Source organism: Thermobia domestica, chromosome 13, assembly GCF_964235325.1.
Source record: "Thermobia domestica chromosome 13, izTheDome1.hap1.1, whole genome shotgun sequence".
Lineage (NCBI taxonomy): Eukaryota > Metazoa > Arthropoda > Insecta > Zygentoma > Lepismatidae > Thermobia > Thermobia domestica.
The window spans coordinates 136,034,491-136,106,579 of NC_137466.1; the positions used below are offsets into that span (position 1 = coordinate 136,034,491).

At 35.2% G+C, this 72,089-nt stretch overlaps 2 protein-coding genes across 3 annotated transcripts; both read right to left on the minus strand.

Moving 5' to 3' along the window:
* Positions 1 to 13,000: 13,000 nt before the first annotated feature.
* Positions 13,001 to 29,839, minus strand: LOC145669295 (cytochrome P450 6j1-like). 2 transcript variants are annotated; one of them, XM_081737609.1, is made up of 5 exons: positions 29,787 to 29,839; positions 19,229 to 20,194; positions 16,713 to 16,928; positions 15,326 to 15,577; positions 13,001 to 13,531 (listed from the first exon to the last, which is right to left on the minus strand). In XM_081737609.1, the coding sequence occupies exons 2-5, from the start codon at positions 20,154 to 20,156 to the stop codon at positions 13,341 to 13,343; spliced, it is 1,587 nt and encodes a 528-aa protein (XP_081593735.1). In that variant the 5' UTR covers positions 20,157 to 20,194; positions 29,787 to 29,839; the 3' UTR covers positions 13,001 to 13,340. The 2 variants fall into 2 exon arrangements, with proteins under 2 accessions (XP_081593735.1, XP_081593734.1); XM_081737608.1 differs by lacking the exon at positions 29,787 to 29,839 and adding an exon at positions 24,641 to 24,780.
* A 2,591-nt stretch (positions 29,840 to 32,430) lies between these two features.
* Positions 32,431 to 56,466, minus strand: LOC145668540 (cytochrome P450 6k1-like). The gene is made up of 5 exons (XM_081736525.1): positions 56,309 to 56,466; positions 48,076 to 49,032; positions 44,252 to 44,467; positions 35,477 to 35,728; positions 32,431 to 32,962 (listed from the first exon to the last, which is right to left on the minus strand). Exons 2-5 carry the CDS (start codon positions 49,004 to 49,006, stop codon positions 32,757 to 32,759), a joined length of 1,605 nt encoding a protein of 534 aa, XP_081592651.1. The 5' UTR covers positions 49,007 to 49,032; positions 56,309 to 56,466; the 3' UTR covers positions 32,431 to 32,756.
* Between the last annotated feature and the right edge of the window lie 15,623 nt (positions 56,467 to 72,089).

The following is a 72,089-nucleotide window of genomic DNA, read 5'->3' on the forward strand; positions in this document are numbered from 1 at the left end:
CAAATGGACCTGTTATTCCCCGAAATGTAATACGACGTATATTGAGGCTAAAGCTAGTTTTTAAACAGTTTTTTGTCTCCTGTAAAATTGGTGAAATGTTACTTACGCGGTATTGAATCTCAGACGGCGATATGCACATTTAGAATTGGAGGTAAAATGATCATACATTATCCATATTCTAAAGAAAATTGTTATTTTGTGAAGCGTAAGAATCAAAGTTTCTCAGTCAGACCTACGAGCATCATACTCGCATTTGGCCAAACAGGCCATACGAGTCAAGTAAGTCGAACGGTCCTGAGTTCTCAATCGATAACTCATAAAACTGAACGCGAGTGAGTGAAAATTCCACTGAAATTTATCGAAAATTCCAAGCATAAGTACAGATAATCAATTAACAGATCCCGATGCCCTTCGCCATACAAACTTTAGTGAATGATGACTAATGACTATAAGTAATGCCAGGAGATTCCTTCCCGGACAGTAACATCACCGCCGCCAGCCTGTTGTACTTCTGTAGTGCAATCCAGAGACATAGACTCATACTGTTTACCCCAGATTTGATCTCTTTTATCGGCGTAGTTCAGTAAACTGCGGGCCTCATCTTTCTAGACAACCATCTCCCACTCAGCAGAGTCTGTTGTTGCCTTGCTGGTCCTTATGCTAGCCGTAATTGCCAATTCCGCTGTGTTGTCATAGATAGTCGTATAGGTCTACGGCTATGATACCCCAGCCATCCTACGGCTACGCTGGAATACTATACGTTCCGCTAGTCTCTCACTTGCACCCACCGCACGTGGCGGTTCAAGTGTGATCGTCTGGTGGATGTCTGACTGTCTTTCAATCACTGTTGGTACACCGTTGACAGTATAGCCGTTGAACATACGTTAAGTGTGACTGTTACAGACACTGGCACCAGCTCTTTGTGCCCTCACAATTTGCCTTGGGTCAAGTTTACTCACTTTATTTTGTTTGCCCATGACGGACGTCCACTGTGTTCGACTATTTTCAGTAGTGGTGCACGTCTTGATTGTTACCTGCTCATGACGTGGAAGCCAAGTTTTGTCCGCTCTTCCAGGACCAGCCTATTTCATGCTGGGTGTTCCTAATACAGTGATAGTTCAGGTTATATATAAGTTGTTTTTGTGTTGGGGCTTAATGTTGCATGGGCATTCCGACCTCAAAATTTTCGAGTGCGGTAAGCTCGCCAGTCAACGTTATTGTTACACTGTATTCCTTCCCTGTGTGCTTCTTTTCGTAGATACAGTCGATCCAGATTTCCTCTTTATGGATGATAATGCGCGACCGTATCGGACAACGCAGTCGACGAACCTCGTGGAACGATAGGGTATTCGAGGAATGGAGCGACTTGCCCTTAATCCCGACTTGAATCATATCGATTATGTGTGATGGTATAGGGGGACGTCTTGCAACACGTTCCAAACACACCAAGGACCATGCAACAGATATCAAGAGCGCTGGTGGAGGAAAGGAACTCAATACAGTACTCATTACTAACCATTGAACTACATGCTATAATTTGTGTTCCGTGCCATTTAACAAAACTTCATTTTGTGCTCAGTTGGCAACACTGCATTACATATGATGTTATTGAGCATGTCTGTGGGTGCAATGTTTGCTTACTATACTGTTGTGTAAATACCATTTTGATTACTTGAATCATTTTGAAGTTCTTTCTGTGTCAGTGTATCTTTTGCATTGCTATCTTCACATGATTCTAGATCCTTCTTTCCTCTGTATCTCCTGTGTTTTTGGGCGTCGGCCCATAAAACTTTGGATTTCTCACTTTTCTTCACTCCTCTATCGATTGCACATTGTTTGATTGGGCAATGCTACTATCAATATAAGATGTTCCCTTGTGAGTACTTACACATACGAACTATAATCCAGAGCATCTGACAAGCTTTCTCCACACTTTCATGCAGTTCGTCTGTTCTGTACCGATGATGGGAGAAATATGACTTGATTATTCCCCACAATGAGTTGCCAGGTGTAGTAAGATTAGGGTTTCGTGAGGGTCATTGTGTGTTCCTAAAGTATGTAACTACAGCTAGTCATAATTTGTGGTTTCACAACTGAAGTGCTCCACGTGACCTTGAATTCGGGATACGAGACACTGTTAATCCAAAGTTCCTAGCTATCAATAGTTCCTAGTTATCTTTTGAAAATAATAAACATTTAACAATCAATCTATAGGCATATAAATGCAATTTATTAGTTTTTAAGTTTAAAAAAACACATTATATTATTTAAAAGCATTGTACCCAATTATATCTTTATTCTAAAGTCATACACCCTTTTTGTCAGTCAATAAAAACTGTAGTCCCACACTGGTCCTAGGCACTGAAAGGAACACTAAATTCTGATCCATCCAGCAGAATAAAGTTGTAAGGAAGATGGATTATCATGCTTATCTCTGTTATTCCCATCACACTTCTCTCCCAGTCATTCATCGTCGTTGCTTGTTTAATTTTCCTTATTCTCAACGTTTATTCCTTACTACTTTCTTCAGCTTTTAACCTTTTCTTATGTAACTTGTGACTGGAAACGAATAACAATTGAAACAGAATCTTCGTGTATATTAGTCAGCACAATGTTTTTATTTCCAGCCTTTTCTTATTTTAGTTTTCAACAAGCTGAGTCCAGAAAATGTAGAGGCTATGGTGTACATATCAGGAGATTTTTTAAAAATCCATCAGTACATCAATAGGTAACTTAAAAATTCAGATCTACTGAAAAATCAGAAGGTTTGGCAATGCAGCTTGAAAACAGGAACACTAGACAATGCCTATCTATAACCATGAAAGCAGTGTTACCAATAGAATACCACAACTACGTAAAATTACCCTGACATTATTCTCTATCTGGGAACTTCTCAGTTGTCCTGAATATTCATGTTACACTATGTATTGCTCTCCTTAAATATACTTCCAACTATTGACATTGATCTCTAAGGACTAACGGTATTTCTTTCTTTCATAACCTCAATTGAAGTTCTTTATCTTCAGTTGCAGATCTAGGTCCCAGCCATCTTTGTGATATATTCAACGTAACACTATTTAGAATAGCAACGATAGTTATTACAATTCTCTTTCACGTCCGTGTTTAATTGAATTGTTGAAAAGTATCACAACAATGTAACACGAAGTAACTGGAATATGAAGTTCAGTTGTTCTGTTTAAGAACTGAGTAATTCCGTTCGCCATGCGAGGCAGGAAAACTCAACTATGTTATGAAGATACCTAAAATATAACATTTAACTATGAGAGAAAAGTACCTATATATGACACATTTATATGCAAGACTCATTCATTAGACAAAATGGCACAGAACTCTGGATCGTCTGAAGAATCCGATGATGTCGAGTCATCTGATTCTTTGCCAACAGTATATGAACCTTCTGAGAGTGAAATATCAACTTCGAGGCGTAATTATTCTAACAAACCATGTTCACGCACTAGTATATCTCAAGATAAATACAACACAACTTCTAACAGCAAAACTACAGAGAAAGACCTTGCAAAAGATGGTGTAAATGGTACAAGAGATGTTATGCAGCGATATGCATTTCAAATAGAAAATGTAGCTAACCTTCTGAAAGAAGAGCTAAAACGAATTCAAGAAGAAGGTAACGATCTTGATGAATCCATTTTGGCTTTGCACAATACTATATCCAAATTAAGCCAAGTAAGCACTGCTAGTTCGAATCGTGTGTCTTCCGATAAACGACCAAATAATCGTTTCAGGAATAAAACAGGGAAACAAACACCAAATCACAAAGTTTCAAAAGTACCCAGACGTGAATGTAGGAAACGTTCTTTTTTATATTCATGTTCAGCTTATAGTAAATCATCTACTAGTGATTCTTCAGATTACGACAGCGCACAAGAAGACGCAGATAATGATATTGTGCAACATTCAAATCAAACTGTAAATAATATGCAGAAAAATACAGAGCACGTTGAACTACGACCGAAACACCACTTTAAACGATCAGTGCAAATAACAAAGAAGTTTCCGAAAAGAGCTAGAACATTAGGTTTAAAGCATTCTTCGTCCTTGAGACATTCACGGTGCAATAAGTATCCAGGCAGAGCTCCTATTAATGAAACTAGTCGATTTGGTATACCTGAAGGCCAATTTCAACGCATTCCATCCTCAATAGCTCATGATCATCGTTGTCAAAGTAATGAGTGTATACATTTGGAAACAGAAACAAGATCGAATTCCAATAATGTCAATGCTTATATGTACCATGATTTGTCGCCTGGCTTAAATCAGGGAAATATTGTGACAGACTGTCTAATATTACAAACAGAAAATAATGAAAGTTATGATTTAAAATATAATCCTTTTGAAATGTTCGGTCCATTTACAACGACGCCCCAAATCGTTGCTAATGTATCTGAAATTACTTATAATTCTCCATTTGGGAGTAAAACTAATAGTAACAAGCGAAGACCGAGTCCTACTGCACAGCACATGTCTTCAAATAATCATGAGAGAGCAAATTCTGTTGCACAACACATGTCTTCTAATAATCATGGAAGAGCAAGTTCTGTTGCACAACACATGTCTTCTAATAATCATGGGAGAAAAAGTTTAGCAACACAGCGTGTGCCTCTTAATAATCGTGGCAGAACAAGCTCTACAGTACAACGTTTGTCTTCTAATAATCATGGGAGAAGAAGTTCTGCTACACAGGCCATGCCTCTTAATAGTCATGGGAGAAGAAGTTCTACTGCACAGCGCGTGCCTCCTAATAATCATGGGATAGCAAGTTTTGCTGCACAGCGCGTAACTTTTAATAATCAGGAGAGATCAAGATCGGTTAGTATTAACACTTCTCAAAGACCTTCAAATAAGTTACTTTCCTATAGTCAGCAGAGGCCAAGTAATAGTACTAGTTCCAGATTGCCTTCTGGAGCACGTAGCACGCAACGAAACGTTCCCATTAATATGCCATCAAGTAGTCGAGAGAGAACATCTCATAGCAATAGTGGTAGCCATTCCAGATTGTCTTCTAGATCTCGTACACCTGAACTAAAGAATTTCTGCAATCAGGAGAAGTTAAAATATGTTAGTAATTGTTGTTCCAAAAAGTCATCTGATGTTCGTATTGATGAACAAATGCCTTCTTATCCTTCTGTAGCGGATAATTCTAAGCCAACATTGCCACTCTTACCTAATTCAGAATCAGAAACAATTTATAGTTCACTATCGTCTCATGATAAACAATCAACAAACTGCAAAAAGTCTCCTTTAAAACCATGCCAGGTGTATCATACGATTATGAAAAAGTTCAGTTTTATTAAACCATCCTCAACAGCAGATTTGCCACTTAAAGATCATCATGTAGATTGTATTTGTCAAGAAGAAACACATTCTGAAAGAGAACACCGTATTGAAAGAGAGACTATGGAAATTATAGATGCAATATTTCCTAAATTTAAAGTAACACCTAAACCCAAATTACACACTTCATATCTTAAAGAACTTAAAGGGAAATCAACAACATTAGATTCCACACTCAAAGAATTAGAAGAATTGAGACAGCAGCGGAAACAAGGGGTGTGTCATGCAAAATGTCCCGACACATGTCCCGCTAAGCCAAAGGGTCCTCCTTATTGTGTACACATAGATGATGTAATAGAAAATTGGGCGAAAGAGTGTGTATGCCCGGAAGTTACAAAACCTGAAGCAAAAGACGATGTTATTGTCATCAAACAAATCGAAGAAATTGTATCGTCTGAAACAGATTTTCCTTCAAGTGATTTAGTGACAACAAGAGAAGAGAAAACAGAATCAATGCGAGAGGCTCATAATGGGGAACAAACTTTCGACTTGGGTGAAACTGAAGCAACGTCGCCATCATTCAAAGAAACCCAGGTCATTTTAGGTTTTACAGGGGGATACAGAGTTAATTTGGGGTTAAGAAATAGCAAAGGATTTGAATATGAAGACGGTCGTTAAAAACTTACCGGAACCATAAAAAAGAAATACAGTTTATAAATAATGAACAAGAACTGATGTATGTTTATTATCCTCTGTGATTTTGGTTGTAAAAATCACCCCAATGATGGCATCAGAAACAACTTCTAGTTCTTGATGTAAGTAGAAGGTACCAACGAAATAAAATTTGGACTCAGATCTGTAATATGCACGCTTTAGCTACCAGTTAATGGTTTGCAAGAAAATTGTCGTATTCGTAGATTAAGTGTAATATTAAATAATAGGTGAGCGAACAAATTTCGTTCTTTTCATGTTGATTTGCTACCTGTAGAATACTTTTAAATTTCCCTTAATATACTACTTTACTGAGTGCAGTTTTACAATTCGCTGCTTTAGATGCAGTCAAAGACAACATTGAGTTAAGTGGGCACTATTTCCAATATTCTATTACATAGGCCATTACATTTAAGAAAGTTAATAAATTGAGTGAAATGAAAAATCTTGAATCATTGAAGAACTTTGACTAGTAACTGAAATGAATAATGACCGAGATACATTGTGTTCTATTTCAGGTGTATCGATTCACCATGAGTCTTGACACATACCTCTAATTTCTCCTGACTTAACCCTTCCTTCTCAAAACGTAGTACTTCCTTTTAAACTTACCAATTATTCTAATCTGTAATGCCTCCCTCCCAACAGATGCAGCCTTGTTTGAAACTTGCTGTGCATAATTTATACTGTTTTTGTAAAAGTTATGCATTTCTTATACAAAACTTCAGATATACAATATTTACTGTAAAGTGAGTATATTTGGCTCGAGCAGGGTTAATTTGCACCGAATAGGAAGAATGTTTTGTTCGAATATGTTGGAAACATTGTTGTATTTTGTGACGTAGTAATGACGCAGTATTACAGATGATATTATAGAGGATATCTGAAAGAAATAAAGCCCTAATTGAGCTGTTACCTGCTCTGTGAGAAGACTGAAGTTTAGTGGACATATTTACGAAAATGTTCCGTCAAAATAAATCTGTATGCTGTGAAGAAGTAAGCAATGTACTGTAGATTTAAATTTCGACGTCTGTGAGGACGATATTGGAGAGTTTTATTCTGCTTTTACTCAGGCAATAGAAAAACGAAACACCGCATTGCTCTTTGCACCATGTCGAAATGTAAAGAAAAGATGATAGACTACCAGTGCTAGTTACTAAAAGCACACAGACCGATAGCAATAAAATAATAACGGGGAGCGAAGAAAGCTATGAGCAGAATCAGGTAAAAGTGTGACATATGATGATTTACAAGATCTGGATATACTTGTACGACCTTCTTCTAGTATCGGTACATCAAAAATATATAATTGTACTTCCAAACATAAAACAATAATTGTAATAATAATAATAATAATAATAATTAATAAGGAAGTTTAGGACACTAGTAATTCAGGTAAAAAATCAACACAGGTAGCATATATAAGTTCTTCACACGCTTTAAGTTGGTAGACGTCTAAAGACGAAGATTATCCGGATAACCAACAGTATGAAGAGCATTTGGAAACTTTTGAAGAAAGTTGCAGTTGACTATATTGTGTTTTCATAGAAGAAATTTTTCCCTGCCAGATTTTACACGTAAAGGACGAAGGGGCTGTTATTAAGGTCATGGCAAAATCGAGACGCTACTGGAAGTGGCCATTCCACAAAAATATTTTGGAATAATTTAGATATCGGCAATATCAGCTATCCAAAACCAACCTCATGTCGTGGTACGTATTCCATGCCAGAACTTAAAAGAAATCTAGCCTTCGTAATGAACCGGTTTCTCCTCGATGTAAAAAACTGTGTATAGAATTCATTTCTGTATTTTAATAAATTGTGATGGTATTGAAGAGAATTTTTCGTTAGATTTGTGTTAAGGTACCGTAATACAATATTTCTTCATATAATTATTTTTGAATAGTTTAGGAACTAGCATATATATAATTTTGTAAAAGTACACATTAGTATTGTAAGTAAACTTGTTTCAGAAAATGTTCAGTAAATTTGTAAAACATTCTGAACAACAGGAATAAAGAATTATAAATTATATATATATATATATATATATATATATATATATATATATATATATATATATATATATATATATATATATATATATATATATATATATATATTGGATTATTTTTGTGTTTGTAACCCTTAATGGAGCAAAGATTCACAACGTACTTCGTAGTTTCATGTAAAGTAATACACAACACTACAAAAATTACAAACTTGTACTGGTGCGAAGATACATGCTTATATAGATTACTTAGCACAAATTTCTGAAATCAATCCAACCTTACACTTAAGATATAATAACAATATACCATGATATGTGTACTTCTCAAGACGAAGTAAAATGACAAAAACAAAAAAAATCTTTTTAACTGTATAATAATGAAAAACTGAGTAAAAAATTACATTTTTCGTAGAAAATTTGGTACAAAGTATACCCATATTATGGTATCTTACTTTTTTAAGTGCTTCAGCTAATTATTACTCAAACCTTAATACAATTTCATGAACGGACTTTTCGTTGAGACTTGCTTGTGACTGTCCGTGTTCTGTTTAATTTTTATTTTGAAATCTTTTAAGAACAATAGTTTTTCTCGTAGTGGATGCGTTAAAACATAAATTCCAACGCTCATTTCTCTCAATCATTTCAAGTTCTGATTAGGTAATGCATACTGTTACAATTATATTTTCAGGTATTAGGATGGTAGGATTGAAATATTTAATAACGTGTTCTTTTCGAGTTCACTTATTATTTTGTTTTATTCATTGCTGTGAAGGACAATAAGAATATTAAAGTCATTTACATATTGCAGTTTTTAACAAATTACATACAAGTATATGCAGGGGTAAAAATGGATCTGAAAAGGTGGGGGGATGGTAGGTAGTGGCATGACGCCACGCCGTTCCCCCTGCCTATCTTTTGCCCATTGTATTTTTTAGGAACTGGGCGGACGGCGTCCCCTCTCGTCCCCCGCTCTTTTACCCCTGAGTATATTGCATATATTATTTGCAGTGTTGCACAATTGTTGTACAATTATGTGTATCAATATGCATCAAGTTACGTTGCAACTGATGCACAGAGACAACTACTGCCGTATTGAAATTAGTAAAATACAACCAGAAAACCTTCAGCGAATTAGTGTATACTGTATAGATGTGTGTCCAATCAGAGGGCGTAAGTAAAGACAAACTATAATCAGTGAATGTGTGTCTTATTTAGTTGTTTATAAAATCAACAATAAGCATTTAACAATTTCCTTTCTATCAGTAGTTTTACGCAAAAAAAAGTACTTTTACGCACAGTATATACTTTTAGTTCTCTTGTGCACTGTCAAGAATAGCCCTTTTGTTCTGCGTTAATTCAAGAAATATTGAAGTGTTGTCCGAGACTAATTTCTTAATATGAACAATTTCTGTACTGAAATTTCTGTCAGTATGTGTAAACCACAAGTCATAAAGGAAGGACATAGCAAGCTAAAAAATAAACAAAACTGTAATATAAATGTTCCTAATTATCATACTCAAGACTACATATAAAAGTGACACATGGCACATGCCGAGTTGATTACCCCTGGTATAGATTATTGTTTTCCATTGGATTATCAGAGTATATATAAGATAATGTAAGAATTTTTAACTTTCTTACTAGGTATTTGAGTGTTTTGGTTGCATCTACCCTGGTTGTGTACTAATGGACAAAACTAGAATTCGTGGTGTGATTTAATTCTTTTCTCTGGAAGGGAAAACAAGAAAGGAAATTCATGAGAGGACTTCATCTTCATTGAGTGGCTCATATCCTTCCTATGAAACGGTTCGACTTTAAGTAGATGAATTTGAGCGTGGCAGAAGAACCATTGAAGGTACATCACGTCCCGGAGTCTCGAAATCCAGATGTGCGATATGAACTCCTTCCTCATCCTAGTTATTCACCAGATTAACTTCCTTGCAGTACAATCTATTCCCGAAACTCAAAACTTCTCTTGCAGAACAAAAATTTAAGACAAATGAATTGGATCATACAGGAAGTAAACGAGTATTTTGAAAGTATCGAATAAACTTAATTCCACGAAGAAATTGCAAAGCTTGAGAAATGTTGGAGCTAGTTCATTGAACTTCGAGGGACTATGTCGAAAAAGAAAGTACGTTAACACATTCAAATTGTTTTCTTTAATATCGAACCAAGTTACTTATCAAGCCACTCTCGTCTGGTACGGTAGTTTGTTTAACAAGGAGAAGGAAGACTTTGGTAAGTGAACTTCGGGGCCATTTTTTGTGAGTTGGTAGTGCATATTTAAAGAATTAATATTGCAAACTGGGAGAGCGCAATGGCCAAAAGTAACGGAGAAAAACCGTCTTAAAGTTTTCTACTCGCTGCACATATTGTACGATGCACACGTTTACCAAGTGTCGGCGTGGCAAAGTGAGGAAAATCTTTGACTATGAGTAAAGGGTTTCGAGTTCAATTCCTGTTCGTCATACATCTTTTTTTTTTTTGCTTCAGCCAATAAAGTACCGGTAGCCATTTGTAACTATAAGTATTTGGTCTAGGAATTAATTCGTGCGGTTGGTACGCACACATTGAAGCTGTAGTACAAACACAAAATACATAAATACCTTAAGAAAAATATTGTCCATCGCTAGCCACCACTTTCGCCCATCTGTCAGGCAATGTACGGATTCCGTGGCGAAAGAAGTCCTCATCCTTGGAAGCGATCCAGTCAGAGACCCATGTTTCGATATCTTCTGAAGAAGTAAACCGCTGTCCAATCAAATCGTTGTTCATGCAATCGAACAAGTAGTAGTCCGAAGGAGCAACGTCTGGTGAATACGGCGGGTGGGGTAAAACTTCCCATCCGACATTTTCTAAATAGGTTTTGACCGGTTTTGCGACATGTGGGCGAGCGTTATCATGTTGAACAATAAGTTTATCATGTCTGTTCTCCCATTCTGGTCGTGTTCTGGCCAGAGCTTGCTTCAAACGCATTAATTGTCGTCGATAACGTTCTCCATTCATAGTTTCACCCGGTTGCAGCAGCTCATAGTACACCACACCTTTCATATCCCACCATATGCACAGCATAACCTTTGCACAGTGAATATCTCGTTTTGGTTGAGATGGATCTGGTTCACCTGGTTTCACCCAGGCCTTTTTTCGTTTAGGGTTCTCGTAATGGATCCACTTCTCATCACCCGTAATAATTCGATGCAGAAACCCCTTTCTGCTCTGTCGTTGAAGCAGCAATTCGCAAATGGTTTTTCGTCTTTCAACGTCTCTGTCTTTCAATTCATGTGGAACCCAATGTGACATCTTTTGAATCATTCCCATGGCTTTCAAGCGTTTAGAGACTGTTGTTTGATCAACGCCTAATGCTGCTGCAAGTTGTTCCTGCGTTTGACACGAATCCTGCTCGAGCAATGCTGTCAATTCTTCGTCTTGAAATTTTTTTGGCTGTCCAGCTCGCTCTTGGTCTGCCAAGCCGAAATCATCACTTCTAAACCGAGCAAACCACTTCGGACACGTTCGCTCAGCTAGAGCATGGTCACCATACACTTCCACCAAAATACGATGACTTTCAGTCGCACTTTTCTGCATGTTAAAGTAATGCAGCAGGACACCCCGCAAAAACACTTTATCAGGCACAAATTGCGCCATGTTCACTTAACTACAAACTGGTGTTGTTGACGCTTTAATCCACTGCCCTATACTACGAACGATACGCGATGACAGGGGTTTGCAACACATGTGTGGATACACGAAACTGTGGGACGCTCCGTTCGTTGCGCCATCTCTTGTCCACCCGCACGAATTAATTCCTAGACCAAATAAAATATTAATTCACTATATGTTTATAATGAATAAAACAATAGAAATTTCCAAATCCCTTGTAAAATCTTTCAATGTTCTATGTTAACTACGGTAGGAACAAAATTTAACATATTCCGTAAATATTGTTACCGCAGTCGTTGTATAAAAAATGTTCTTGACGCTTCGTGTCTACATCTGTAGACAGTGTGCGAATTACAAGGGGAATGAGGAGGAAATCTCCTTTGGTTATAGCAACATCCAGTATTAGCAAAGGGGATTTCCCCCTCCACTCCTTTATAATTCGCAAACTGTCAACACATGTAGACACAAAGCGTCAAGAACATTTATTACACAACGACTGTCGTAACCAGTGACGTATTTAGGGAGGGGGCGCTTCCGGGCTTAACCCCCGAAATGTTATTTACTATAAAAAAGTAAATGAAATATCTTGGAGAATTTTCACATTTCCAAGATTAAAGTTGACAAAGCCCCCCCCCCCCCGAAATAAAATCGTAAATACGTCACTGGTCGTAGCCATAATATAACTCGTGATATCAGAATATTTACGGAATAGATTAAATTTTGTTTGCCAGTTATCAGGGAACATTGAAAGATTTTACAAGTGATTTGAAAATGTCTATTGTTTTATTCATTATAAATATACGTTGAATTAACATTTTACTTATAGTTACAAATGCCTACTTTATTGGTTGAAGCAAAAATAATTGTAGGACTCGAACCCGGGACACTTTACACATAATTTCAGATTTTACTCACTCTGCCACACCATCACTTGGTAAATTCGTGCATCGTACGATATATGCGGCGAGTAGAAAACTTTAAGACGGTTTTTCTCCGTTATTTTTGGTCATTGCTCTCTCCCAGTTTGTAATATTAACTCTTTAAATGTGCACTACCACCTCGAAAGAAATGGCCCCGAAGTTCACTTACTAAACTCTGCCTTCTTCTTGTAAGTGTTATGCTCCAAAGCAGGTCGGAATGCGTTTATCTATCATAGGCAAGACAACTCTAAACCAGTAGAGCAGGTTCATATATCTTTCTCTGTTTTTTTAAAAGATATATGGATAATTAAGGAAACGAAGTAATGGATAGAGTGGTAATTAGGATTAGGATAATTAATATCACAAATACTATAACTGAGGAATATATTATAGTTTTATTACACAGATATTCGCTTGTACACAGTAAATTAATATTCTTTCTATACAAACCACTTAGGCTTTCTATAGTATGTAGAAGCGAACTAATTAGCAGAGGTTTTAATTTATGATAATTTCACAATAAAACAAACCTTAATCGGAGAGATTTGTCAGTTGTCATAAAAGTGGAAATGATCCGTTTAGTCTCATATTTTGAAAAGCCAAAGTGTTTGTATTTCCATTAAGTGGAAATCATTTAGTTTACCAGGAAAGAATGAGGTCTTCTTCCAACGGGTATTTAGGATATATATATACAGATCATCCTTTAAACTACAAAAAAATTGATCAGCCAAAAGAATTATCATTTCTGTCACTTCGTAAGTTAAATTTGACATGTATTCGCTCATTTGTTGCAGTAACAACAATATATGGGTTAAAGGTCAGTTTCTCAGGAGTCTCCTTGCATGGTTGAATCTCATACCTGGAGAGTATTTTTGCAAGCGCAATCTTACATTGAAGCTGTCCCATTCGCATTCCTAGGATAGATAAAGAGAAACGATATCAGTGTTGTTATCAGATGTCTCTAGAAAATAGCTAAATGATGTGATATTATTAACAGAATTTACGAATAAAGCAAGCAGAACATTTTATGATGTAACTGTACTCAGCTAAAATGTAGCTGTAATATTCTTCCAAACATCTCTATTAGAAAGAATGAAAGTAACCATGTTCGTGATCGCATCACAGAAAAATAACTGAAACCATTTGAAATGAGTTTTTGGACATAGCTAGTACCTATAACGTACTGGGTTTTCATTATGCCACTATGATTAAAATGCGTATCCTAAATGGTAAGGATGGTTCAAAATTTATGCAAAAAAAAAAAAAAAAAAAAAAAAAATGAGTATCTCACGAGCTCTTTGAGACAGGAAGATAAAGCTTACATAAATATTAATGCTTAAATCTCAATATAGTTATGGCATCTATTCTATTTTGAAATAAATAGGAAATGCACAGTTTTTAAGTTGCTATTAAATCGTCACATGCATAGTTGTAAAACAAAAGAAAAAATGAAATGAAGTCTTTGTTTTACGTCCCACGTTTATGCCGGTTAGGCTAAAGGAGACGTTGATGATGAGAGATGAGGGAAATACTGGAATAAAGAAAGTGGGAGGAAACGGGGAACCCTGAGAAAACCCACGAGCACGGTGTTTGTCTACCACAAAGTCCACACGGCGCGAACTGGGATCGAACCACGGACCCCAAGCACCGGAGGTGAACGCTCTACCACTGAGCCACCGCGCCCCCTACAAAACAAAAGATTCTTTGTAGTTCATTACGGGAACTATTTTTATATTACAAGGGTATTCTTACACGTTGACTTATATCTCAAGCGGTGACTAATAGTTTTGAATCTAGAGGTTCCATACAAGCTAGTTCAGTCTATTGCTGACAGCATACGTAACGATATATATTAGGGCGACTGTTAACTATTGTGAATTAGCGTTACACATAGACTGAGACAAATTCTTTTCACAATAAAAACTATCATCCAAGACGATTCCACACATAACACACTATCTCGTATCCCAGAGAGCTGGTTCATTAAGGATCATACAACCGGTTCCAGCCTGGCGTGACAAGATTCGAATACGCAGGCATTCGTATATGTTCTACGAGTGCCTACTAGTTACTTTTGTAATGGATGTAACAAAATAGTCGATTAAGGTGCAGTGGAGATTACTTTCAGTTAGAACCAATAGATTGTAATTATTCTATAAGGTGTCCATATTGTGCTTTTTTAATGTTCAGGTATACTCTTCCCAAAAACTTTTCTTACGAACACATCTTTTACACAATGTGGCTCAGTTCTAAGTATTTTTTACCTAACCAATAAACTACCGTATTATCACAGCTGGAAACTATATTTACATAGTTAAACAAAGTTAAACGCCATGAGACCCAAAAGTGGGTCTCACGTAATACTCTTCGTAAGGCTGCGACACTCAGTTTTTGATCTCACTACAACAACTAGTTGAGACCGCCAGGATACTCCTATATGGAAATCACATTATATTTGTTAACGTGTACAAACGAGTTGTTTAGGCTCCTGAATGCTACCTTCTACGCGTACTCTGGACCCCCAAAAGTAGTAGTTGTTTAGTTGTTTATACGTCATTGGAATGGACGAGTGACCTAGTGACTACCTTAAACCATATTTGGCCCCACTATGTTTCACACAAATTATGACCGTGGAAGTCTAGCTGATAAACCAAATTTCATAAAGTTGGTGACTAATACTTGTTGATTAATTGCTTAGCTATACTAACCAATGCACATCTTTGGTCCTTCAGCGAAAGGAATAAAAGTGAATGCAGGTCTGCTCCTCTTGTTTTCTTCTGTGAAACGATCTGGATCATATATTTCTGGCTGTGGGTAATATTGAGGATCATGATGGAGACCATATAAGGAGATGAAAGTAGGCGTTCCTTTCTCTATTGTTACTTTAGTTCCTGTTAACGTACAAGATCTTGTGCACATTCGATTTAAAAGCGGAATTGGTGGATACTTCCTACAAGTCTCTGAAATGAAAGTTTCAGGGAAAATACACTATTTAGTATTATAAATTTACAATACAACTCTTTTAGAAAATTCGTCTGTTCATCTAGGGCTGACATAGGAGAGAAAGTTTCTACAAAATTCGTCAATCTAAAATCAATGTAAATAACTTTGTCACGATAAAGTTCCCAATGTAATACCACTGTTTCTAAAATAATTCAAAGTTAAATAAACCTTCGAGTTTTACATTTCTGAAGTATTTTATAAGATGTTTATGGAAACATAGGTGATTTAATATTCCAATCCACCTGCTTTTTCCCTTTCCAAAATATTGATTTAAGTTGATATCATTCTACAGATCGACTGAGACATGATACGGAATTCAACTTGAACATTCTTCAGTAGTGCAGTCACATACTTGTGTGAACTGCTATAGCACGATTGTAAATATAGGGTGAATTGTACATTCTAATTTGTTAAATACCTGACTGTTAACATTTAAAATACACATTTACACTCCTAGATATGCTATCGAGATACGCTTCTAGAGATATCCAAAATCTCAAATAGGACGTTAAATAGTAGATTCAACTTAAAGGATCATATACTCAAACTAGTTCGGGTTTCACCACATTAAAGACTCAGAATGAAAATTGGACTAATTAGGGGACGACGGGGAAAATGTTGCGTACCGAAATTTTCATGAAAGCATTCTCCATTAATGAGAACACAAACTGTATAAACTCAAATTTATTTATCCGTATCAGTTGTGTTCATAAGGATTTCAGGTATGAAACAGAGTTACATTCTTAATTTTAGCTTTTATGCTAGTAAAATGATAATTTGGACAAATTCAAGAATAATGTTTCTTAAAGTACGTATATTCATATTGTACTGAAATCATATGTGGCATATTCACGTATCTTATTTAACACATTTTAGAGCTCCTTTATATGGTCACGTAAGAGCTTTGTTTCAGTATTTTTTTTTTTTTTTTTTTTTTTTTTTTTTTTTTTTTAGAGGGAAACATACACAAGTGAAATGTCTTATTTTCTAACTTGATGCCCCAGGTAGACACTGCTGTTTCCTGTTATGGCATAAGTCTTGTTTTTGTCCGAAGAAAGAGAGAAAAGAGAAAGTTTTAAATTAGCTAATTACCTAAGACACATCTATCCAAGTATTCCATTTCCTGAATAGCTTCATATGAATATACTCCTTGATGTTTCTCCAGAATTTTGTCGACTTCTGCACGTGCTATTGCCTGTATCTCAGGATTTTTAACGAATTCATAACACGTATGACTAATAATTGTACCAGTTGTCTCGAATGTTGCTACTAAGAAACCTCCAATCTGTCCAGCAATATCCATATCACCTGTTCAGGAAAATAAATGATTAATAATATATTTTCTTTTTCAAATAACCTATCAAATATTAATGGTGCTACCAAACTTCATATAAGGGCTTTATTCCGAGAAAACTAAAAAAAATGCAATAACGACGATTTAGGAGGCTATATACGATAAAATTAATATAGACCATGCATTAGCGATAAGGTTAAGAAAGATATTCTTATGACTATTACATTAAATATTCTATCAAAGCTTCTTTTGGATCAAAAGATCCAATATAATTCAATCAAAATTTTCTTGTAGGCCTTACATCTGGAGAACTGTATATAGTGTAGCCAAACCCAAACTATCACTTAACTCAATATGATGTACTTCTTCCGAAAAAAAAAAAAAAAAATCTCGATTTAGAGGCCGTTCAAAAATTTTGGTCCCAAAAACTAATTATTGGTCAAGATCGCAATCTTTTGATGCATTTTTTGGGATCATTCTTAAAATTCTTGTTAGATTTCTAAATTGCTAAACAAATATGGGGAGCCTTACAGAATGAATAAGAGGCAGCCAAGAAATGTTTTAATTTGGATTCACCGTTCAAGAACAAATAATATCATTTTTCCCTGTAATCCTTTATTAAAACTGGAAGTGATAGAAATATGGCATAGTGGTTACCATAAAGGAAAGCAATAATAGATAACTAGGAACAGTATTATGATATGTATTAAGGTTGCTAAGAATACGTTCCCTCTTCGCCCTTTCCCTCTATTGAAACCGAAAATGATTAGAAATCTAAACGGTAACAAGATTTACCTGTATTTTTGTTATAACGAACGACACTACTAAACATGTTTAAAAAAAACTTCTAATATGCTTTCGAACAATAACCTGTACAGATCACGACAGGGGTGCCCATCCCCTCCCAAAGCTGATGGCGCACTCCCCCCCAAAACTAATAATCTCTCCTCAAAACTCAAGTCCTCTAAAAACAATTGCCCAGTGTAGCAGTAGTTTTTATAATACTAGTAATTGTTATTTTTGTTGTTGTTTTTATTTCCTGTAGTAGTATTATAGAATGCTTGTAGTAGTAGTAGGGGCAGTAGTAATTATAAAAATGGCATTACTTTTATTAATAGTCTTGGTAGTGTACAATACTAAATATGTTCTATAAGGATATTGAAGGGTATAAAAACTTCTACACACTGTGTATGGCACAGGTATTATTTTTTTACAATTAGTAGTATTATTTTTTCCTTTACAAAATATTGATATAATTCCCTTAAAAGTAAGACGCAAGTTACAAGTTATTGAGTTTGATACCAAAAGAAAATGTTGTCCTCGAAATTAGCCTACAAAAAGAAGTGATATCCAACAAAAAACATTCCTGTAAAAGAGCCAAGTACGAGTGGCCTTAAAAAGAATTGAAACCACAAAAATAGGCGCCAAGTTCTGGTGGACAACAGTTACAAACACTTAAGGAATCACTTTCAAATTTAGATTTGAAACTTGGCTGTTGTCTGTATGGTTACCATTAGCTCACAATTATGTCAAACAACTTTATAATTTTCAACAGACAACATAGGCAAGTTTCAAATCTAAATTTGAAAGTGATTCCTTGAGTGTTTGTAACTGTTGTTCACCAAAACTTGGCGCCATCCTTTCATATACCAACTTGCGCGGTACTTCATTCATAGAGTTTCTAAGCAGGGGGTAGGGGGATTCATTCTCGAGATTTAAAAAAAATCGCATCGTGTTCCAATGTTATTCTGACGACAGCAAAATTACTTATTTTAAATTAGAGTAAAATTCTTCCCCAATTTTTTTATTCCCCCCAATTTTTTTCTCGATGGCACAACTTGCTCCATTCATCCCTCCTGTGGGCGGCCCTTCTCTCTTAAAACAAACCAACCTTTCCTTTCATACGGCTACTTGCGCAGTACTTCATTCATCGAGTATCGAAGCAGGGGGTACGGGGGTTCACCCCGGAAAATTTTTGAAAATTAGCTTCTCAAAATCGTGTTTTAATGCTATTCCGACAGTAAAATTGCTAGTTCGAAAGTAGAGTAAAATCCCCCCCAATTTTTTTTTCAATGGCGCAGCTTGCGCCATACATCCCCCCTGTGGGCGGCCCTGGATCACGACACTTAAAAAAATATTTTATCATATATAACATACTAACTGAAATACTCGTTTTTCACACAGAAAGGAATAGATTTATAGAAAACATTTACACTTTAGCTCCCTCTTCCCCCTTAGGATGCGTGTTTGAATTGAAGTGATAAAACCCGTAAATTGACTCAAGTGCTCTAGCCAAATGCGTGTATGTACTTACTTATTGGAGGCTGTGCTTTCCTGACAGCGTTACTTTCTTTGTCGACGTTTCCCTGAATGTGTGGTGCTTTCTCCTTTCTAAGACTTAAAAGTGTGTCTAAGAAGTCATTTCTGACAACGTTATTCTTGTCTCTAGAACTTATTATAGCTGCTGATAAATCACAGTAAAATTTTGTTAAATCTCTTTCAACAATATGTAAATTCAAATTTCTCATCAGTTGCGGCATAGTTAGTGTTAACAAGATGGCACCAAATCGTCGATAAGTAGGTGTGAGAATATCTAACAACCGTTTACGTACTTCACAATGACCTCTGGTTAGACTGTTATATTTCACGCCAAGAGCACAACACATGTAGATATCTATTGAATATTTCTCAGCATATTCTTTAATTGGACATGGTTCGTCATTTTGAGAATATTCGTCAAGGAGATTTATTAGACTTTCGGAATATTCACACATTGGGTCAAACATTTTCTTAAGTTTTGAGATTGCAAATGGTGGACTTGTTTTCTGATGCATGTACCGCCATTTTTCGCCCCGCAAAAAGAATATCATGCTGGATCCAAATGGTTCAACATCTTTATCTGGGACAAAGACCATATCCGTAAAATTGTTGAAATCTTTCACAAGAATGTTCTTAATCAAATCTGGATCTCGAACCATTAAAGCAGGCTTTCGAAGTAGAAAGAAGCCTCCAATTTTATGTCCTGATAATTTGTTATATAGATCTTCCATAAATGTCCCTGCACTTCTTCGCAGTAAGAACAGATCTGCCATGTTACCGAAGCCGATGATACTTGGTTGTAAGAAAGGCATTCCTCTTTTCTTCCAATAATCAAAATTCCATGTAAACCAAAAGTATATCGCAGTGCCAATAGTCAAGATGATAGATAACCAATCCAAAAATGGATCATTGGCAAATGTCATCTTCTTTCAGATTTAAAAGGAACCTTAAATATTGTAATCTGAAAAGACCAGAAATATTATGGTTTCAGAATCATTTGGTGATACTTCACTATACATGGTTAATCGTAATTAAGTCAAAATGTCACATTATATCAAAATACTTTATAAGACATAAACGAAATCACAATATGTTTAACACTAACAAAAAATGTAATTGTATTTGCATCATACTTACCAATCATGACACTAAAAATGATTTCTACAATTTTATATATGCTCTTATTTATCCCCTTGACACTATAAGGAATCAGAGAAATATTAATTGTCGTTCGTATGTAAATGAATATCTCTGTAATTAACCTATAGTTATTCAGGCCTCAGATTTTGTGAGCTGATGTTCTAATCCTAATTTATAGGCGTACCTCTCAACTCCAATTCTTGAATTTTCACTGTATCATATATTGCCTTTAACTGGTTGTCCTACCCAGAAATATTGGTCTAGTGGTAGATAACCTACTACAGATAAGTTGACTAGGATATGCCTTTGGGAAGAACAATTAGATTAGTTTCCACAGATCGTAAGTGTATTGTTCGAGTAAACGAATCGTGATTAGCATTTTCCTGTTTCGCCAAATGCCTTAGGCAAACATAATATTGCACACCTAGGCAGTCGACATTCTTCGTTGAAACAGTAATTCCTGTTTGGCCGAATCCTGTCTCGCTAGAAAACAGTTCAAGGGATTTTGTATTCAGAAAGGTACTTTTTTCGTATGCTTGTCTCCATTCTAAGTAGTTTTGATTGGCGTGGTGTTACCAAATTCCATGGAGTTCCTTGCTGACGGACGAGCACAACACTCTACAAAAAGATTTTAAGTGTGGATCTTAATATTTTTCTTTTCTTTTCTTTTCTTTTTCTTTCTTTTTTTGCCCTTTCCACGATGTTTTTAAGGTACTTTTTACTTTTAAATTATTATCACCTCTTACCAGTATTAACGTTTAAAGATCTCATTGCATTTTCAACGTTGACTTTTATTTTCCTCTTCATTCCAAAGCAATTTCTTTAATTAAAAATACACAGTTGACAAACAAAGATGAGAAGTGAAGGCGGACTTGTATGTTATCAATTCATTAGGTGTATGTACCATACCTGGGATAGCCAAAGATGAGCAGACACAGCCTTATTATAAGGTACTATCCCAGCATTTCCTTAGTAAGACTGAAGGGGGGACTGTAATCATATCAGTTTCTTCTACATTGTACAAGCAGAAATAGGCAAGAATATTCTATACTGCAGAATTCACTGCGAATTTATAGATATACCACATTTACTTGACACCTAGTCTTCCGTTCCAAGTGCTGCTATCGGCTGAAGAAATTTTGCTCCCTTTCGTCATGCGCTCTCTCGCTTAGTAACAGCTGAACCCTTATTGACTCAACGCGTGGGTATGTCAAGGGTGTGAGCTTTAGTTCGCATTTTGCCACGGACAAAGACATTTTGGCAGCGCTATAGTAACTAAAATGTGCATACATGGTGTATTATTTACTAGGGTTACAGCAAAAGTAATGGCATCAATTTAGTTTACGAAAATAGGATCGAAGCAAGACTTCTGAAACATGCAAACGGAAGCTTGGTACATATGCAAACGTTACATGTGGGAAGTTGGGTGAAAATATATATTCCCATCAGGATTTAGGATGAGAAAAATAGTAGAACGAATCGTTCGTTTTATAAGTGTTTTACCTCGTATTACAATGTTACAAATTAAGTGGAGGCAAGTACTAGAGTTTATCCTAATTGATGAACACGATGAATTTGATCGGACGCTTTTGGCTACCATTTATAAACTTTCTCTTGTTGATGCTTTGTTGTATAAATATAATACTTAAACATCTAATTAGTTTTTTAAAGGAAGATTTTAACTCACTACAAATTTTGCAGGTTAATCTGGTTGGCTATGAGTGTAGTTTTTATTAGGAAGATTATTCAATTAGTCGGGGACAGTTTTTCATTGAAATTTTGCCAAGTAATAAAGTCGCCGCTATTTTTTCAGTTTCTGTAATAACGGAAGTAAACTAGATAGACGAATAAATTACGTTCGTGAATTCTTTCCTCTTTAAAATTTTATTTGTCTACATCTTTTCTATATCCTTCCTAATCTAACGTAGCATTTCCTATAGCCTAAATATTGTATTTCAATATATTTTAGATATCATTCCTGTTGACATATACTTCTATACAAATGGAATCTGAACGGCTGCGGATGACGGTTATTTATTTATTTATTTCTAACATAGTTTCGGATGATTGATTCTAAATTTGGCTATTTTACGCTAAACCATGTTGATGGAGCAAAATACGAGTAATAAACATATGAAAATCAAAAGAGTTGCAGTAATACTATAAAAGCCCCTAGTTTAGCAGAAAAAAAGTCAATCTATTAAAGTTTATCTCGTTACATTTAGCTTGCAGTCTATGTAGTACTGATTCTCAACCAGACAACTGCATAGAATATTACAAATATAACTAACTAACTAACTCTATGGCCTATGGAACCCGGAAGTTCAATGCCGCGTTCACAAAAGCTCTCCACTGACTTCTATCCTTAGCTAGCTGTATCCAGTTTCTACTTTGTATTCCAATCTCTGCGAGATCCATCTTAATATTGTCCTCCCATCTGCGCCTAGGTCTTCCTAATGGTCGTTTTCCGATTGGTCTTGCAGTCAATACTTTGAAAGCGTTTCTACTTTCTTCCATTCTAGCTACATGACCCGCCCACCTAAGCCTCCTAGACTTGACGACCCTAACAATGTTGGGTAGACCGTATAAATTATGTAGCTCCTCGTTATGAAGTTTTCGCCATTCCCGTTCCTCTTGGGTCAGAATATTCGTCTCAGGATCTTGTTCTCAAATACTTTCAGTCTATAGAATATTACAAATATACTTTACTTTACTTGTATTCAAGTGTATAAATACATAATTTTATATTTTGTGTTCCGTTTTGTTTACTAATTGAAAAATCATACTTACATATGCTATGCTCATAGTTATAGGACAATTACTTTCCTTCTTCTGTTCACATGACACGGTATTTCAACTACTGTAATAGACCTTGCACATTATTTTATTTGACTAATGTATTTATATTTATTCGCACATCGGATTTTAAGTGACATCATTTGTTAATTATTACACGAGATTGACAAGTTTTCTTTATGATAGTACGCTCTATGTAATATGGAAACGCCGTTTTTGGGATCTTGCGGACTCAAATCCTGTGTGTGACGATCCTGGCTATCGATTACCCACCATATTATTCCTTCATTCCCGTCAAAGGAATGCCGAAATGATACCAAATAATGAGGCTGTTTCCTCCTATCTTGACTAGAACACACCTTTGGAGAGAACGCTCACAAGTCTGACAAGACAAAACTCACACAACAATATTCGTGTCTATACGAGTAGTACAATCTGAAGGAACGTAAACTAATTTAAATTATATCATATTACTTTCAAATATACATACATTTATATACAAGGTGCTCCATAAGTTTCTATATGAGGGAAACATAAACATTTTGGTATTCACGCACCGGTACGTCAGTGGTTAGATCAGCAGTTTTCAGATGCTTGGATGGGTCGACGTGGTCCTGTGATGCGGTCTCTCAGATCCTTAGATCTCAGCCTATTTGATTTTTATCTTTGGGAGCATGGTGTATCAGAAGATACAAAACATAAATCATCTGAATTAACGTATCACCAGCGCGATTTCATGCATAACTCCAGCTGTGCCTATACATGTTCTTCAGCCATGGAACACACGCGTCGAAATGTATTTTCAAACCAATGATAGCTATGCAGAGCATATAAACAAAACTGGTTTTCATTTTAAAAATAATAATTATTTTCCCTATGTATGGAAACTTATGGGACACCCTGTACATACAATCATATACTCAAAATAAAAAAAAAAACACACACTTTTCATACGAAAATTTCGGATTAAAATATAATTAATCTTTACTAGAAGCTATAATAAAATAATAGCCCTCCCTGCTGGTGTAGTGGCTAGCGTGTGACTTTGTTGCACATGATACCGGGTTCGATTCCCAGTGAGAGAGAATTGAAATTTGAACATACTACGGTGGTTCGGATTCTACCTTAAACTATAGGCCCATATCTCATTTAGCCTTAGTGCTAAAAGCAACGTTAATCTTAAACAAATAATAATAATAATAATAATAATAATAATAATAATAATAATAATAATAATAATACAACCGCTTCCATTCTTTGTCCCTTAAAACTTAAATTATCATGAGAAAACTATTGGAAAATCTTAAATTTGCACTTACAATGTCTTCTTGTTATTTTTTCTTAATAAGTGCCAAGAAGTTAATTTCCACTGGAATTAATTTAGATATATTATCAGACATTTTCAAATACTAAAATTTGATCAGAACTGGATTCACACAGAACAAGAAAAAATACATATAAATAAATGTACCTCTATCCAACAACTTGAATGCTAATTTGCAGATTCCAATGTGGTCGTGTTTAGCAGAGCATTGACCCAGTTGAAGGAAGTCTCTTCAATAACATTAGCATAAAATATTTAGTATGTTGTATAGCCATTACAAACGTCATTTGTTATCACAATTAAAAAGAAAAAGAAAAGTAAGATGTGTTCCGAATTTGTAACGGAGTAAAGTACAAAAGAAAAAAAAAGTTTACAGAATTATCATGAATGGAACATACTAACCTAGTTATTTATAGCCAAATCATGTTTATTTTCTGCATGTGCTTGTTAAACATAGACATTTTCCCTTTTTGTTGAAAATGTCATTTCGTCAGAATATTAAATGATAATAAGAAGATACTTAATTACATAAACTTACGAAATAAGTAATTAATGGGGAAAAGTTGTATTCAAAATGGAAATTGACAAAATTGTACCTTGGTAATAAAATATTATTACAGACATGAAAGGAAACGGAGGTTAAAATATAGAACGGAATTCCAAAACGATACAAAATTCGAAATTATCACTAAAATGTGGGAGAAATTTTATACTTTTCATTTTCCGTTCAGAAGCTTTTGATCTGGTACCATTTTGATCACTATTTTATTATTTCTGAGGTTGTGATCATTCATGCTTTCTACCTTGTTTAGTTTATTTCTATTAACAGTTAGAAATAATTGGACCTAGCTATCAGTTCAGTGATTCCTATTTCCCAAAGGTTTCGTTCAAAGAATCAGTCACTGTTCAATGCCAAATCGGACTATTTTACCATAGCTGACAAATCTTATCTACCTGTCAGTCAGAAATGATAGCTAAAGGGATGAAAATTTAGTTGATCGCAAACTGGAACATACCGATAGATTTCACACTCTTTTAGTCATTAGTAAAAATGGGGTTCTGTAAAGACATACATGATCTTTCATCAACAACTTCTAAAGGAATTGACAATCTCATTTTACCTAGGACGCACAGTACAATTATGAATAGATATCTCGTGTTTTATGATGTCAGCTTCAATTTGAAAATTTGAAAATGCGAGACGTTCGTACCTGATACCTCTTTTGAAACAATAAAAATATTCCACGTGATAATAGTATTCATAGCCTAGAGCCAGCATCAATACGCGTAACGTCTCTCATACTGTATAACCACGAACGCTGATCCTCGGGGGTCGGGGCCCGTAAGTTTTCTTGGACCCTCTTAGGATCTGGATATCTTTACTTAGATCTTTACCTGCATCTGATAACGAAACACAAATACGTGAATAGTAATACAGTAATAAAAAAATGGCACCACTGGAGCAACGCACAGTTTACTTGAGTAAGAATAAAATTCAAGAACTATCCCTTGAAAACAACATCCATTAAGCTACCTATCTGTCTACAGAAGCTGTTGAGGCACAACTGCAGAAGGCAAACATTGCTAACATAATAAAACCCCGTTCTGTCGTCGAAGATCTTCTGTTGATGATGAATGGGTTTGTAACCTTTATCATTAATGCTATTGTTAGTCGTTATTTTGTGAATTAGATTAGAGAAAGTATTCTTGATTAAAACAAGATTATTTTATATTCATAACAACAATTTTATTATTACAAGTTGGCAAGATCACTATGGGTTCAAGCTGCAAAACTGGTTTTAGATGTCCCAAAAGACCTCTTGCAACACCTATCATTTTGTAGCAACTTAAATCTTTTTTATTTCTTCAAAATAATTTCCGTACAGTACGAATATAATTTTGGTATTACGGCATGTGTATTCAGAAAGGATTTATTTTTACTTCTACTCTTGATTAATTGATTGACGTATTTTTTCTGACAGTGTTCGTAAATTGATGGAAATTTCCATAATCTAGGGATAATTGGTATCAAAATTTAACAAATAGAAAAAAAGAGTTTTTTTTTTAAGCCAAATACGGAGATCTAGGAAAATAGGCGCACTGAGTTGCAGACCGAATTTTATGGCCCTTTTACCTTCTAATCTTCTATTGAGAATAATCGATATGCCTCAATTGTCTTCAATTCCCTAAGAACTCTTCCTTTTTGAGATCTTAGCAAATGATCCTCTCCGCGTCTCCGTTCCTAGCGGAGGATAGCAGGATTGAGATAATGGACAGCCCAGAGTGGTCAAGAGTAAACTTTCCTCTAGATTTTGTCCGCTGTGATGGGACAAAATAAAAAATATGAGGGTTTCACTGGAACGCTATTTCGTAAAAGACATGCCCTGCGCAAGACTAACATGTAATCGCAATTTACTTTATCTTAGCTCTGGAGGAAGAGTTAGTGAACTCCATGGGGGAGAGAAAAAGACCCGATGAAGTATGCCTGAGGAAAAAAAATCTTTGTAACCAGATGTTCGTATTTATGATTTTTGCGATTCTACTTGTTCTGTGCGCACTAACACTTGAAGAGTTACTCCAGTAAGCATAGGTGCCAGTTATTTTCGTTTTATGTATATACTTCAATAGTATTTCGATAAGTTCATGGCCTGACACTGATGACATATAGTGCCATCTATGGAAGACAAAACGAATTAATTTCTAGTACCTGGCTGAGTCAGTACTTTGAGGGCGGGTCATTTGAATCAGAGGCCGTTGCTCGAAAGACTGACTTCCGGGAGATTCAGCCAGCACTCACTCTACAGTCCAGATTTAGTACTGCAGCCTTGGCAGCAATAGCTGTGTGGACTAGAGCATTTTGATGCAGTATGTGACCTCAACACACAACAACTGATTTACATGAGCACCTTCAATGAACTGACGCATCTAGACAGTTGAGGTTGGTACATTATTCCTGCCGTAGATTGCACTATATATCATGAGCGACTTATTATCAGTGGCAGGATGTTTCAGTCAGGCCGTAAACTTTTGGAAACTGAGAGCAAACGAAGACAATAAAAAGGGAGTCCCGCAAAGCAATAAGAAGTATCATCTGATTATTTTATTCATTTTTGGGCATTTGCATTTATCACATTTCTTTACCATATAATGCATCTTTTTATAAGTATGCTTAACTGAATTTCAAACTACAAAAAATTTAACTGTAAAATAGTTTATATATATATATATATATATATCTGACGTCGATAGAGACTATTAGGGATGAGCACGAGACAAGATTTGTGGCTGTCTCGCCTCGAAAATGTGCTGTAAAAGTGATGTCTCGCCTCGAAAAATGTATATTTTTCTATTGGAAGAGCCGTGTCTCGACTCGAATTTTGTCAGATAAATTCTGTCTCGACTCGTCTCGTGCGCATCCCTAGAGACTATGTCAGACCCGGAATTGGAAAACAATATTGCGGTGCCCTACAACTTACAAACACACACACACTAATATACTAATACATATAATTATATGAGTTTGTTTATGTAAGAAATAAAAATTCAAGTGTACTGTTAGAAATAAATTATACTTTTTTTTATCTTCTAAAAAAACACAACATTCGTAAACTATAAATAAGTCATTTTATTATTTCTTTTTATTATGAAAAAGTTGTTTGTTTTATTTTGTTTCTTTCCAAAGTCTTTTAGAATTTTGTCTAATTTCAAATTCCTGCTAATTTCAGATTGAGCGGGCGAAATTGCCAATCTGTTCAAACGTTCTTGCTGAACTGATGATGTCAGCTATGTTTTAATCAGTTTCAACTTGGAAAAAACTCCTTTCTCCAGATGTTCGGTTCCCGGCGAGAGCTCATGTAGTTCGGATTCCACATTAATCAATAGGTCCCGTCTCATATAGCCTCGCTGCTGAAACGGACGCTAAACTCAAAATCAACTCAAGAAAAGATTGTCAAGAAAATCGTATATTGTCATGTGTTTTTATGTATATTTGAGGGAGCATGGTGACTCAGTGTTATCGCGCTTACCTCTGGTGCGTGGGGTCTCTGATTCGAACTCGGCCAAGTAAGTTTGTAGTGGACAACATCGTGCCCATGGGTTTTCTCGGGTACTCCTGTTTCCTCCCTCATTCTCATTCCACTATTTTTTCCATCATTATTCACTTGCCCTTATCATCGTCTTCCTTAGCATAAAAGAGCATAATTGTGGAATGTTAAACTGAAATATTTCATTTCATTTCATTTTTTGTGTATTTGACAAGGGAAGAGTAGATTACACTCTAACGAGGTCCCCCTTATTCGCGGAGCCGGATTGGAGGAAATCAGCCCAATCGGCTGAAGTCCGGCATCAGAATCAGATAATCTATGAGCAATGTTTTCAATACCGACGCTGAGTAAGAAGGGTACTGTGCTTAAAATAGGATCTGAAAGATTGCTCAAATTTTTATGTAACACTAGAGGTCGAATCAGGGGCTACGGGCACATAAACCACTTACGGCATTAAACACGTAGTCACGATTTCGAACTTCTAGTGTTGTTATATTCCAAATTTTATGTATACCATTCTCGAAACATATTGTTTACTGTCTAGGCATCAGGGATGTATTTATCCGGTGACCCTAAGGGGATTTTCTCGGACAAAATAAAGTTCTCCAAATAAAATATAAGGCTTTAGATTTCTTGTAACAAGAGTGTTTACAACTAAATATATCTTTTTCTCCGAAGGGCTTAGATTCAACCCAGATTAACTTACCTGAATTCAGAGGTACGCAGTTTCACGTAGTTCCGTAGCAATGACGCGTATGATCTGTTACTTAATACATGTCCCGCAGTTATGTCGCTAGAGTGAGTTTTGGGCGGGTGTCATTAGAGTAAGAAAGCCTCCTCACATTTTTCCATTTGGTTATAAATGGAATAGTGTAATCAAGTGTTTGTAGTATAAATATGGTCATGGATCGACGAGTAGTACGACTGCAAAGACAAATCGACTGATCCTTCGTCATTCTTGTTTGCCTGTCACCACTGTTTCTTGTTAACGTCAAGTTGTCTTTCGGCTAAATTCCCTCTCCGTGTGCTTTACTGTGAAGAGGATCTGCAAACTGTGACGTTACAGTTCACTCAATTGGAAACGCCTACTTTAAATACAAGTCCTTTCTGACCTTTCTATGGTCCATTTTCTGTTTGTACTGTAAAATATCTTCACAATTAAAACTGAAAATAAAGACTACGTAGACAAATAAAATACATAAAGAATGTATTGAAACAAACAAAAAAAATGTGATCCTGTCTGTTCTCACCATAAATTTTAGCTCTTTTTTTCTGTTGTCTTCAAGATGTATTTCTGTTGCACCGTCCATGTATATATTTAGTATGTATATACATAATAATTTGTATTATCTAATACTCTAAGTGACACAAATTTTGGGCTGACGTTGTACTTTTTATTATCTCTGCAGTCATAGGTCAGTGGACCAATGTTATCTAATATTATGTAATTAGAACATTACTTGTTGACTTAACTAAATTGGGACAAGATCATGGCAGAGCATTCTCTTATGTAAGTAAAAGTTAAAACTTATGTAAAAGTTAAAGAGTATACCTGGTTGGAGACTAATTCAATTCCGAAGTCAAGCCCTCAGCAATGATCTAGTTGCTAGAACGCACGCGTTTGGTGAATCGGGTTCCGAGTTCGATACCCGATGGTACAATCTTGAAATTTTGGATACATTAAGGTGTTTCGAATTACACTTTAAATTATTGATTTACGTCTCATATAGCTTCGGTTCTGAAAAGGGCACTAAACCTCAGTCAAACGAACCAAACAAATCAATTCCGAAACTCAGTAAAGCATTTCTTCATTCTCACCAAGCAAAACCTAGTGTTCGTGCTGTCATTGAACTTGTCATTTGGTGAAGAGAAATAATATTTATCAATAAAATGCGCTAAGAAAATTTGTTTCTGCAAACTATAGATTGTCTCCTTTTACTTCTTGGGGGCGCGGTGGCTCAGTGGTAGAGCGTTCACCTCCGCTGCTTGGGGTCCCTGGTTCGATCCCAGCTCGCGCCGAGTGGACTTTGTGGTGGACAAACACCGCGCTCGTGGGTTTTCTCGTGGTTTTCCCGTTTCCTCCCACTTTCTTCATTCCACTATTTCATTCATCTCTCATCATCACCGTCTCCTTTAGCCTAACCGGCATAATCGTGGGACGTAAAACAAAGATTTCATTTCATTTTTTCCTTTTACTTCTAAACACCAGTAAACAAAAAAGTATTTGAATTCTTCCGCTGTCCAATACATGATTGGCTAGTGATGTTTCACTTCCACATATATGTTCTGCTGACAATTGTACTCTCTTCTGTCGTTTCGTACCTTGTTCTAACAGTTGGAACAAGTTTCTTATAAAGTTCCAATCCTTCCGTTTCAACCGCAGCTGCTTCAGAACTTCCATCATAAATTGCCAGTTCACGACATCGAAACCCTTTTCTAGATCAGTAAACAGAATGCACATCTTCTTTCCTCTTTCTAAAAGTCTTTTATTTCATTACTTTTAATAAGCTAATAGCATAAACTGACTCCCTTCCTAAACCCAAACTATTCCTCCACGACTTCATCACAGAGGAAGGGGCAAATTACACACTCTTACTTTTCGGTCAGTCTGGAATATATAGAGAACATAAAACAGAAAGCTAAGAATGCTTTTTGAAACATAATGATTTTGTTCCCTTCCTAAAATTTCCTAATAATATAATACAATAAAAAAAATACATTTAGTACAAGTGCTTTTCAGTAGACGTAAACACCTCCCGTGTTTACACATTTTACCGAAATACCCGAAAAACAAGAGTTAGCTATTTCGAAATTTTAAAAGAAGAACACAATTTAACTCGTACGTGACACAATTTAACTCATACCAGTACGAAATTCTTCATCGTGTACATAACACTTCTATTATTTCATTACGTCCATGTGATTATAGTCGAGAGGTAGACTACTGTGTTCGTAAAGGAGTAAGTATGTCAATGCCCCGGAAAGACAGATAATAATAGATATAACAGGAGTATATTTTGCTACATATTCAATTCGCAAATAAATTACAACTTCTTTCTGCAAAATAAAGAAACTGTTAATAATTCTACTGGCAATGAATGACATACATACGTTTTAGTGCGATTTTCTTGAAAGCTGCTTATGAGAATTTACTCTGAAACACGTTATTTCGTTGAACTCAATATGGACAATATTTTAGTTCAACGACATAGCATAATTTTAGACTATATCTTGTTAACCCTTATCTCTTTTTGTTTTGTATTTTGATTTATTTTGGAAAATAGAGAGTTTTCGACCTATTTTTGCTGAATTTAGTGTCATTTCTCTTTGCTGATCTCCCATTGGCTAATTATGATATTGGGTCGAAAACGACCCGGGGGGGCTTTAGCAATAACAAAATACGTAAGTCGGTCGTTTTTGACCCGCGGGAAGAGCCTTAAGTTGGTTAAAGATAGTATTTATGTTCTTGTTAGTGTCATAATGAAGAGATTAACGACGGTATACTCATTGTTGACTCAACTCATTAAGTGAGATGGTTCTCGAGAAGTATCAGCGTTTAGGTTTACAAGGAAATTGATTTTCTCAATTTTCTCGGACACTATGCATGAGGTTTTACAATTACATACAACATTTTGTTCAGCTCAGTAGGATCTATCGGTCGATATTTTTTTTTTTTTTTTTTTGTCTCTCATTATAGTACCTTAGTTCTATATAGTTATTTCATCGTAAAATCATACTTCTATTGATAAACTATTTGGAGTAAGGGTACATTTGTCAGTAATTTAGCATACTTTAGGAAGTTTATTTATGATCTTTGAGATCACGGAACGGATCATAGTGTGATATACAATAATATTTCTTCCTTAAAGTTAATTCTCAATGACACATCAACAATAACAACAAATTTATTTTTATTACGTGAAGAATGTTATAAATGTATTGTCAAGCATAAATTATGTACAATGAGAATTGAGTACAATGAGAATAAGACATTGATTTTGGATGCTTCAAAAAGATTTTAATTACGTATTGAAACTAAAGAGCATCCAACTTTTTTTTTTCAAAACATTTATATATAAAGCAAACTTGTGTCATTTTTCACAAGAAAGATACATTTACAAAGAGTAAATAATCATCACTGCAAAGGAAACAAAAACACATTTAAGTTTGTTTTTCATGTAAATAACAAGGTGATTTCCTCCTATTGAAGAAGCTCTCTTCTAAGAAGCAGCAACTGCTTCAGCAGAATAATCAGGCTTGTCGGTTCGAGGAACAAATTTTACGTAAATTCTTTCGTTGGTGGCTGTCACAATAATATAAGGATGGAAGGTGAGTTTTTCTGGAGTCTTCTCGCAACTCACAAGCTCGTATTTGGATAACATTTTAGCTAAAGCAACTTTACATTGCAATTGGCCCATTCTCATACCTGGAACAGAAATCAAAGATTGGGTCAGACCACATTTTGTTTTGAACACTCAACAAAATGTTTACTAACTTAAGTTACTTGAGTAATATATTCCATTTTAAGATTATGTTTATTGACGCATCAAGAGACAAATGCTACGATTCCTTTTACACACATCAAAAATATTGGATCGACAGGTTAGAAAACAGTTCGGTGAGAAAAAGAAACGCACAGACATTATCATAGACAAGGACGGAACAACGCTAATAAAAGAGGAGCAGAAAACAAGAACGTGGAAGGAATACATTGAAGAACTCTACAAGGGAGATAGAGTGAACGAAGAAGAGATAGAGAAAGAAGAAGACGTCAATAAAAATGAATTAGGACCATCAATTTTACAGTGCGAATTTGACAATGTTTTGGAGAAAATGCAACATGGTAAAGCTCCAGGAATAGATCAAATACCAACGAAAGTGATTAAGAATCTCGGAATAACAACAAAGAAGAAACTATTTAAACTTATTTTATTAATAAAATGTACATCTCGGGTAAAATACCAAGAGACTTCGAGAAAAACAAATTGGTACCTATTCCGAAAAAGAAAGGCGCACGGAAATGCGAACAACACACAACGTTAAGCTTGCTTTCTCATGCGTCAAAAATACTGTGCAAATTATCGCACAACGAATAGAGGGGAAGATCGGAGAGCGGTTATCGGAAGACCAGTTTCGATTCAGGAGAAAAAGAGGAACAAGGGAAGGAATAATGAGTCTGCGGTTGATCTTGGTACAGCACATCAGAAAAACAAACCAATTGTGATAGCATTTGTAGATATAGAGAAAGTTTTTGACAACGTAGATTGGAATATCATGTTCAGAGCGTTGAAGAATCTGAAAGTAGATTACAGACACAGAAGAATAATATACCAACTTTATATGAACCAGACAGCTGTTATAGGAAGAGATCAGAAGGAAGCAAGAATAAATAAAGGAGTGAGGCAAGGATGTGGACTTTCACCTCTCCTATTCAACGTCTATATAGAAGAGGCTATGAAAGAATTCTTGGATAAAAACGAGAATGGCGTAAAAGTAAATGGTCAGGTTTTCAGCACAATAAGGTTTGCTGATGACATAGCATTGATAGCGGAGAACGATGAGGACATGCAGGAAGCACTTTCAAACTTGAACGACCAACTGAAAGAAAAACATGCAAAATGAAGATAAATAAGAACAAAACAAAAGTGATAAAGTGCATACGAGCAGGACAGGAAGGGGCAAACGTATGGCTAGATGGAGAGAAATTCGAAGATGTTAAGACGTTCCCCTATTTAGTAAGTCTAATATCTTCGTCCGAAAGAGGTGAAAAAGACGTAAGTTCCAGAATAGCACAGGCTAAACAAGCATTCAATAGGAAAAGAGGACTACTAACATCAAGAAATGTGTCGCTGGACGTTCGTAAACGATTTATTAAGACACTGGTATGGAGCGTGGCGCTGTACGGATCAGAGACGTGGACATTGAGAAAAGCTGAAATATCCAAGCTGGAAGCATTTGAAATGTGGTGTTGGCGCAGAATGCTGTGCATATCATGGACCGAAAGGAAACGAAATGAAGACGTACTAAAGGAGGCTAATGAAGGACGACAGATCATGAAGATAATAGGAAAAAGAAGAAACAGCATGCTTGGCCATCTTGTTCGATACTACAATTGGATCACTGTGCTGATAGAGGGAAAGGCAGAAGGAAAACCAGGAAGATGAAGACCAAGGATAGAATATCTAGATACAGTTACGAAGAAGAGACCTTATCTCTAAAATATAAAAGTATAAAAACATATAAGTATAAAACAGCTCTCCCAAGCGAAAGAAAAGTTTTAAAATTTCCATGTTGCCCACCAACCTATGGTTGAGGTGAACAAGATGAAGTATTTATCCTGGCTTTTGCTTAAATTCCGATCTGTTTAAATATCTCAGGTTTCGTGTTTCTGAAGAAGAGTCAGAGGTTAGGGAAGATTCTGAGAAGACTGAATTTGATTTTCGTGCGAGAAACGGAAGCAGTTTTCTGGCTAGAAGAGAATTAGTGGAAGAAGGATAAAGTCGAACATAGAACAACGACGACCAATGTGGATGGAACAAGAAGGAAATTTTGCTAAGAACATATCCAAGAGCAAATTTCATAAGTTCATCTAGAGTGGAGTTATTAAGGGCCTGTCGATAAGTTACAATATGATCTTAGTGTTGGAAAGAGTCATGAAACTCCAAAGTAGCAAAAATACCTTTATTCATTTGTGATATAAAATCATTTCATTAGTATTCTAATCTTACCTACAGAAATTCAATGTTACCTACAAAAATCATAGGCCTATCTTTAACGATTTATTGTTTCATTGTACCACAGACAACTATAGTAAGATATTTCTATCAATCTGATATCAGTATCAACTTTCCTTTCGGTAATGGAGGAAATATTTTTATTCGTCAAAGCTATGATTTATCAATATTGTACCTCGAAGAAGTCCACCTTTAGTTTTACTCACCAATGCACATTTTTGGTCCTTCTGCGAATGGAACATATGTAAAGTTGGGTCTCTTCTTCTTGTTCTCCTCTGTGAATCTGTCTGGGTCATATTTGTAGGGATCTGGATAGTACTGAGGATCATGGTGTAAGCCATACAGTGGAATGAGACATGGCGTTCCCTTCTCGATAGTCAACTTAGTACCTGTCAGAGTGCATGACTTCATACACATACGGTTCAGAAGAGGAATAGGTGGATAGATACGGGCCGTTTCTGAAAAGAGATTTTAAAAAAATCAAAATAATTTAAATTATTAAACATATTTTCGTTGGCTATTCAAAGTTTAAGTTATACTTTTATTGCTCTACATAACGTTCATAGGACGGTTCGTGTTAAACTAAAGAAACCTAACATAGATATATTCTATGTACTATAACTTAAGCTAATGTTAAGTCCTAATCCTTACTACACGTACAATATGAACTTTAAAAAAATACTGTGGCTTTCGTGTTCTTACTGTAGTTTCACACAAAAAAATCGAAATCATAACGCCATATTAAGATATGCAGATTAAGATTTTTCAGACTCTTATATGGTATGTAAGTTCTTTAAACTGTAAATTTGTTGTTTATTTATTTATATATATTTAAAATATCATATTTGTTGTCTATATCTATTTTTAAAAGCCTAAAAGATAGTGTGGCAGAGAATTAAACCTAAGAACGGTGGTAACATAGTGTACTGAAAACATACACGCTAATCGACTACGTGCAAATTTAGTCTAGCTACAAGTAAAGACATTTAGGTAGAGGTATGTATTGTAATGTTAGATTAATTTGGATATGTCAAAATACGAATATATTCCAGTTACAGATTTAGTTAGATACTATTGAATAACAAGCGCCCGTATCTAGTCAACTAGAATATTTAAAAACTGAACACTCGACTGGCCAAGCACATGTCGTTGGTAAAATTTGATACAAGAGAACAGAAATTTATTTTATTATTAAAAGTTAAAAGGAATGTTATTAATGAATTAATTAAAAGTAATCTTTTGAGGCCTAGGTTGACTAGGTGGGCATGTTTTACTGGGTAATTCTTGATTAGCCAATCGCTATTACAGGTATTTTTTGAGCTTTCTTAACAGGTACTCTACTATTTCCTAATTCAAAGAACTGACCGAATTGACCTATGGTACTAGACCAAAAAAAAAAAATATTCCGAGCAAGGATAGAACTACAGACCACAGATACGAACGGTATGCATGCTGATCATTCGCTCACATAAAATATGGATTTCTTCTGGGCAGGATTGCTACATATGTTGGCTTGAATGTAGTATGATGATTTTCGTATAAAAACAATAAAAATATAAGAAAATAAAACAAATGGTGCTAAAAGGTGCAAGAAGAAGAATTCTGTTTTCAGGAAAATTGTCTATTAGTCGTTAAAAAAATCTATTTATGTATGGCTAAAAGAGAAAAGCATGGGGAATGCTCTCATAATGGTACAATCAATTTATAACATAAGGAAATCACAGTAATCCTTACGCTTTTCTTTTTAGTAAAAAAAATAAGTAGATTTTTTAGCAACGTAATTTTCTTAAAAGCTGAATCTTTCTTTTTTACTTTCTAGTACGATTTACACTTTTTTTTTTTTTAAAGGCATGGTCTTAAAAATATTTTATTTTATTCCTATAAAATCATCTCAAACACTTGGAGTTATATTAAATTATATTGAAGCTAACACAGCACTTGCAAAACATTACACAATAACTCTAACTTCTTTCTTCTTTACTTGAGCATTTAAGTTAAACGTTACACGTCTTAGGTAGAATAAAACATGAATGAACACAGCTAATAATGCTCAGATCAGGTCTGCGATGGAAAAAAAAGTGTTTTCGTCTAATTTGATAACTTCAAATACCTATTAGCTATTTCTCGCACTCAATTAATTCCTAAAAGTATGAGAATTACTAAAAAACACGCTGTTTCATACTTAATTAATTCTGGAATTACGATTTAAAAAGTTCAGGTGTTTTACAATTATGCAGTTCACCATTCAAAAAAAAATACATGGCAGCAAAAGAAACTTTCATTCCATTATAAATATGTAAAGAGAAGTAGTCAAGTCATATTCAGACGGAAACACATACTGAATATTTGAGCTAGTTACCATGTATGTATGATAAAAAATGTTGCACCATTAGTAAGCATAACATATGGCAAGAATGATGCTAAAACTTAGATTAAGAAATAGTTGTTATATAACTCTGTGAATAATGTTGTTGAAGAATGTTGTCAACGACAGACGCGGTTTTAAAGTATTGAAATTTATGATCAGAGGATTTCCGATGAATACACTTTTTCTAACGTTTTAATGTCCAGGTTTTAGGGTTAATTTTTCCATATCACTTAATTATTGACTTATCTCCTATTTAACTTTAGAAAAATATAAATGTTTTCCCATTTATTATTATTATTATTATTATTATTATTATTATTATTATTATTATTATTATTATTATTATTATTATTATTATTATTATTATTATTATTATTACTACTAAATATTAGAAGCAACAGTGTTTTTTTTAAACAAATCACACACAGATCATTTTTATCATTGTGTAAATTTGATTATGGTAATTTAAAATTTACGACAGTTCATAGTGGTAAAGCATTTTAATTGAAAACACTCGTATCTCATTATATAACTTTATCAAATCTTTTCGTGGCTACTTTTTTTTCCTAGAAGTGGTGGGCACGGGGTTAATCATAACAATCTATGTAGGGGAAGACAGGGGTGTAAAAAAAAACTCTTCGCACTGGAATATTTCAACATAAAGTGTTCACATAATTTGAGCATCCATAATTGCTAAACTATGTAAGATTAGGGATACCGTCAACCACTAGTTCGCTCTTTAATTATATACATTACCCTTAAGTAAAAGGCAGAAAGAGTATACTGCACAATGTACTTTATTTGTTTCAGTATATTACTGAAAAGCAATAATTCAAAATGTTAATTTACAGAGGAACAGTAGCGGATTCAGTATATATGATGATGCCCCCGTCCTAAAGCAAACATGGTTTATCCCTTTCGGATCCCGGCATTTTTTAGACTTTCAGTCAAGCAGCTACTGCATCGTCACTATTTATCCTAGGATCATGGTTCATACCTCATTCTCTTCAGAACAGAGCTGGCTTTCAAATGGTACCACTTGCATGCTCATACCATGTACCAGGAGAGGGAAAATTGATGTCGAAGGGAAAATTTTGAGGGGGAAAATTTTTTGTCCCCCCTGCCCCCCTCCTGTGTGAACGTAGAGACCTCCAAAAAATCTCATAAATAGTACTTGGTAAACTAAATGTGTGTACCAAATTTCAAGTTTCTGTCTTAAATACTAAGGGCGGGAGAAATTTTATCATGAATTCCCACAATGCCCCAAATTACCACAATACACTATGATCTCAGGGAAAAAATTTCCTGAGACATCCCTAATTAACCTAGGATCATGGTCCATACCTCATTCTCTTCAGAATAGAACTGCCTTTCAGACGGTATGACTCACGTGTCTCCATCATGTGTCTAAGGCGAGAAAATGACGAAAAGACGGGATTTTTGGGGGGTAAAATATCCCTTTTTTTCAAATTTAGCCCCTCTGGACCCCCCTTATTTTAACGTAGAAATCTGAAAAAATCTGGTAAATACTACTAGGTAGGCTGAATGTTTATGCACAATTTCAATCTTCTAGGTACAAAAGTAAGCCCGCCAAAAATATATATACCGACAATGTACCATATTACCCTATACAGAGGTATATTATTTTTAAAAATTCCCTGAGACATCCCTAATTACCCTAGGGTCATGTTTCGCCCATCATTCTCTTCAGAATAAAATTGCCTTTCAGACGGTATGACTCACGTGTCTCCATCATGTATATAAGGCGGGAAAATTACGAAAAAAGGGATTTTGGGGGTAAAAATATCCCTTTTTTCAACCCTTTGCCCCTCTGGTTCCCCCCTGTTTTAACTCACACATCTGAAAAAAAAATCTGCTTAATACTACTCAGTAGACTGAATGTTTGTGCAAAATTTCAATCTTCTACGTGCAAAAATAAGCGCGCCAAAAAATATTGAACATAGGCTTCATAAGGGAAAATATATATTTTAGAATTATGACGTCATCACCTCCTATGTCTGGACGCAGGACGGTCTGAAACCATACGTAATGTCTTCTACAATGCCTCTGGACTTGAAAAACAAACAAACAAAAAAAACGGACGAAAAAGCTCAAATAGAAGAGAAATAACGCAATGTACCATGAAACACCCGTATGGTACAAAATGTACCATAGGATCCCCAAAGGGTTATTTCTTTGATATATCAAAAGTGAACATTGGCCAAATAATGCACATTTCAAAGTTTTAAGTTATAGTATGACAAGTTAGTAATCTATTACATTTGGTAAATAATCAGGAACTTCACTAAAATTTGTCTCAATTCAATGGCCATCATCTCCATGGAACAGATTATCTTAACGAAAATGAGCTTATCAAATATTAATGTAATCAAACGCAATTGAAACACATTTGAAAATGCAAGTTTTCCCCTTAAGCTGGATACAAGAACTACATAGACGTCTTACTTGTATACTCTATTTAGCAATATTTATAGAGATTGAAAGTGGATATAAAGAAATTAGAAAACGTAGAGGATAAAATTGGAGAGAAACACATTAAACTAAATCTTTAATACTTAATGAATTGGGGAAATCTACTCTTAAGAATGCATACCATGAATTCGAATTTTTGTTTATTATATTTTTCTTTCGCGTACTTTACATTATTTTGAGACGCAAATATCACCTTATTTTTCAGTGAATATTAACCTATAATTTAGAAAGGCAAAAAATATATATGGATTTAATCCAAACTTGTCGTAATGTGAAAGACGACAACGATTAGGTGCACTAATATTGCAATGGTGGGGTGTTGAACGTTTGGTGGTAGAAATTCACATTCTGATAAACAAATCCTATATGTTCTTATCTTCTTTCTTTCACGATGTAAAATTTGATGCAGTGATAAATCAATACGCTTGTTTTATCACAAGTGTGAACTTTTAATCAGTGTTGGGAGAAGAGCGTGATTCGTGTACCAGAATCGCTGAAGGTGGTGGTGGGTCAGAGTGGGTTATAAATAACTACTTCTAATGGAAATAAGAGTACACTTTCCAACTTCCATGCTTCGAAAGCGTTGCGAGAAGAACATGGTTCACCAAGTATCATTCCCCATGGGTGAGTCTTTAACGTTGTGGTTTCATAACTCAGATATTCTTGGTTCAAAACCTATCTCCGAAAGCTGTGAATTTTCTAATTCTTCATCGTCCGAAAGTTAAGATCTTTCTCTCCCTATGCAACCAGCTTATTGTTCATATAGAGTTCTCTATCTTAATTCAATAACTGCGAGTGTGGATAGGTTCTACTGAGAAATTTTGATTCTTATGCTTTCCAAAATCACAATTTTTCTCAGAATACGGGTACTATCCGATCATTTTTTCTTTAAAATTCTAATTTTATATATGTGAATATACCCCTCTCTGTCTCCATATTTGATTTCTCTCTCTCAATGTAATCCGTCACGAACTTGCACGGCCTGGAATCAAACATACGACTGTTAAAATCATATGTAAGCGCTCTACCAATAGGCCATCGTGACTCTCTATAGCCTTGTTGTTAAAAAAGTCTATGTACTTCAGACATGAAACATAGACACAAAAAGTCAGTAAAAAAAAGTCGCTTTCACTTTGGAAATTTCTAGGTCCAAAATGCCTTTGCACTATCAATCACAGAAAGAGTGGCAGAATTTGAACAAAATCCCCTTGTAAAGTCATGACATCGCCAATAACTTAAACGTCCATCACCACTGTTAAATCATTCGGAGAAATCTTGCTGAAAAACGTTTACTCCTTGAATGCATGTAAACCGCCTTGATTTGTTGAATTTCTGGTTGCATCATTTTTAGAATATGTTTTCTTATTAGGCACTGCAGGAATTATTTGATTTTTTTTTAAATATTAATTATTTTTTGAAATGTTTTATACTACAAATTCTCTTTGGGAATAACTTATTCGATTAGTGAAAATCGCTTCGAAATATGACCAACAATTCTCGATATATATCGCGTGCAGCCCTACAAACAAACAAACATACATACATACAAACTACAGATCAACCTGAGAACCTTCTTTCTTTTTGAAGTCAATTATAAAGATATCGTTTGATACATTTCCAAATTATCTCAAGTACTCACATTTTCATATTATTTTCAACACATTTTTTTAGGATAAACACGTATTTTCTTAATTTTGATTTTATATATCTATCAACATGTGTCAAAGTACAGTTAAAACACATTAACATTTCATCTAAAATGTTTTAGAAGTGTTTTAAGTTCGATTATCTGTAGAATGTTTTGAACTTAATAACTTAATATGACGTAAACTTAATTATGGAATGAAATACAGTTTAACTTTGCGAATAAACTCAAAATCTTTTATGAAAGAATCAATTATATATATATATATTCTAGAAACAAAATAGAGGCTATTTTTGGAACAACATATTATGCTTACAAAGAGAATCTAGCAGTATGTATACCATGATTTGGAAAGTAAACAGTTGTTTCGAATAGTTTTTCTGTTCCAGTTCCAGATACATTAAACTTTTTGTTAATAAGTGGCACACGAAATGCGATCACGACAGATGCCTCTTATGTAGTAGATTAGCTATGACGTGTAAGGTACAAGATTTCAATTTTAATTGCAAATTTGAGCCACCCTTGTAGATATAGCAGTTATAGAATTATGATAAACACAGTGGTCATAATTTTCGTCGCTCTCAATCGATCCACGTAAGCCTCACAAAGTTTTTGGATCATCTCAATCACACAGTGGAGCTTCAATTAGGCCTAGTGAAATAGTCTCCTGGCCACCAGAACACCCGATTTATAATCTACGATCTTGTTCTGTAGGGTGATATTAAAAGGAAAAAAAAAAACACTTTTCTTATCCTTTTCCAAGAAGTATAGAGAAAATTCGTATTAGGATAACACAAGCTTTTGCAGCCGTCGTTGAAGTATGATTCATTTGAATTTGAATTTTTTTGTTTATTTGTTTTACGTCCTTAGAATACACCGACATGAGAGGGACTTACTATTAACGTGGGTCCCGAACTACGACCAAGGTCCTCATTCCGTATGTCTTCGTAAAATTTGCGAGTTTTTGTTTTTACGTCCTTGGGCAACACCGACATCATAAGGCACTGAACTTCCTTTTTTTTATTAATATGAACTCCAAATTACGACCAGGTCCTCATTCCGTGCCTGTTTTTGCAAAATTTTGTGTGTTTTTTCTTTTTGTTTGTTCGTTTGTTTGACGTTTTTAGGCAACACCGACGTCATAAGGCACAAGATTTACTATTAACGTGGGCTCCATACTACAATCAAGGGCCTCATTACGTACCTGTATTCGCAAAATTTTGTGGACCGCAACACAACGCGAATGCTGGAACAAGTACTACATATTGTGGCAAACTAAAACGTATACTTTACTCTGCATTGACGCAAACCTGTACGGAATGAGACACTGGAACTAGAACAGTTAAATTCGGTGTAGTTGACAGGTAGGCAGGCCATTATGAAAGATCAATCCTTACACAGTAGGTCATTTTCCACCACACCATTTCTACTCAAAGAGGTCTGGATTTCAAAACCATGCTTCAGAAAATAGGAAGAATTTAGTTTCCCTAGGAATCTCTTCCTCATACAGAAGTGGAGTCTTGTGTATCATGTTTAGCATTCTGTCTTTCTCGAAAATAGGAATAAGATACCACTCGGCATAATAAATACACTTAGGCTTGCTATACATTGTAGGATAGAGCTTAGAAAATCTATTACGATTTTTCCTAAAGTCAAAATCTCAACGTGTATGGCATCAGATCGCACGTCATTTCCTATATTCTGAACGATCCTAAAGAGTTCTCTTGTTGTCTATTTCGGAAAGAAAATTCGTAAGATTTCGATTTAAGCGACATCAGGTGAGAAAATGTGAAAACAATTTTGTTTTCTCCCAACCAGCCGCCATATTTGTCCACGATACGAAGTGATCTGTGCACCATATTTAAGAGGGAATCATGAACATGTTAACACTATTCCTACACTACCAATTACTTGTTCAACTGTAGGTGCAATTTTTTTTTTTTTTACTGCAATGCACTACCGTATATATTAACATCTCGCAACGTCATTCGGTCAGACAGGAAAAATCTTCACGTGTATTGCACAAAAGGGAGGATTTCCTACGAGATATGACGTAACATTTTTCCGAAGATAACTCCTAAGATTTATATCAGTGTATAGATGGCATTACTGTTAGTACAAGCATGGCGTACTGGCATTTGTGCAATCATTCATCCATCAGATGAATCCTATTCGTCTCGCGACAGGCAGTTTACATTCTGGCAGAGTATAGTGTGGTGACTGGTCTACTCCCTAGTCACTATTCTGCCTCTCACTCACAAAGACTTCACAAATTGAGAACACATTAATATGTATTTTACAATGTCCGTTAACTTCATTCTTTTAATCAATCGTTCTTTAATTCTATAAGTTTTATCAAAATAGTATAATAAGTCTCTACCATTATTAATTAAGAACTACTGTACGTATTCTTTTACTAAAAAGCACATTAAATTTCGATTATGAAATTGTATGGTCTAAGAAAATCATACATACCCAAAACACAACGGTCTAAATATTCCATTTCCTGAACAGCTTCGTAGGAATATTTGCCTCCATATTTTGTCAATACTCGATCTACTTCTTCACGGGCTCTTTCTTGTACGTCAGGGTTCTTCACAAACTCATAGCAAGTGTGGCTGATGATGGTTCCAGTTGTCTCAAAAGTAGCAACCATAAATCCTCCCAACTGACCAATTAGATCCATTTCAGCTGTTTTTGAAGATAAAGCATGGTTTTACGAGAATTGTATTTAAATAATTGTAATTTTAAAAAAATGATATAATAATTCTGCTTGGATTCACTTGGAGGATTAAGCATTTAATGTTCGTGATAACGCATTACGTTTTAAACAAATAGGCTTATTATTATTATCATTATTATTAAATTATTACTTGTGATTGCTAACTTCATAATACTGGCTGGGCAAGCACAAATACTGGAGTTGGTTAAAGGTTTAACTAAACTTCTAGATTTTAACGGTAAACATTCAAGGAGGAACATCATATTTGTGAACCATTGTTTGGTATCATTTACAGCGGCGGGGAAACTTTAGGAAATCTATTATACAGTACCATATTGCAGTCATACCTACCTAAATTTCCCACATTTGTTTCCACACGTAGCCAAATTAATGGTTATTTCTACTGTTTATAGTTCCACCTATTTGTGATTAACTTATTTTACAAATGAGTTTCCTGTTATTATGATTTAATGGTAAACTGAATGTACCACTTTCTCACACCTACTTGCTTCTTCATCCAGTAATCTGTTCAATTTTAGTTTCTTTCACATTTGTAAACGTACTTTTACGGAAATAATTATAAAGTATACATTATTATAAATTATAATTTTGTTTTAATTAATGATATTGAACTTCTATTTTTTTAAAGTTTACGCTCGAGATATACAGTATTCAATTTTCTTGTAGATGGAACGTGGCCCATTTTAACTTTCCACGGAAATGTCTCGAAAACGGTTGAATATAAATAAACTAAACAAAAACTCAAATAGGAAATACCATGGGGCAAATCGAATGATGTTATCGCGGTGCCCCCAGGGCCGCCTTTCATGGGGGGCCCAATCCCAACTTAGAAAATTTAAACTAAAATATGTATCAAATGATACCTCATTCGATAGATCTTCAGACAATAAACAGCGCTGTGGCAAAAGATTGTTCACATAGGTCACCGTATTCAAAATGGTCGCCAAGACATGGTGGCTGTATCAGATAAGACATCCAGTACCACTAATATGAAAACGGTTGAAGATAATAACGGGTAAAAAGAATAAAACTCGTATAGGAAATCACAGAGTGTATTTACCATTCCACGGCTAGAAAATGTTGCAACAGAGGAGAAAATGATTAGAATAAAAGTGCCATAATGCATAGGAGGAAATCTAATTCCTAGAAAATTATCGTTCCAAAGTCTTTCGTAAACTGGTGAAGCGGAACGGAAAGGAACGGTGAAATTGCAAACGAGAACTATATTTTTTGCAAATTGTATCTACACAACAAAATTATCTGAAATGTGTTTTTTTAAGAGATAGATGTCTGTAATGGAAAAAAAGTAGGTATAATTCATTTTAAATGGTACCTTCCATTTTGATTGTAGGCAATGATTTGTTAAAAAATGAATCAACTGAAATGCGAAACAAATTTGTCGAACAATGCAATTTTAGAACAATGTGTATACAAAAGTTGGTTTTGCTCAAAAGTCGTCTGCATAATATTGGTTCATTGCAGTACCAGTCACTTATACACACAAGTGTTTCACACAAATCATACCTATTGCAAATAAAAGTGGGGTTCTTATTTGAGATTTTGCCATTCATTCCCGCTTCACCCACTTACGGAGGGAGATCGGGAAGACAATTTTCTAAAAATTAGATTTCCTTTTTAGCATTATCTCAATTATACTTTAATAACCTTTTTCTCCGTTGGATTATTCTCGAGGCGTGGAATGATAAATACCCTCTGTGATTTCCTATGCGAGTTTTATTCTGTTCATTTATCTCCAACCGTTTTCATATCAGTGGTCCTGCACATTTCATCTGATACAGGCAGGGGTAAAAGTGCAGGGAACGCGTGGTGATGCCATCCCCCCACCTCGAAAATATATGTATGGCGTGCCATCAGTTCCTAAAAATACAATGGGCATAGATAGACAGGAAGAACGGCGTGTTGTCATGCCGCTACCTACCGTTCCCCCATCTTTTCAGATCCACATTTTCCCCTGGATACAGGCACCATGTCTTGGTGCCCATTTTGAAAACGGTGACCCATATGAACAATCTTTTGCCACAACGTTGTTTAGTGTATGAAGATCTATCGAACGAGGTATCACTTGACCCATATTTTAGTTTAAAATTTCTAAGTTGAGCCCTGGGCCCCTATGAAAGGCGGCCCTGGGGGGCAGCGCGACAACACCATTCGATTTGCCCCATGGTATTTCCTATTTAAGTTGTTGTTTAGTTCATTTATGTTTAGCCGTTTTCATATTAGTGGTACTGGACCTTTATCTGATACAGGTAACATATTTTGGCGGCCATTTTGAATACGATGACCGATATGAGAAATCTTTTGCTACATCGCTTTTTAGTTTTTAAAGATTTATCGAACGAGGTGTCACTCGTCCCATGTTTCTGTTTAAAATTTTTAAGTTGGGCCCCGGACTCCCACGAAGAGCACCGCGACATCACCATTCGATTTGCCCCATGGTATTTCCCATTTGAGTTTTTGTTTAGTTTTTTTTAATGTTAAACCGTTTTCGAGATATTTCCATTAAGAGATTAAAATGAGCCATCCTGTATATATATATATATATATATATATATATATATATATATATATATATATATATATATATATATATGAGCAACTCTGGGGAAAATGATGGTATGCACCACTTCAGGTGAAATTGAGTTATTGAGTGGAATGGGTTGGGATCAAACCACGGAACAGCACATAGGTAGTTTAATTTCAGAAAACTTTCTGCAGATGGCAGGAGAAGCTTCTTTAGTATCTGTCATTGCATTGCATTACATGGGAATATTGAGCTTTCTTTTAGTTTCTCGAAAGTTAGAAAATGTGACATACCATTGTCTATCCCTAGCCGCTCATATGTTTCAGTTATATCTAGACCTATAACTTTTATCCTTAGAATGAATCTACAGAAATATTGTTTGTGAAACATCTTATGTTAGAAGCATTAAACATACCTTTTAGTAGTGGAAAAGATACCTCCGAAAATCTCTCAAGCAATAACATTGAATCATGATTTTTGCGTTTTCATTATAAATATTGTACACTTAAGCAAATAGCAGAACTGCCGCGGTTTGATTCATAGATATGTCAGCTATTTACTCGGCTATTATCTATCCAAATAGTTTCTGATAGTTGTAAAACAGTCTTCCTATTTTGTAGATATTTTGAGTGAAAATATGTGTAGCTATGCAATTTAGATTTTAATGCTTTACTACTTTTATTGAACAGAAATGATAAACTTGGATTGGATGAAATCTAGGAGTAAACTAATACTCGCATAATGTGAGATTAAAGTTCAAGGCATCGCCAGTCTAGGGATCAGCTTTAATATAGTTCTATCATCTCCAAAGGTGTTTCATATATTGATAAAATATGGTTCTAATTTGATCGCAAGTACATAACAAAGTTGACAGGATGTCTATCTAAAATTGTTTACTACTGTCAAATGTTAAGCTAGTGTCCTAATAGAAAATGTACACATACGTTATTTGGTTCACTTGTAGATAACTGAATATTTCTTATGAACTTATTAACGAATTATTAAAATACTTACTGACTTCAGGAACAGGTTTCTTCGGAATTCCGTTTTCAATAACTCCATTTGCTTTTTCTTTTTCTTTTTCTTTCTCCTTCTCGGTTATGCTCAACAAGGTGTCTAAGAAATCATTTCTTACTACGTTGCTTTCCTTTCTCGCTTTGAAGATGTCCCTTGCAAAATCAATGTAAAAGCCTGATACCTCTTTCTCAACAACTGGAAGACGAAGCCTCGCCATGAGTTTTGGGAACAAAGCAGTTGCAATAACGGATGCGACTCGTTTGGTGTTTGGAATCAAAATATCCAACAATTTTTGTCTTACTTCGCAATGGCCCAGTTTTAAACTTTCATATTCAATACCAATTGCAGCATTGAGGTAGATATCGATCGAATACTTTTCAGCAAACTCTTTAATAGGGCACTCTTCGTCCCTTTCAGAAAAGCCATCAAGCAACTTAATTAAGACGTTCCCATAGTGCTCCATAGTGTCAAACATTTTCTTGATTTTTGAAACAGCAAATGGCGGACTTGTCTTTTGGTGAATATATCTCCATTTCTCTCCCCGCAAGAAGAAAATCATACTAGCGCCCAATGGTTCAGATTCTACTTCGGGTACGAACACCATATCCGTGAAGTTATTAAAATCTTTGACTAAAATACATTTCAAAATCTCTGGGTCTCGAATGATTAATGCGGGTTTACGGAAAAGGTATACTCCACCAACTTTATGGCCTTCAAATATGTTATAGAATATTTCCAAAGTGCGTCCAACACTGTTTTTCATGGTCATAAAATAAAACATGTTTCCAAAGAAAGGAAGTGGATTGTGTTGAGGAATTCCTTTCTTCTTCCAATAATCGAACGTCCATGTTCCATAGAGGTAGAGGAGAATGAGCACGCCTACTATTAACGATAGCCAATCCAACGTAGGATCATTGGCGAACGTCATGTTTGCTTGAGGCTAGCTGTAAGAACCTGAAAAATAAAATTTAATTTAATTTCACGCCTTTTGAAAACTTGTGGTAACAGAATGCAGAGTGTTTATTATGCGCATATCTTATATTGTTTATGTATTCATCATAAATCCCGTTTATATTTTAGTTGTATATGATTTATATTGTAAATTTTACTCTGAAAAAAAATCATAGTTCTGAATACTGTATTTTGTTGTGTAAGTCACCTTGCAAATGCTATACTGTGTGAATCAAAATGGAATTCCTGTTTGTATAAATCACAGCTTTAATATGTATCATGAAGTATGTATCTTGCACTACCATATCTCTCATTTACACAAAACTATTGTGCTTGTTTCTTCTTCAGGAAAACTTCATATAGTTTTTAAATATCTAAATTGATATTATTATTAGGTATAAGTTATTGTATAATTTGTTATTGCATTTAGATAATTTATATAGATGTTCAGTTGCCTTGAAAAGAAAATTAGTTTCTTTCTTTAGAAATAAATGACTAATCTTTAGTTCTAAACAAAATAGATAGCATTGTTTAGTATATCACTATAACATTACGTCTCATTACATGAATTGATGAAAGAAATGAATATATTTATATTAGAAAATGTGGAAGATAATGTGATAAATATTATAAAGAATTCTGTGATAAATTAAATAATAATTTATACTAAAATAAACTCCGATGGAGTGCAAGGTATTGGAAGTTAGCAAAAATATTCTGTTTTATGCGTTGAACTTAAGTATACACATACATTTTACCCTGAAAAATCAATAGGATTTTTTTTCATGTTTCTCTTGATTTATATTTTCACATATTTATTTCTATTTCTAGATATTTTTTTTGAAAAGCTTCATATCTCCACTACGTTTCATTTTTGGTTGAATTATTATTACTGTTATTTTGAATGGGATGATTTCACGTCCTACACTTTGCCCTTTCGGCTAACAAAGACGGATGATTAATGAAAGAGAATGATTTTGAAAGAATTGATGAAATGGTAAAGTAGGAGGAAATGGAAGATCTTCGAAAAAACCCACGACCACGATGTTGTCCACTACAAACTTACGTGGCCTGAATTCGAATGAAGCGCTCTATCCGCCATGCATCCAGAGAAAAACAAACACAAGTTATTATTTCTAGTGATATCTTCATATTCAAATTCCTATGATTAAAGGAATCAGAGAAATAACTATAGTAGTTTTTTTGAGTCAAACTTCAGATTTTTATTGCTATCTGCAATGCTAAAAGGCTATCTCTACTACTATGATATTAGTATTATTACTGAAATAATTATATTTCTTTCTCTAACAACAAACTGTCAAAGTTAGCTATAAAATATTTGCTTTGATCTGCATAGGCATAGCCAGAACTTTTCATGTGGGTGTGCACAACGATAATTAAAGAGTTTTCCATTTCACTCTGCACAAAAGTAGAGCTTTTCATAAGGTTGTGCACAAAGGTAATTAAAGTAGAGATTTTCGTGAGACTGTGCACAGAAGTAATTAAGATACAGATTTTCACGTGACTCTGTACAAAAGTAATTAAAGTAGAGATGTTCATGTGATTGTGCACAAAAGTAATTAAAGTAGAAATTTTCATCTGATTGTGCATAAAAATAATTAAAGTAGAGATTTTCATGTAGGTGTGCATGAAAGTAAATAAAGTAGAGCTTTCCGTGTAGGTGTGCATAAAGGTAAATAAAGTAGAGTTTTCCATATGGCTGTGCACAAAGGTAATTAAAGTAGAGATTTTCATGAGACTGTGCACAGAAGTAATTAAGATAGAGATTTTCACGTGACTGTGTACAAAAGTAATTAAAGTAGAGATGTTCATGTGATTGTGCACAAAAGTAATTAAAGTAGAAATTTTCATCTGATTGTGCATAAAAATAATTAAAGTAGAGATTTTCATGTAGGTGTGCATGAAAGTAAATAAAGTAGAGCTTTCCGTGTAGGTGTGCATAAAGGTAAATAAAGTAGAGCTTTCCATATGGCTGTGCACAAAGGTAATTAAAGTAGAGCTTTTCATATGGCTGTGCACAAAGGAAAAGACACCACTTTTTCACTATAGCATTGTTACTTGCTCAATTTATTGAGTTTTAATATAGAAAAATTAGATAAAATGTTATTTCAATGAGTTGAAGAATTACAGATTACAAAATTTTGGAACGTATAACAACTGAAGAAATAAAAACAATTTTATTAAACAGCTCGGTCCCTATAAATTAAGTAGAATCTGTTTAAGTCCTTATTTTAGTCCTTACCCAATAGCAATAAAGCTTAACGTCTTGTAAGCCTCTTTCAGAATATTGAGATGAATACTTAACATACAATTAACCTTGACCTTCGAATGCCGCTTTTGCAAGTTCAAAGTTGGCCGGATATTTATAATTTATTATATATAAAAAGAAGTTTTATATAAATGTTTTTATCAGAAAGGTCAGAGCTCAAAACTATTCAGTCACTTACCATCATAATCGGGAATCTCACAATTTCGAAAACACCAAGAAAGATTATAACTTAATTTACGATATACATATATAGTACGTCAAATCAACACTACAAGTAATAACTAACAAACTCTATAAATTAGGGCAGCGTTTCTCAAGCTCTTTTCAAGGGTGGATCACTTTTATCAATGCGAATATTCTACGGATCTCTACCCTTGTCTCCATCTAAAACAAATTATTATTATTATTATTATTATTATTATTATTATTATTATTATTATTATTATTATTATTATTATTATTATTACGTTTTGAGTACATAACCATGGTAAATTAACACTTTTAAAATAGTGCAAGTAAACTTGTGTTTCTGAATATAAGATTTTCTTAATTTTATATTGTTACGAGCGTCAATTCCCCGCTTCGCTGGGTTAAAATAAGTAAAGTTAGTAATATGTTTCGTTAGTCAGTCACTTTTTACTATTCCTAAAGCGCTCTCTGATATCGGTCATTTTCGACCATTTATATATATATATATATCTCCCCTCCCCTTCCCCGAAGTTGCAGGGCTGAATTTGGATTTAAACGGCATCGGAAGTGTCACTGTTTATCTCAGCTACCCTGAAAGCTATGGATTCGACACTAATATAGGTCATTTTCGATCAGTTTTAAATATCTCCCGTACGTTGTACTGTCAAAGTGACATGATAAAAACCATTCCAGGCCCGAACTTTATCTATGTTGAAAGTTTGATCGAGATCGGTCTCGTGGTTCAAGAGTTATTAAGCCACAAACATAGTGACTTTCATTTTTATATATATGGATTAATAGAAGGAAATGCATATTAGTTCTTTTTAAAGAAATAATTAAGGTCTATCAAGAACATTTTATAATAATTCTGTATAGTTTTTACGATAGGTTATTAAATTGTATAATATATTATCTGTACAATTTATACCTGTTTAAGATTCTCAACTATAGTGTATGATCAGGCCTGGATTAACCATCAAACAAATTACACACTGCTTAGGCTTCAAGAGAAAGAGGGACCATATAAAATTTCCATAGACTAATTGACTGTGGCCCATGGACCACTGCAAATGGTGCAGGTAAACCAGGACCTACAAAATGAGCCCCAACCTTAAATGAAAACATTACATACAGGTAATTGGATATTCGCCAAGAGTCACGAAATCGAAGAGAAAAAATCCAGCCACTTACATTAGCTAAGTAAAAGTAGAGGAATCTTTTTACACAGTCCTTGAAATTTATATACTTTCTGCACGACGTCAGCGGAAAAGGACACACACACACACACACACACACACAAAACACATACTTCGCCAAGAACATAATCTCCTTGGTGGAAGTAAAAGTAATAATAATAATAGCAATGGTAGAGATACTGATTAACAACAGTAATGAATGAAGTTCTGATCAAAGACTTTACAATTAAAAATGAATTGAATGATTCTATAGTATAATATCAAATTTTATTGTATGGTTTATTATTGTTTTTACTAAGAATTATATATGTAGAATGGATCATTTATCTTGATACACCGTTGTAACTTTTAAGTTAATAAACGAAACTCACTGAAATTTTGTACTATGCAAGTATCAGCGGGGAAACATTGTTTGGCATACTCTATGATACCGCCAGATTAACAGTGTTACCAGACCAACATAAATTTATATTTTCTTCAAACGGCACTACCTAAGATTATTCACATTTAAAATCTACATGTTTAATGAAAACTTACAATATCACATGTTATTTTCAGTATTAAAAATTAAGGACGCTACAGTATCACAAACATCCCAATTTTGATGGCCTCTGCAGCAGTAATAACACAAGTAAGACAGACGGTGCATACTTTAGTGCCCAATACTATGATCATGATATGGCAAATATCGAGTGAATAGGAAAAAAGTTACAAGTTATTGAAAATTTGTTTGTTTTCAAAAGCCTTTATTTCGAAAACCTACTTAAATAAATATCTCATCCAATTGCGTGGTGGTTTTTAATAGATGCGAAGACCATAATGCCGTTTACAACAATTTGACATCTCAAACCGTTCTGGAAATACGAAAAACTTTTTAATGTTATAGAACCAAAGTAAATAAAAATGGTTTCAAAAGTTTCCACAAATAAGCTATTTTAAGCAATATAGAAACATATCAAATTTTACATTTTTTCATATATCTGGAATGGTTTAAACTATCAAATTGCTATAAACGGCCATTATGCCCCTTATGTCTATTAAAAACGTCTACTTAATTGGATGTGGTACTTATTTAAACACGTTCTGGAAGTTCTTTTAAAGAAATAAAATTTTAAATCCCTTATAACATTGTTTCTATTTGCTCTTAATACAATGTAATATGACTACACTATTTTAAACTAACGTATTTTGGATACACAGCATCTCATTCGTCTCACTTGCGTGTTTACTGTTGAAGAATCCTCCAAAATTTGGTTATTTTTCGATGCTTGTGTCCTTAATTTTCCAACACTGCATCATAGCAGGTGTGGCATTATAAGTTTTCGTTCCACGTGTAGGTTTGAAAATATGTAATAACCTGACGTAATGCCATCTTAAAAATATAACTTTATTTTGGGTTGGCAACACTGTTAACCTGGTGGTATCAGAGAATATGGTAAAAATGTCTTCCTGTCGATACTTTTATAGTAAATTTCAGTATCTATGTACCTATTAGTAAAAAAGTTACAGGGGGTATATCATGATAGATGGGTCCACCCTGATTATGTGGAACCAACATCTTTTAAGTGGTTGAAGCCTATGAGGGTCTTAATACGCACACCGTAGTACGCAATTCACTTTCATTTTTAATATTTTTTCTTCTATTTTTGAGTAATGTTCAATCTAAGAGAACCACAACGATAGACCTCGGGGAACATTTGTAGTTCGTGGATCACAGTTTGAAAAACAAAACGTCATAATGGAATCTTATGTGTATAATGTTTTCCCTGAAATTCTATCCTGTGCCATGCCATCAGTCGAAATTGCTAGTACCCACTTTCTTAAGATCCTGTATAATATTACCCTTCCACCTTCTTCTTGGTCTATCCAAAGACCTCTTTCATGAATTGTGAATGATTATGCTGTTCCACAAAATTACTACATTTCCAGAACACTTGCAGCTAACATACTTATTAAACATTTTTATCGTTCAACATTACTCTAATAGCTCTACAAACAATTCGTCGTTGAAACTACAAAATCTATGGCGTTCACTTGTATATATTTTTTCTTTCTAACGAGTGACTGATTTATTTGATTCTTGAATTTTTAGCGTTTTTTCTTCATAATACAGCAATTAAGTGTTTCTTTTCGTATGATAATAGAAAAGAAAGACAGAACGTAATGTTATTTCTTCATTAAAATGAAAAGTTTAAAAGAAAAAGACTCAAAAATCCCTGGAAAAAGTCGTTTTTAAATAGTTTTTTGTTCGAGCTTTTTCATCTCTAGTTGCATCCATTTCAGAAAACTGTCTTTCGTTATCTCTCACCGCTTTTCCTCTGATACCTGTCCACAGAGAGATGGACGAATATAACCGTTTTTTTAAGACTTCACATTCTTATGTGTGGCATATTTTAAAAGGCTAAAATTGCTATTTTCCATTTAAAACGTCTGATTTCCATTCCACAAACACCTTACGTTCTGTTTTGACAGTTCAAAATACGACCATTGAATTTTGAATTAATAATGTTTCTGTTTTAAGACTTATGCATGTGCAATATGACTCAAGTAAAAAGTCTTTTATAAATAAAAGCCTCATATATATATATATATATATATATATATATATATATATGGTTCGATCCCAGCCCCCGCCAAGTGAGCTTTGTGGTGGACAAATACCGTGTGCGTGGGTTTTCTCGGGGTTCTCCCGTTTCCTCCCACTTTCATCATTCCACCATTTCATTCATTTCTCATAATCACCGTCTCCTTTAGCCTAACCGGCATAACCGTGGGACGTAAAACTCAAAGATTTCATTTTCATATATATATATATATATATATATATATATATATATATATATATATATATATATATATATATATATAAAGTGGTATTAGATTTTTGTAATAGTTTTACACAGATATATAATACTCATTTTAATGTTATCGCGTGGTCTGCGTTGTCACCTTGCAATGGAGAACCATTCTTGCTCTCTTGAGAAAAAGATTTCTAAAGTAAGAATAATATAATTGTTTGATTTGATTTTCAGTTTCAGCTCCCCTTGAGGATATATGAGACGTGGACCTACAGTATAACGTAAGATCCGAACCACATGAGCTGTAATTGTTTCAAAGTTTCTGTAATAAATTATGATTTTGGTATTGTCAAATTAAATAGTAAATATCGTATTTACAGAAAGAAAAAATAAATAACAATAATTAACCTCAATATGGATAACTTTAAAATGAATTAGACAAATAGAATGCATAAAATTAAACATCTTTGGAAATAACTTTTTGTCTAGAGAAAAATATGATAACTGAAGAGTACATCTTTGACTTGGTTAAAGTTTCTCCCTACTTTCTTAATAACGGCATTCAAGTGTTATACTCTAAAGAAAATTATTGTTAATTGTTGATTTCTCTGTTTGTTATTATCTAATGTTTCTATAGGTTAGATTACACTTCAGTTTAGAAATATCCACTAATAGCAAGGAACTAATTAGTACTATTCATATTTTAAGATACGAATTATTTAGTAAATATTACGTATTTTCTCTCTATTTATCCAAAGAAGATGCTACAAAACTTGCAGATATGTTAAGAAATTGAAGTATTATACCTTTCTACATAAGTCTGACAAGAGTATCACATTGAATGTCTTCACCCTGAGTCCTTGTTGAAGTTCACAATAGAACTGACCGTCTTGAACTTGAACTACACTGAGCGTGCTCTGGTTGGCGTATAACTGATAACTTTTTGTTGTTATTATTCTTATTTTTTGTATATGTATTTTGCGCATCAGAAGATTTCTGGGTGACTGACTGTAAGTGGGATAAAATGAAGCAATATCGGTATTTGGAGTGAATGTTGTATCACGTGATTCTGTAGTTCCAATGGACTTTTCCTGACCCTTGGTTGACTTTATTAAAATGAGATCTTTGCCAATATTGAAGATATTGTTCCATTCACGTTCTATTAGATAACACAAGAAACAGAGCGCTCTAATTAGCTTTCTGATTGTGCCTTTATTTATTTACTTCAAAGCGATAATTGGGGAGAAGAAAATTCTGTCTTCTTGACTAAATTCGAATTTCAGATTTAAGGTTTCATGGCCCCAACACAGTGTTGGGTAAGTTACTTCTAAAAATGTAACGCGTTACAAGTTACTTTACTTTCTTTTAAAATGTAACGCGTTAGTAACGCGTTACTTGCCCCAAAAAAGTAACTGTTACTTTACTTCGAAAATAAAGCGTTACTAACGCGTTACTTTTAGGTCCGAAACTTTAAAAATGTGAAAAAAATATGACTTCAATTTTCAGTACTACTATTACTACCGCTATTATTATTATTATTATTATTATTATTATTATTATTATTATTATTATTATTATTATTATTATTATTTCACGTTCTGAATCGCTTTATATAAATGCAAGGACAATTTTTTACTTGATATATGAACATTTCAATATAATGTAACATTGATAAAATGCCATACTGCGTTACTTGTAGGGATGGACACATGCGAGTTTTCTTTGAAACTCGATTCGACTAGAAACAGACATCTTTGAGCTCCAACCGAGAACTAGGCTCGAAAAATTTCCTCCAACTCGACTCGAATTGGGGTCGAGTTTCGAGTCGACTCGAGCCAAATCCGGTGTGTAGTTTCGAGTACTTCTTCAAGTATATTACATAGACAGTATAATTATTATCAATGACACTACTAGTACTACAACTTATTATTATTATTATTATTATTATTATTATTATTATTATTATTATTATTATTATTATTATTTATTAATTATAACAACACTGTATATAAAAATGTAAGGGGCGCTTTGTATTTGAATACTAAAAAACTAGTTGATTACCAACCTCGGTAGTCGTGAAGTCTAGGAGTGAAGGACATTGTTCACGAGCTTCTGAATTTGGGTTGAGGGTCTAGGTTGAGTATTCGGGCTCGAGCCAAACACTGTTAAGCGTTATAGGGCACTGGCCAAATATCTTCAAAACTGTTCGGCCCGATTTTAGAATTGTTCGAGCAACTCGGCTCACAGCTCATTCACTATTGACCCGAACCAAGAAGTGAGCCGAGCCAACAGCTCACCCAACCGACTCTGCTAGAGCCCTCGGCTCAGTTGAGCCGAACCGAGCAAATGGCTCATTCCTACCAAGCCAGCTCGAGCCGATAGTTCACCCCAAGTGAGCCGGCTCAAGCCATCTTCTCAGTTTAGTCGAGCCGAGCTGAGTTTGTTATAAAACTCGATTGTTTCATTCTGAGAAATTCACTTACAGGAAAGAAACATTTGTTTCCGAAAAAAACATACATATATTGTAGTTACTGATCCGAAATGTAACGCGGAAAAAGTAACGCAAACTAGGTACGTTACTTAAAAATTTGTAACGTGTTACCGTTACAGTTACTTTGGAAAAGATGTAACGCGTTACTAGTAAACGTTACTTAAAAAGTAACGCGTTACAAGTAACGCGTTACTTGCGTTACTTTACTTCCCAACACTGCCCCAACATGTAATGGAAGTTCCATCCATCCTATATGCCTGTGTATACATGGCTAGAGGACATAGTATTCAATGTATCCGGGACAATTTTTAAACTTGGGATTTTTATAAAGTTGTTCAGCGGAGCTTTTTGAATCTTCTGCCTAACTCCAGAAATAAGATTAGTTCACTGGAAGGTGAAAATCGAAAATTGTTATTTTCTTTCAAACCGTTTAAACGATTTTGTTCATGAAACGAATGGAATGTTATTTTATTTCAAACTGTTTAATCGATTTTGTTCATGAAATGAATGGAATGTTATTTTTCTCTTAAACTGTTTAAACGATTTGTTTATGAAACGAACGGAATGTTATTTTATTTCAATCCGTTTAAACAATTTTGTTCATGAAACGAACGGAATGATATTTTCCTTTCAAACCGTTTAAACGATTTTGTTCATGAAAAGAATGAAATGTTATTTTCTTTTAAACCGTTTAAACGATTTTGTTAATAAAACGAATGGAATAAAATTTCTAGCTTAACGTTCCACAATTATGCAACGAGATTTTAAGGGAGGCAGTGATGAGAATATCGAATGAAATGGTGAAATGAAGAGAAGTTTGAGAGAAAGAAAAAAACCTCGAGAAAACCCACATACTCTGCGTTTTGTCCACCACAAAGTCCACTTCGCACGAGTTGGAATCGAGCAAAGGATCTCAATCACTATAGGTGAGCGCTCTATCATTGAACCACCGCGGCCCCGATTTTGTTCATGTATTATAATTCAATACTTCATTAAAAACCATATTATAGAAAATATATTAAAATTTATAGTATTCATATATTGCACGACGTATGAAGTATACAGAAAACAGGACGTTATGTATTTTAAAAAATATTATTGGTGAAAGCTGGGATCGAACGAAGGACACTGCGTGCTAGAGGTGCGCTTTTTACCGCTTAGCCACGGCAGATCACAATGAAGAGATTAACTTGTTATAAGTTATCATTGTATTTGTCAAAAGACAGAACTGTACTCACCTCCTGTCCGATCAATTGATATGTAACCGTAACGCCGAACGGGTCTGTTTTGCCAACACAAAGCAGTTGAAAAAAAGGGACGAGATTGTGTGTGTCAGACAGAGTGTTCTCACAACAACATGACCCAGAGACAATTGGGTAATTTCACATTGGGAAGAATCATCGGAAAAGTGGAAGGACGAAATGTGACTAACATGGCTCAGGATGGTATTTCCAACAACATTGTTTCACGTACATGGAGAGCATTCCGAAAAATGAAATTTTAAGTTTTACGTCCCCATGATTATGCTGGCTAGGCTAAAGGAGATGGTGACGATGAGAAATGAATGAAATGGTGGAATGAAGAAAGTGGGATGAAACGGGAGAACCCCGAGAAACCCACGCACACAGAGTTTGTCCACCATAAAGCTCACTTGGCGCGAGCTGGGATCGAACTAAGGACCGCAGGCACCAGAAGTGATGCTCTACCACTGAGCCACTGCGGCCCCTCAGCATTCCGAACTACAAGGAATATTGTGCGGAGGAGAGATTGTGACTGACCGCAGTGAACTGCAGTCAACAGGAATGAATGCAGGGAGTGAGTCCTGAGGGTCCGGACTCACCGAATTTTTCTGTAAATTTAGTCTAATTTAGGAGTAATTTTATAATTTATCCTCACACTGAATTTGGAACCCAACAGAAAATCTTTGGATCCCCCTAAATAGATTCCTGCGTACGTCCCTGATATCAGAAGACGACCGACAAAACAGACAAAAAGAGATCGATGGAAAACAGAGGGTGCAATTACAGACACATCTAAGAGGACTCCAAGTTGCCCGTCTCATGCTCAATAGTTGCACGTTGACTGCATGGAAGGGGAAGTTTGTTTACCCACGGCCATTACGTTGTGTTCCGTTTACATGGTAATACATTGGCGGCACAGTTTGCTATGGTACCAAGAACATCAAAACTGGACAGAGGAAGGGTGGGGTCGCATTCTCTTCTGCAATGAGAGAAAATTCAGTTTGAGTAATGATTCTGGTCATATATTCATCTTTGCGAGAGGTGGAAACATGTAATGGACCTGGGAACATTGTTGAGCATCATCATTTTAATAAACCAGTGTTTTTGTGTGGAGAGGCATAACGTTGGATGGGCATACCGACCTTCCAGCGTGGTATACTCACTGGCCAACGTTATTGCGACACTGTACATTTTTCTCTACATGGACCTTTTTCAGAGGTGCAGATGGCTAAAAGTTCTTTTTTATGAATGATAATGCGCGACCTCATCGAACAGCCCAGGTAGCCGAGGTTTTGAAACGAGAGGATATTTGGCGAATGGACTGGCCTGATTGTTCTCCGACTTGAATTCCATCGAACACGTTTGGGACGCTATAGAGAAACATCTTGCAGCACGCCCAGATGCACCAAGGACCATCCATCAGTTGTTAACAACACTAGTGAGTAATGAAATTCCATACCACAACAACTCATTACTAACTTTGTGAAGGGCATAATAGCATGTGGGAGAGCATACATTGTTGTTCGTGGTGCTTACACATCTTATAAGGATCATTTGACTCCTATAATGTCACAGGTGGTATCATATCATGAGACAGACACAGTGCTTTCAGTGTAAGTTATTGGCTTCATGAAATTGCAATTTTTGCTAATCTAATCAAGTGTTCTTTCTGTTGTTTTCTGTATCATACTGTAGCACTACTTTCTATGTTTGGTTCAAGCTTCATCTGTCTATGACACTTGAGAGTGACCAGTATGGGAAATTTACTTTTGTTCTTAAGTTTTGCACACTAACAAATAGAACATATTTCTAATAATAGTTTAGTGCTGAGTTTTTTCCGGGCAATTTTGCTTAAAAGTGGTCCAGCATAGTTTCTCCATATATCTGAAATAAATATTTCGTTAATAAACCGTAAATGTAGTGTATTATTTTCCTGAGAAACAAAAAGGGAAACTTTACAAATGGGAGGAGTTCTTCTTTTTCCTTTTTAAACTCTTGCTTAAAAAAAACAATAATGCAGTCTTTTTTAATGAAAAAATGCACTAATGTTTTTTTTTTGTTTTTTTTTTAAATTCGAGTAATCTATTCGTACACATACACGTAGGTCTAGAAACGCATCGTTTCAATAAACGATTCACGGTATACAGTTTGCGGGAGGATCACATCGTGTCCGTTGATTTGATCAAGATTCTTACATTGTCTTTCCACCTCATTTATCCTAAAGGGAATAATCATGAGATGTTGAGTTAAAGATTTCATTCTATTGTCAAAAATTCGATAGAATTTTGCAATAAGAGTTTACGAATGTTTATCCTACATCAAAATTTAAAAACAAAAGCCGATTTTTCTCAAAAACGGTTCTAAATATTTCATTGACAACCCTATAACCAGGGACGTACGGAGGGGGGGGACACGGGGGTCCGGACCCCCCCCCCCCGAAATTTCGACTTTTTAAAAATTTAGCCTAATTTTAGGGGCAATTTTAGCAATTTTAATATAAAATAGCTTCATATTTAGTTTGGACCCCCCCCGAAATAAATTCCTGGGTACGCTACTGCCTATAACATAGCATAGTTCGGGGTTTTTCTACGTGGGGTAAACAAACAAATAAGAGTCGTTTTAAAATAGTGGGAATAGATGGGAAATGAAACAATTGAAACCTGAATCTGATGTGAATTCCCTACGCTTCACAAGCGATAAGCATCAATAAGCTTATTACACACTGGAAGTTGCTTATAGGAGCCGTTGGCAAGAGGATATGATGAAAAGGGAACCATGGTTTGAATGAAATAGGTTGAGAAAGCCTGACATGATTCGTTTCTTTTACAAAATTTCAGATAGTTTACTGGTGTGGGTGCTTTTCTTTCTTTCTTTCTTTATATATATGCACGTGGCTTCAGGTAGGATTCCCGGTAGAAGTAACACAAAAAAATAATTTCACAATGGTTGACTCCGTTAACCATCCCTCTCTTTTAACCTAAGAGGCATAAGTGTGGGATGTTAAACTAAAACTTACCCCTGTGGCTCGATGATAGAGCTCTCATGTCTGATGCGAGGGCTTCTTGATTCGATTCTCGGCCACGCCAGTTTGTGGTTGACAACATTGCATGCTTGGGTTTTATCGTGTTCTCCCGTTTCCCCCCACATTCTTATTCCACCAATTATATTACCATCGTTCACTTTCATTCATCATTCATCTCTTTCAGGCTAAAGAGCATATCCGTGGCGTGGGAAACTAGAAATTTAATTTCATAAGAAAGAACGATAAAAAGCTTACTTGAGTGTTTGAGGCAATAACATCTACAGAAAAACAAATCTTTTTTTCTTTCTTATTCTCAATAGTTAGAAAAAGTGGAACACAAATGATGACATGAATTACAACACATTTGATTTTTGTTTTTTTTTTTTTTTTTTTTTTTTACTTAAATAACCTACTTCCTTATCTCCAGTTTAGTGATGGATACAACTGACTTACTTAAAAACGTTTTTTATCTAATAAAATATACACTATGTCATCAGAAGTATCTGGACACTTGTCTGAAAATGACTTACAAGTTCGTGGCGCCCTCCATCGGTACTACTGGAATGCAATATGGTGTTGGCCCACCCTTAGCCTTGATGACAGCTTCCACTCTCACAGGTATACTTTCAATCATGTGCTGGAAGGTTTCTTGGGGAATGGCAGCCCATTCTTCACGGAATGCTGAACTGAGGAGAGGTATCGATGTAGGTCGGTGAGGCCTGGCACGAAGTCGGCGTTCCAGAACACCCCAAAGATGTTCCATAGGATTCAAGTCAGGACTATGTGCAGGCCATTACAGGGATGTTATGGTCGTGTAACCACTCCGCCACACGCTGTGTAGTATGAACAGGTGCTCGATCGTGTTGAAACATGCAATCGCCATCCTCGAATTGCTCTTCGACAGTGGGAAACAAGAAGGTGTTTAAACATCAATGTAAACCTGCGCTGTGAGAGTGCCATGCAAAACAACAAGGGGTGGAAGCCCCTTCCAAGAAAAACACGCCCACGCCATAACACCACCACCTCCGAATTTTACTGTTGATACTACACACGCTAATCGATGACGTTCACCTGACATTCGCCATACCCATACCCTGCCATCGGATCGCCACATTGTGTACCGTGATTCGTCACTCCACACAACGTTTTTCCACTGTTCAATCGTCAAAATACTTACGCTGCTTACACCAAGCGAGGCTTCCTTTGGCACTAACCTGCGTGATGTGTGGCTTATGAGCAGCCGCTCGACCATGAAATCCAAGTATTCTGACCTCACGCCTAATTGTCATAGTACTTGGAGTGGATCCTGATGCAGTTTGGAATTCCTGTGTGATGGTCTGGACTGGATAGATGTCTGCCTATTACACTTTACGATCCTCTTCAACTGTCGGCGGTCTCTGTCAGTCAACAGACGAGGTCGCCCTGTATGCTTTTACGCTGTACGTGTCCCTTCACGTTTCCACTTCACTATCACATCAGACACAGTGAACCTAGGGATGACTAGGAGTGTGGAAATCTCGCGTACAGACTTCTGACACAATCGCCTAACCACGTTCGAAGTCCGTGAGCTCCGCGGAGCGCCCCATTTTGCTTTCTCACGATGTTTAATGACTATTGAGGTCGCTGATAATGAGTACCTGGCAGTAGGTAGCAGCACAATGCACCTAATATGAAAAACGTATGTTTTTGGGGGTGTCCGGATACTTTTGATCACATAGTGTATGTATATCAATATTGAGACCAGAAGTTCTAATGAATATTCTGTATTTTCCGTTTTAGTACAGAATTAAGGATGGAGATTAAATATATTAGACGGATGCTTAATCGATTGCAGAAAACCGCTTCTCGCTATCCATTACCTTTTTGGTATACAGTGATCAACTACAAAACCGGAATTGGTTGTTTTTTTACCACTTAGGATTTGAATTTCATTTCCATCCAATACATATCTTGTATCTTGATTCCTATCTTCTGATCACGTACATCCTGGCCAAAGTTGATGGTTATCTATCAAGTAGTTCTTGAGAATTTTCTCCCGGACAGACGGACACACGGACGTTCTTTTGTTTACCGGACATACGGACAGACACATAGACAAACAAGTAAATATATAAAGTAGTTTTGGTTGCTAAATCAAAGCCCCTAATTACAGCGTTCTAACATTAATAGTTACTGATCACTACAATTTCACTAGGATCAAGGATTAAAACATTTTCATATCTTCTCTTTAGAAGTATTTTTTACCGTAAAGTTGTTAAATTATGTAAATTTATTGTAGCAATTATTTTAAACTTTAGCTCTTCCCACTAATTTTCTAACAAACTCTTTGTTTTATCTATTTAATTTACATTTATTTGCTCCCCTTTTACTTTAAATCCTAGCTTCCATGATAGTTTCAGTCTACTATCTTCTTCCATATTTTCTTCCTTGATCCATTTTTTTATTTTTCTTTACAATCTGCGTTTTCTTGTAAACAAAACTGACGTTTCTTTTTATTTCTTTGTTTTCCTAATCTTATATCTATTTCAAGAATAATGAATGATTAATGGCTTACCGTTACTGGGTTTGAATATCTGGGTATATAAATCTCATGAATTGTCATCCATATAACTAACTCCGTGACAGATCTAGTTTCCCCAGTTTTTAAGTGACAAAAATAACTCTACCTATTATTTATATATTTTTGAAAATTTATAGAAAATTCATAATATACCTAGACGTATCATAGTCTGGGTTCTGGCTTCCCCCTCCCCTTTTAGATCCGCCACTGAATTAGCCTTTTCGTAACTACCTATTATTTGTATATATTCGTTTTAGATTCTACCTTACTTCTTCGTCCAAACTTAACTTTTCCGTACAAGGTGCAAGTTGGCTCTTTTCTAAGATCAGCTCACCTTCTTTTTTGAATTTTACTGAATAACTTAAAGATAAAAGAACGTTAATAATTTAGAAAGTGAGCCAAATAGTATACGAAAGACTATAACAGAAACTGATAATTGTGTTAAAGATCTTCTGATATGTAAAGAAAGGTTTGGAGAGAGTTTTTAGTCTATTTAACAATATTTAGTAGATGTTATGTAGTTCACTTTCTACAATTTTGATGTTCTTCATTGTCCTAGAGTTATATACTAATTAATTTCAAAAAAAGGAAAAAAAAAAGGTGAGGGAGAGACTTAGCCAAGAATCTAAAAGTGCACGCGAAATATGGATGCAGTTGGATAGTCTTACATTTTGCTGCGGAAGTGTTAGCAAAAATAGAAAAAAGGTCGCGTGTTTTATACCACCCACAAAAGAGAAACAATGAGAAGTAGTCAACGTGGTGTAGAGCGAGTGAGGCTATACGGAAAACCCCAACTGGATGAAGAAAATGAAATGAAATCTTTGAGTTTAACGTCCCTCGATTATGCCCTTTAGGCTAAGGGAGACAATGATTAAAGCAAGTGAATGATTATAGAAGAATTGGTGGAATGAAAAAGTGAAGGAAGCAGGAGTACCCCAAGAAAATCAACCGACAAGATGTCCACCACAAACGAACCGGATACTCCACGCCCCATAGGTAAGCGCTCTACCACTGAGCCACCGTGCCTCCCAATTGAAATTAAGAAATCAATGGTAAAAGTGTGTGTGTTGCTGAAAGTTTGAACCATCATCATCAGATGTCATTCTCTTGAAGATGGCTTAACGATTTGTCTAGTTTAGGCCAAACTCTAACCTCTGCAAGCCTGACTATCAAGTTCATCTGCGAACATTGCCACAGAAGTTTAATGTTGTGCAAGTGCAGCATATGATATAGCGTATATAACAAACTAGAGTTTTCCTTAGTCAATGTGAGATGGGTATCCAAGAAACTGAAAGATAAGCAGAAGAACCATGGAATTATACCATCACTTAGAACATTTAGTAAGTAAGGTACAGGAAGGATATAATTTTCTGGCAGATGAAGTGACTGGCGATGACGTCCTCGATTGTAGGTCCCAACTGACCAACAGGGTGATCTTACTCGGCTACATATGCTGAATCTCGAATTACTGCGCTGGAACTGTTTCAGCGTTCATCACAAAATATTCAAGTCATGTAAGAACATAGAAATGCTAGTATAGGTAAGTTGCGTGTGTACATTTCAAGGCTGGTGCAACAGCTGAGTGACGACGACCAAGATCACAAGATACAATTTTATGAATGGGTTCAGGAGATGGTACACTTGAACTGAGACTTATGGGTAACATTTTTTTGGTCGGATAAAGCACAATTCAAATTTAATGAAATTATCAATAGGTATAATTGTGTGTATAGGCTGAAGATAACTACTGTTGAAAAAGACTGCGAATTTGTCTGACGTAAATGTGTGGTGTGGTTTATCTCATAGGAAATTCATTGTACCTCTTCGTTTTGACTGTATTGTAGGCCCAACTGGAGAAAAATGCCTAACGGTGCTTGCTAATTCTATTTTCCCTGTTGTTCGTGGAATGTATGATGAAAATAAATATTATTATCAACAAGATGGCGTCCCAGCGGACTATAATAATCATACGCGAGAATTCTTGGATCAAAATGTACGGTACCAGGCCAGTGGATATAACACAGAGGACCAATGGAGTTTTCTGTACGCTCTCCAGACCTTTCGCTGTTCGATTTTTTCTTATGAGGCACAATAAAAGATAAGTTATATTGTGGTAAACAACGTAACCTGGACCCAATGTGGGATAAGATTGAAATGGTGTGCGCAGAAATTCTATTGGGCACTGGTGCGAAGTGTGAAAGCAATCATGACTCATACTCAGAAATGTATTGAAGCTGAAGACTAACATATTGAACATTTACTTCAACCATCACTTGAAACATTCAGTTTGACCAGAAAGTGAACTTATTTTTTTTAAATTGGACTGTAGCCTTATTTTTTCCAGAAATGTAACCTTGTATGTTGGAAAATAAATTTTCTATGACAATTCAAAGTGTGTGTACATCTTTTTGACGCACTCGGTATATAGCGTGCCACCAAAGTTTCGTTACTAACAGTCACAAGTACCATGTCAAATGTTACAAATCATCTCAGTCTCTTGCAAAAGTACCACAATACATTACGTTTTGTTATTAGTATCCTTAGCGACAATGTTAGATGTGATCATTGTACAGGGTGTCTCAAAAGTCCCCTGACATAGGGTAACTCTATTATTATTGGAGTTGCAACAAAATGCAAGAGGAAAAATCGTTCCCAAATATTATGTTTTCAATCTAAGGTGAAGGAATTTTTTAAATCGGACGAGCCGTTTGAGCTGTACTCTCTTTATGCGCCAAATGTTAAATGAAAATGCAACGTTGCCATTTACCTGGACCCATAACATAAGTGAATGAAGTTACTGTTTGTTACGCTAACGTGTCGATGGCCAGCCCCCATTTCCAACATGTCCCCATTCACCATACTCTCACAAAATTTATACTTTAAAAAAAATTAAATCTTATCTCTACAAGCTTACCAAATGTAGAAATGTTGTGTCCAGCTTTCTGAAGCTCCCCCACGCCGTAATCGTCGGTGGAAAATCGATGGGTAACTAGCGACCTCTCTCGAAACATTGGTAGTCTCGCAGCAACGATCCTGGTTGGCCCCACTTCCATTTTGAAAATTATACCACCAGAGGCAGAAACGCGACGAAACGCCAATGAACCACAAAATTACTCCCGCAAAATATGTCAAATCGCTTATGTGCTTGACTTGTTTACATTAAGATGAGTCTTAAAAAACACTAAAAAAAAATACCCCGGGCTGGGCTCGAAACACCAACTTTACGATTACAAGTCGCGTGTTCTTCTGAGTTCGCCACGGAGGCGATAAACAAAACCTCGCTTGTAGAGGGATAAATCGTTGAAGTCTTTTTAATTTAGCCAATCAAAGTGCTCTTTTAACCATGTATGTTTAACCATAACCATTAGGGATAAAATAAAATGTGTTCGTCATGTAATTGTATAACAAAATGACACACGCCTATTTACTTTATTTCATAGTTCTCCCATATTCACTTTCTAATGATCGGCGATATTTGCCATCTAAATTCATACAAATATATGCACTCAAAATTTTGTACTTCATGATGTAGAGGCAGGGGTTACACTTGACCCTCGGAGTTCACTTTAGGAACAATTTGCCAGGAAAAAATAATATATAATAATAACCGCGGGACATGACTGGCGATAGTTCGTGCTGGTCCTTCGCGATTCTCCGTGACGAATCGAAGGAGTGCGACCAAAATTAAGTTCTCATTGCTACGCGGTGGTAACTTTAACACCCCGAATCTAGGTATCTGTTTCGACTCGACAAAACCCTGCCGGCAGTGGCACACTATAGCACGGCCAATAAGAGATGGTCTCTGACGTTTCTTACCACATGCGGTGGGACATTGCAGCCCCTACTTTGATACCAGTGTTACCAACCACGATCACTTTGTCTTATACCATTAATTAAATTGCCACTACAGTTGCACCGAAAAAAACCTTGACACGCGAGTAGTGGCAATGTCACTGCGAGCTGTCAGAGACGTTCTCTTACTGGACGCACTATAGCGGCAATCCTTCGACACATCGCTATATCAACGATCGACATTTACCGGCAAGTGGGCCACTAGGTGCTGGCGACGTTTATGGCGTTTGGTCTCTTCCCTTAGTTTGTAGCGATAAAATTTAATAATTTCCACCGATCTGACATCATTCAAGAGCCACCTCTGTCTGGTGTGCAAATATCAAGCCTTTTATTACTATTATTTATTTATTTATTTATTTCGTTTATGTATTTATTTATTGTTAAGATTGAATTTATATGGGAGCTTACAATACGTTATTTTTAATCATATTTGCGTTATCTTTTGCTGAAGGCACAGTTTTCTGTATTGATTTCAGATAAGATTATTTCCTAAAGATCCTCGATCCTGACACCCTATTTAAACCATAATCACTCATTCGTACATTCATTTCCTCGAGACACAGTGTTCAATGAACTAAATGCTTAGCAATTTTAGGTGACCTTTAGTTAAGTTATTGAGTAAACATAAGTTTTAAAGCATGCCACAAAATATTAAAACCCAAATCTCTAAAGAATGCACTATTAGACCAATGCCTATTTACTAAATATCGAAGTCAATGAGGCAACACTTCAGAAGGGAGAGCAATGTCAGTCCCAGTCTAATTTTTTAACAATCAATTACATATATATATGAGCGGTTTTTTTGTTACAATTTACATTTTGTGGAGCAAATTTCGACAGAAATTTTAATTTGTATCGCTATTTGTAAATTTTGTATCGCATTTTCTGTACTATAATGAGGAATTATACATTCATCAAAGAAATCTAATAAATACGAAAGTACTTCACAAGCCCATTCATTATGAATGGAATTGTGAATTGCTTTCGTATTTATTGGATATCTTTCATGAATATATTATTATTATTATTATTATTATTATTATTATTATTATTATTATTATTATTATTATTATTATTATTATTATTATTATTATTATTATTATTATTATTATCTATAGTTACGCAGCAATAAAAATAAAGAATGTTGGTAAATCCCAAGCAGTTGCTCTGGATTTACACACTAGAAACAAGGATAGGATAACCTGAAACCTGACGTCTGGACGATGACCCACTAGCAACAAACCGACAAAGGAAAGGAAAGACAGAGTAGGAAACTGTTTTGTAATCCCGAGGAGAGGCATTTTTTTTCTTCCAGTAACCGACCCTTCAAAGAAAAGTTTCTTGAAATAATGGTAATATTTTTTCAGCTTGACCCTTATTTTAGTTTCCGTGATGATAATGAAAGAGGTAAAGATACATCGCAATTTACGATACATTTTTTTAAATTTGTATCGCATTTCCATGTTTTTGTATCGCAAACTGTGATGCGATACCGATTATATATATAGTGTTCGAAGTGGAAAAAAAGCAGACTCTGTATGTTTTATTACCATTTTGACTCGACATACCGTCTGCATAAATGTTGAAATACAGTGACGGTATGTTGCTTGAGATTGCATTTCTATTCACATAATGACTCAAAACCATGAAAGAGTTTCTCCGTAGTTACGGGGCCATGGAGAGGCTTTGAACCCCAACCCCAACTTTCTGAGAAAAAATAAAAAGATCCTCTTATTTTTATTATTGAGAATTATACATTATACATGAAAAGATAAAAAAAAAACGAACTTTTAGATAAACAATTTTTTCCCAGGAGAACCCACGGACTCCCCCACTCGACCGAAAGTTATTCCAGACTTCCGGAAGGTCTGCTCCTACAACAAACTTCCCCTGAATTCGCCTATGCCAAAACGCGGCAATTATATGTATTAAGGCAAGAAGATACATACATACGTAAGATAGAACAATTGAATATGGCATAACAAAATATAAAACGCTTAGATAAAAGAACAACCAAAACAACAGATTTAACATAAAATACTTATCTAAATAAAACAACTGAGTTTTTTCATTGCTTAAACTATTTTTTTTTTCTGGTAAATACGACTTAGTTATGTATTTATCTTTCAGAAACACAAAAGAAGTTCCGGTGAACCCAACAATACTTTCCGATCTCAGTTTAAACGAGTCACATCTTCAATACACTGTCTTTTATTTGAATTGGATCCATGGCCCATGACTCATTCCTTTCTGTTATGTGGTCCTTAATGTGCAACCAATACAACCAACGCGAATTCTTGCGTAGGAAGGAGCAAGGAGTGAACTTCTTCGTAGACACCGCATTTTAAAATCAAAATTAAAGTATTAGGAAAAAGAAAATAAAAATTGTGCCAACTTAAAATCCTTGGTGTGTAAAGCTATTCGTCAATTACTGTATTTAAAAGTGGATTTATTAAAGGATATTAGAACCCGCCTTCCAGTCACGGTATGTCTTGATCACCGAAAAACCAGAGGCGGTATGGCATCTTGTCTCACTTCGAACACTATATATATATATATATATATATATATATATATATATATATATATATATATATAGAGAGAGAGAGAGAGAGAGAGAGAGAGAGAGAATAATAGATAGATGGATATAATTCTCTTAGGAAACCGGTAGAAAAAAAAAGAAATTTTTTACTGGTTATCACACGTGACAAGTAGTGATCTGCTCAGCGTTCCAATACAAGGTGGTATGACGAAATTAGGTAGCACTGCTAATATCTTGGAAACGAATTATCCAAGCTAAATGGTTGTCAAAAAATATTGGAAAGTCCTTAATCCAACAATGGATCAACAACTGTTTATAATGATATCTGGTATGTATGTGTATCACATATAAATAACCTTCACCACTACACTCATGTGATCTCAGTTCTCATTCTTGATATATGAGCATTTGAGATTAAGAAATAAACGCTTAAGCCTTGTTCTGAAAAATCATATGTTAAACCCTGTAGCTGTAAGAATTTCTAAAAACAAAGATAGTTAAACTAAAATTTACTTGTTCCTGGGCACAACTGGGTAAAATTTGCTGTTATATCCGGGCATAAAAACCGGTTCTAGCGAACCGGTTGCGAACCGGCTAAATAGAACCACTGGTCCTAGGAGATTCAAACAATAAATTGATGTCGTTGTTCGGAAATCCAGGAGACACCACTGTCTCAATTATCGCAATTACGTATCATATAAAGGTGAAGAATTTACTCTCATATATAGACGGTTGTAGATTGCAAAGCTCAGTTGTTTATTTTTCATAAGTTGGTATGTAACCTTGAACTTGACCTTTCTGATCTATGACGTAATACTTATACTTAGAAGCTGAATTCGATATTCGCAGTAGCAATGACTTGCGACCCTGCTTACTATT

Bases quoted from the DNA above. Each gene is read 5' to 3' on its own strand.
- LOC145669295 (XM_081737609.1), bottom strand. From the start codon at position 20,156: ATGACATTTGCCAATGATCCATTTTTGGATTGGTTATCTATCATCTTG. The intron at 16,929-19,228 runs GTAAGTACATAC...TTTCCTGAACAG, and splicing joins GAAAGCACAGCCTCCAATAA to GTGATATGGATATTGCTGGA. The intron at 13,532-15,325 runs GTTAGTATAGCT...TATCTATCCTAG, and splicing joins AGGACCAAAGATGTGCATTG to GAATGCGAATGGGACAGCTT.
- LOC145668540 (XM_081736525.1), bottom strand. From the start codon at position 49,006: ATGACGTTCGCCAATGATCCTACGTTGGATTGGCTATCGTTAATAGTA. The intron at 44,468-48,075 runs GTAAGTATTTTA...CTTCAAAAACAG, and splicing joins GAAACCTGTTCCTGAAGTCA to CTGAAATGGATCTAATTGGT. The intron at 32,963-35,476 runs GTGAGTAAAACT...TTTCTGTTCCAG, and splicing joins AGGACCAAAAATGTGCATTG to GTATGAGAATGGGCCAATTG.